This window comes from Peromyscus maniculatus, chromosome 8 (genome assembly GCF_049852395.1).
Source record: "Peromyscus maniculatus bairdii isolate BWxNUB_F1_BW_parent chromosome 8, HU_Pman_BW_mat_3.1, whole genome shotgun sequence".
Lineage (NCBI taxonomy): Eukaryota > Metazoa > Chordata > Mammalia > Rodentia > Cricetidae > Peromyscus > Peromyscus maniculatus.
This window is the reverse complement of record NC_134859.1, coordinates 33,342,010-33,414,098: the sequence shown is the minus strand read 5'-3', so window position 1 is coordinate 33,414,098 and position 72,089 is coordinate 33,342,010. Positions and strand designations below refer to the sequence as shown.

Below are 72,089 nucleotides of genomic sequence, written 5' to 3'. Positions count from 1 at the left end.
TATAAAGGTAGACCCATAAGAATAACACCTGATTTCTCAGTGGAGACTCTAAAAGCCAGAAGGTCATGGACAGACATTATGCAGACACTAAGAAACCATGGATGCCAACCCAGACTACTATACCCAGTAAAACTCTAAATCAGCGTAGACTGAGTAAACAAAATATTCCATGATAAAACCAGATTTAAACAATATCTCTCCACAAATCCAGCCCTACAGAAAGCACTAGAAGGAAAAATCCAACCTAAGGAAGTTAGATGCATCCATGAAACCACAGGCAATAGATAGTCCCTCACCAACAAATACCAAAGAAGGGAAACATACAACACTACCACACACAAAAAAAGAATTAAAAATAACTGGTCATTAATATCCATCAATATCAATGGTCTCAACTCACCTATAAAAAGACACAGGCTAACAGAATGGATATGAAACAAGATCCATCCATTTGCTGCAAACAGGAAACACACCTCAACTTCAAAGACAGACACTACCTCAGAATAAAAGGTTTGGAAAAGACTTTCCAATCAAATGGATTTAAGAAGCAAGCTGGTATAGCTATCCTAATATCTAATAAAATAGACTTCAAACTAAAATCAATCAAAAGAGATTGGGAAGGACATTACATGTTTATCACAGGAAAAATCCAACAAGATGTAGTCTCAATTCTGAATATTTATGCCCCAAATACAAGGAAACCTACATTTGTACAAGAAACATTACTAAAGCTTAAATCACACACCAAACCCCAAACACTAGTAGTGGGAGACTTCAACACCCCACTCTCACCAATGGACAGGTCTGCCAGACAGAAACTTAACAGAGAAATAAGGGAACTAACAGACATTATGACTCAAATAGACTTAATAGATATTTACAGAATATTCCACTCTAACACAAAAGAATACACCTTCTTTTTAGCACCCCATGGAACCTTCTCCAAAATCAACCACATGCTTGGTCATACAGCAAATCTCAACAGATATAAAAAAAAAACTGAAATAACCTCCTGTGTCTTATCAGACCACCATGGCTTAAAGTTAGATTTCAAAAACAACAAAAATTACAGAAAGCCTACAATCTCATTGAAACTGAATAATGCCCAATTGAATCACCAATGGATCAAAAAAGAAAGAAAGAAATTAAAGATTTCCTAGAATTCAATGAAAAGGAATGTACAACATACCCAAACTTATGGCACACCATGAAAGTAGTGCTAAGAGGAAAATTCATAGCTCTAAATACCCACATAAAGAAGCTGGAGAAATCTCACACTATTGACTTAACAGCACAACTGAAAGCTCTAGAACAAGAAAAAGGAAACTCACCCAGGAAGAATAGAAGCAGGGAAATAATCAATTGCGGGCTGAAATCAATAAAATAGAAACAAAGAGAACAATACAAAGAATCATTGAAACAAAGAGTTGGTTCCTTGAGAAAATCAACAAGAAAAGCCCTTATCCAAATTAACCAAAAAGCAGAGAGAAACAGCATCCAAATTAACAAAATCAGAATGGAAAGGGAGACATAACAACAGACAATGAGGAAATCCAGAGAATCATCAGGTCATACTTTAAAAATCTGTATTCCACAAAATTGGAAAAACTGAAAGAAATGGACGATTTCCTGGATAGGTACCCCATACCAAAGTTAAATCAAGACCAGATAAACTATTTAAATAGACCAATAACCCCTAAGGAAATAGAAATGGTCATTAAAAGTCTCACAACCAAAAAAATCCCAGGACCAGATGGTTTCAGTGCAGAACTCTAACAGATTTTCAAAGAAGAGCTAATACCAATAGTCTTCAAATTGTTCCACACACTAGAAATGGAAGGAACATTACCAAATTCTTTTTATGAGGCTACAGTTACCCTGATACCCAAACCACACAAAGATGTAACAAAGAAAGAGAATTATAGACCAATCTCCCTCATGAACATTGATGCAAAAATACTCAATAATATCCTGGCTAACCAAATCCAGAAACACATAAAAAAAAAAATGTGCACCATGACCAAGTAGGCTTCATCCCAGGGATGCAAAGATGGTTCAACATATGAAAATCTGTCAATGTAATACACCATATAAACAAACAAAGAAAAAACCACATGATCATCTCACTGGATGCTGAAAAAGCCTTTGACAAAATCCAACACCCCTTCATGATAAAGATTCTAGAGAGATCAGGAATACAAGAAACATACCTAAACATAATAAAGGCAATTTACAGCAAGCTGACAGCCAACATCAAATTAAATGAAGAGAAACTCAAAGCAATTCCACTAAAATCAGGAACAAGACAAAGCTGTCCACTCTCCCCATACTTATTCAACATAGTACTTGAAGTTCTAGCTAGAGCAATAAGACAACAAAAGGAGATCAAGGGGATACAAATTGGAAAGGAAAAAATCAAACTTTCATTATTTACAGACAATATGTTAGTATACATAAGTGACCCCAAAAATTCTACCAGGGAACGACTACAGCTGGGAAACTCCTTCAGTAAGATGGCAGGATACAAGATCAACTCAAAAAATCAGTAGCCCTCCTGTATACAAATGATAAATTGGCTGAGAAAGAAATCAGAGAAACATCACCATTTACAATAGCCACAAATAATATAAAATACCTTGGGGTAACTCTAACTAAGCAAGTGAAAGACCTATATAATAAGAACTTTAAGTGTCTGAAGAAAGAAATCAAAGAAGATATCAGAAAATGGAAAGATCTCCCATGCTCATAGATAGATAGAATCAACATAGCAAAAATGGCAATCTTACCAAAAGCAATCTACAGATTCAATGAAATCCCCATCAAAATCCCAACACAATTCTTCACAGACTTGGAAAGAAAAATATTTAACTTTATATGGAAAAACAAAAACCTAGGAGAGCTAAAAGAATCCTGTATAATAAAGCAACCTCTGGAGGCATCATGATCTCTGACTTCAAGCTCTACTATAGAGCTACAGTAATAAAAACAGCTTGGTATTGGCATAAAAACTGACACATGGACCAATGGAATTGAATTGAAGACCCTGACATTAATCCACACACCTATGAACATGTGATTTTCAACAAAGAAGCCAAAACTGTACCATAGAAAAAAGAAAGCATCTCAACAAATGGTGCTAGCATAACTGGATGTCAACATGCAGATGATTGCAAGTAGATCTATATCTGTGGCCATGCACAAAACTCAAGTCCAAGTGGATCAAAGACCTCAAGATAAATCCAGTTACATTGAACTTGATAGAAGATAAAGTAGGAAGTAGTCTGAAACACATTGGCACAGGAGACCACTTACTAAATATAACACCAGTAGCACAGACACTGAGAGCGATGATTAATAAATGGGACCACCTGAAACTGAGAAGCTTTTGTAGAGCAAAGGACACGGTCAATAAGACAAGACAACAGATTACAGAATGGGAAAAGATCTTCACCAACCCCACATCTGACAGAGGGCTGATCTCCAAAATATATAAAGAACTCAAAAAGCTAGACTTCAAAATACTGAACAATTAAATTAAAAAATGGGCTACAGAGCTTAACAGAGAATTCTCAATAAAAGAATCTCAAATGGCTGAAAGACATTTAAGGAATTGCTCAACATCCTTAGTCATCAGGGAAATGCATATCAAAATAACTATGTCAGAATGGCTAAGATCAAAAACACTGAAGACAGCTTATGTTGGAGAGGATGTGGAGCAAGGGGAACACTCCTCCACTGTTGGTGGCAATGCAAAATTGTATAGCCACTCTGGAAATCAATATGGTGGGTTCTCAGGAAATTGGTAATAAGTCTTCCTCAAGACCCAGTTATACCACTCTTGGGCATATACACAAGGAATGCTCAATCTTACCACAAGGACACATGCTCAACTATGTTCATATCAGCATTATTCATAATAGCAAGAACCTGGAAACAACCTAGATGCCCCTCAACTGAAGAATGAATAAAGAAAATATGGCACATATACACAATGGAGTATATGTAGTAAAAAAAAACAATGATATCATGAAATTTGCAGGCAAATGGATGGACCTAGAAAATATCATATTCAGTGAGGTAACCCAGACTCAGAAGGACACACATAGTATGTAGTCACCCATAAGTGAATACTAGATGTGAGGGAAGGGATGGCCAGACTGAAACCCACAAATCCAGAGAGGCTAGCTAACAGGGAAAGACCCTAGGAGGGATACATGGATGACCCTGCAAAGGCGAAGTGGATGAGATCTACATGAGCAGACTGGGTATGGGGGGTGGCAGAGGGCAAGGAGTGGGGAATGAGAACATAGGGAAATGGGAGGGTCAAGCTGGAATAGGGACAGAGTGGGAGAGCAGGGAGGAAGATACCATGATAGATGAAGACATCATGGGAATAGGAAGAGGCAGGGTGCTGGGGAGGCTTTCAGGAATCTGCAAGGATGACCCCACGTTGATCTGCTGGCAGTGGTCCAGAGGGTGCCTAGATTGGTCTACTCTGGTGACTGGTCTAGCAAATAACCTAGCTGTCATCATAGAGCCTTTGTCTAGTGACTGATAGAGGAATATGCAGAGATCCACCGCCAGGCACCAGGCTGAGCTCCGGGAATCCAATTGATGAGAGAGAGGAGAGATTCTGTAGGCAGGGAACGTCGAGTTCATGATGGGAGAACGTATAGAGATGACAGGCCACACTAGAGGAAGCCCATGAACTGTGGACTGGTGGCTGTGGAGCCCCCATGGGACTGGACTCGGCCCTATGGATATAGAAGATGGTTGTTTGGCTAGAACTGTATGGGGAGCACCCAGTCAGGGGATTGGAATCTCTCCCTGGATTCTGTGGTGTGAATGCCTTGCACAGCCTTGGTGCAGTGGGAAGGGGCTTGGACTTGCCTAGATTCAGTGGGCCAGACTCTGCTGATTCCCCATGGGAGACCTTGATTTGGGGGATGTGGGCATGCAGGGTGGCTTGGCAGAGAGGGCTGGGAGTGGTAGGAGGGAGAAGGGTGGATCTGTGGGTGGTGTGTGGAGTGAGTAGAAAATCTCTTAATAAAAATGAAAAAAAAAAGAAGTTCCTGAAACTAACGAGATATACACCAATCTTCCCCAAGTTTGCTTAAGCAGAGACAATTGCTGTGGAGAAGAGACTCGTCTGACTGGCTGAGACACCTGCGGGTGGGCAGGAAAGTCCAGTCCATGAATGTGGTTTCCTGTGCTATCACCAATATTGGGATGGGCTTTTTGGTAATGCAGCAGCCTTTGAGCCTTCTACACTCCTGTAAGTGACCCCAAATGATTCCCTGGTTTGCTAAGGTAGAGTTGGGTGAAATAACTTCTTTGGTTTGTCATGGTTGCTTTATCTTAGGTGAGTAGATGTTTCCTCACATCTGCCCAGGAAAATCCACAAAATACTTTTTGAGGTGAAAATTCTATTTTTGCATCAACCAAAGAATACAACAGAATATAACAACTTTGGCAATGCAATTAATGACATAGTTGACAAAATGAATTGCAAACATAAGCAAAATCAGTGGAAAATTATTATAATAAAACATGATTCAGTTAACACAACATTTATCATACTTACAAAAGTCTATCAACAAAGATCTCTGCACTTGTAAACACGAAACCACCATTTAAATACATGGAAGTAAACAACAGTGATGAAAGACTGATAGTCAAATAAAACAGAGATTAAGAACAGTAAAATGGAGCCCCCAAATCAACTTTCACATAGCTTGTCACACGATAAAGAGTAGCCTCTTCCCTTGCTTCTTTTAAATTTCCATTAATAATTTTCTTACAAATATAGATTTTATTCTATATAAATTTTTGCATCAGGATATATATGTTTAGATTTCTTTGAATTTTCCTTAGTTTACTGTTTGTATCATCATTTTCCTAATCTCACCTCTATCTAACAGGAGAGGAATGCTGCCAGTTGGCATGATAGATACTTAGGGTTCTGCTAGGAGATCGTTCTCGCCTTGCTTTGTTGCAGTGTGTGTAATAAATGATTCTGCCTTTTTCTCCAAGAGGGTAAATGAACCCCTGTCTGAATTTCACACACTACATGAAACAGCTCTGCTCTTCATAAGCTTGTTTATTCCAAGCTAGGAATGTTAGGCACTGCATAAGAGGCCTTCACAAAAGACCCCAAGTTATGACTGAAGCCAGATAGGGTCATGATACATCAGGAAAATGGGGTGATATTGAGGCCCCACTTAGACCTGATGCTCCACAACCATGCATATGCAGGTGGCCCTACATGGACCCCCTGGATTATATATTTTTTTCAAAAGCATGAAGTTGGGAGACAAAAGTAGTGTTGAGAAAAAGGTAGAAAGATGGTATTCTGATGCCTCCTGGGGACTGTTCTCTTTTATTTTAATTTTATTATGTTTATTGATTTATTGTACACACACACACACACACATACACACACACACACACACACACACACATGTATAGGGAGATCAGAGGTCTTGACTATCTTTTCCACCATATGGAATTCAAGCATCAAACTCCGATCCTGGGCAGCAAGTCCTTTTTTCTGCTGAGCCATCTTGCCAGCCCAGGACTGTTTTTGTTTTTGTGTTTCTAATTTTATATGCTTTGACAGTCACATGATATACATAATTAATTGTACTTGCATTGACATCCAATTCCCCTCTCCCACTGAAACCCTCTGGACTGACAGAATGTAAAGCTTTTTACTGCTCACCTGTTCTTTCCTACCCTGTGGCTGTGCCTCTCCCTAGCACCCTCCACAGAGCACCCTTCACATCCTTGTTCCTCAGGGTATAAATCAGAGGGTTGAGCATGGGGGTGATGATAGTATAAAAAAGGGCAACAAACTTCCCCTTGCTCTCAGAATAGCTGTCTTTGGGCTGTAAGTATGTGTAGGTGGCTGAGCCATAAAACAGAGAAACTACCAGGAGGTGGGACCCACAGGTCCCAATAGCCTTTCTGCGCCCAGCTGTTGACTTGACCTTCAGCACTGCCCTGGCAATCTGTGTATAGGAGCCCAGGATGAGCACAGCTGGAATTGCAACAATCACCACTCTGGCCACAAACATCTTGGCCTCTGTCCCTTCAGTGTCTTCACAGGCCAACTTGAGGAACACGGGCATCTCACAGAAGAAGTGATTCAGTCGATGGCCACAGAGGGGCATGGTCATCATGAGGCTTGTCTGGATCAGAGAGTTCATGAGGCCTCCCATCCAGGAGACAACAGCCAATGCCTGGCAGAGAAGGGGGTGCATGATGGTCATGTAGTGCAGGGGACGACACACAGCAGCATAGCGGTCAAAGGCCATCACCACCAGGAGCAAACTCTCTGTGGAGCCCAGAGCAAGAAATATGAACAGCTGGGCCACACACCCTCCATAAGTGATGGTCCTGTCAAGTCCATGAAGGTTGATCAAGAGTTGGGGCACAGTGCTGGTGGTGTAGCAGAGGTCCAGGAAGGAGAGGTGGGAGAGGAAGAAGTACATGGGAGTGTGTAATTGGGGGTCCATTCTGGAGAGAGCGATGATGGCGGTGTTGCCAAAGAGAGTGAAGGAGTAGAAAATCAAAATATAAATAAAGAAGATGATTTCTAGTCGAGGCCAGTCGGAGAAGCCCACCAAAATGAAGCCTCCTCCCAAACTGGTGTTGAAGCTCCCCATAGCTTTGGTCAGGAACAAGTACCTGAAGGTAAATCAGTGTATCCTATGAAAAATAAGGTTTCATACACTCAATTGGATAGAGTACTCCTTAAGTACTCCTAAATGGTGAGTTTATTATCTAACCTGGTATCCAGTTCACTTCCCCTCATCCTTCTAGTTTTGCTTTTTTCTACTTTAGGCAGAATATATCTGGATTAGGAATGACATCATCTGTGTTTGAACCACCTCTCAGCCACCTCTTCATTCCTAGACTTTAGTCCAGCCTCTTGGTCCTGTTCCCATTACACTGAGTTTTGGACCTACTCAGTACCATGGGAATTGCTTTTAAAATTGTGTGAAACTGGTCTTGGGAAGGCACAGAGGTATAGCACATGCCACACAAATGAGGACTGAGGTTTAGACCCCCAACATCCACAGAACCCATCCCCACTGCCCCCAACCCCTCACCCCTGCTTAGTGAGGTTCAAATATGTCATTTTTACTGTAAGACTCATCAACTCACTATGCCATCATGACAACAGTATCTGACTTCTCATCCAATAACTTTATTACTGGCTTGGAGACAGAAGTGTTAAGAAACTGCCTAGTATTGGGGAAGCCCTGGTTTTATTGTCAGAACTACAAACATATTTCATTGTTTATGGAGACTATTCATATACAGAGGCACTCAAAACCACACAGAGAGATGAACATAGATACTCACCAGTCGCTGTGATGTGGAATGGCAGCAGTGTCAATGGCTAAATGCTTGGAGCTTGATGAAAGGAATGAGATCAACACTATGTCATTAAAAGATAATTTAAATGTATAAAAATACATTAAATCTAACCCAGTTTCCTCATGTTATGCTTGCATATGTAACCTTCTCCTTAGCCTCTGGAGAACTGAACTCTCAACCACAGCTGAGTAGGCACTAAATCATCCTTGGACTCATTCTGCATCAGTCTGTACTTTCTCTGACTCAGTTATTCTCTCTTGATTGGCAACACAAACACCCACTCTAGAGAAATCACACCACATTTATTCGTTCCTGTAAATATTTATGGTGATCTTCAAGACTCCTTCATGAAATATTTAACAATAACTCAGCAACATTCTGTAGTATAAGACCAGAGAACAAAATGAGTACAGTCTGCTTAACTGAAATTCAAAGTCTGAAAGAATACATTACTTTTTAAACACAGACTTGCCAAAAATTAAGAAGAATTTTATTCCATAAAATTGTTGTTCATAATAATAATAAGTTGTTCTTCATTTAGTTTCCACACTTTGAGCTATGGTTCTGTTTTCTGTCCCCTGGATTTGATGTCTTCTATTTGCTTTGCATTTTAGATAGGAGGCATCTCAGAAAATGAGTTTTGGAAGGAACTGTAAAACCGGCATAGCTTGCCAACTCTGTATTCACTGAGTTCTGGGGGAAAAAAAACAGTTGTGTTTATCTCCCTCATTTCTATCTGTTCCTCTTTGGTCCTGACTTCAGGACCTGACTGTGACGTGGAGAGCTTGGAGCCCAGCTGTGATCCTAGATAAGTCTTGCTTGTGTGTATGACCCTCTTCCTCAACAGTCTCACCTGCTCCGGCACATAACTAAGAAGGAAGTGTTCTCCGCTGCACTCTGGCTCACTTACCCTAACCAAGACCAGGAAGGACCCGGTATATTATTAAACCACCCTTCCCACTCTGGATTTTGTCTATACCTCTTTAACAGCAATGGCAACAGAGTTATTTATCAACTGTGCCTTTGAGACCTCTGAGCCCCAATGTGGCAATTATAACCGACTGATTGGTTCTCCAAGATATTCTTATTATGCTCAGCTCCTCTATTCCCCACACTGCCCAGTCTCAGCTCCTCTATTCCCCACACTGCCCAGTCTCAACTCTTCTATTCCCCCCAATGCCCAGTCTCAGCTCCTCTATTCCCCACACTGCCCAGTCTCAACTCTTCTATTCCCCCCAATGCCCAGTCTCAGCTCCTCTATTCCCCCCACACTGCCCAGTCTCAGCTCCTCTATTCCCCCCCACACTGCCCAGTCTCAGCTCCTCTATTCCCCATACACTGCCCAGTCTCAGCTCCTCTATTCCCCACACTCCCAGTCTCAGCTCCTCTATTCACAGACACACACACACACACACACACACACACACACACACTGCCCAGTCTTGGCTCCTCTATTCCCCACACACTGCCCAGTCTCAGCTCCTCTATTCCCCACACACTGCCCAGTCTCAGCTCCTCTATTCTCCACACACTGCCCAGTTTAAATTAACCTATTCAGGGTCCTTAGAACACACCATTTCACTTGGCTCATGCAACTTTATATTGTGAGATTCCTCACATATCCCCAACTTGAACCCAAGTCCTGATAGTCCTAAAATTAGATCATATTCTGTGTCTCATACAAGCCTACCATGTTCACCACAATCCAGGTGTCTTATTTCTATAGAATTTTAATCAAATCCTATGTTCTCAATTACATATGTCATTGATCCAACTAAGCATTTATTCTTTGAGGAAAAGTTTGACTATTCAGGGGATCTTTAAATTCCATATAACTTTTAGAGTAGGTGTCTCTCTTTTTTGCAATAAAAATAATTTTTTGCCATTTTGTAGAAATTGAATTAAATCTGTAGGGTACTTTGGAATAGTGTTGCCATCTTAACAATATTTAGCTTTCCAATCCATAGTCATGGTATCTCCATTTGCTTGCATTTCTTTTGTTACCATTTTATAGATTTCTATATGCTGCATTTACTTCCTGGGCTAAATGAATTTCTAAATATTTTCTTTTTGGTGTACAGTTGGTGATTTTTCTTTCTCAGTCTCCTTTTGGAATTGTTCACTCTCAGGACATCAAAACCTAATTGCCAGTACTAACATAATCCTATGGAAACCTAGCAGTTGGGATAACCTTGCTGTACACTGTGTGAAGATGTGTCTCTGTCCTTCCTCATCTGCCTAAGGCACCTTCTGATTGGTTTAATAAATAGCTGAACAGTCTCTAGGCAGGAGAAGATAGGTGGGACTTCCGGGGAGAGATAGGAACTCTGGGAAAGAATCTGAGGTGCAGGAAATTCTCCACCAGTCACAGAGGAAATCGATCATATGGTACTGAGTAGAGGTAATTAACCACATAACAGAATGTAGATTAATATAAATGGGTTAATTTAAGTTTCTTTTTGTTTGTTTGTTTTTGTTTTTGTTTTTCAAGACAGGGTTTCACTATGTAGTTTTGGTGCCTGTCCTGGATCTTGCTCTGTAGACCAGGCTGACCTCAAACTCACAGAGATCCACCTGGCTCTGCCTCCCGAGTGCTGGGATTAAAGGTGTGCGCCACCACCACTTAGCTAATTTAATTTTTAAGAGCTAGTTGGAAACAAGCCTAAGTTAAGGCCAAATTTTCATACTTAATAAGAAGTCTCTGTGCCATTATTCAGGAGCTGGTGGTCCAAAGAAAGACCTGTTACACATAGCTCTCCACACAGACAGACATACAATCTTTTTTTTAAAGATTCTCTGCTATGCACTTCCCTTTTATGCCTGTGACTGGAGCTAAGAGGCAGAAAAGCAGAGGAAAGGGAGGGGGACACGATAGGGTTTTGTGGATTGGAGAATTTTCCAGTCTCGCCAGACGTTGATTCTCGTGGACTCTGTGGCAGGCTCTCTCCCCTTCTGTACTGTTTTCACCAAACTCATGTTTGGGGCCCCTGGACACAAAGGAGTGAGAAAATGGGCTGCCCCAGAGTCTCCCAGAGAATAGTGGATTCCGTTTTCATCCTTGAGGCAGAACTATAAGTTTGTCCTGGAACAGTTAATGTGTGCCCAGTGTCCACGTCTAGGCTTCAGACCACACTGTACTGAGGCAGGTGGATACAAAAGGGAGGACATGATAAAATCATTGCTAGTTTGTTGCTCTTAAAATATGTTTTCCCCTTAATCTGCCTATTTAAATTTCAGGTGCACAAATAAAAATTTTGTGTTTCCTGTCTGCAATTTATAGCTGCTTTCGAAGGGTGAGATAAAATGGAATCTGTTCATTCTATTTTCCCCAGAAATAAGACCACCTGGGACACAGACAGACAGACAGACAGACACACACACACACACACACCTTTAATCCTATCGGGAGGCAGAATGGATCTCTGTGAGTTCAAGGCCACACATCTGCTTCTCTGATCTTCAGCTTTCACCCCAATATCTGGCTCTGGGTTTTTTATTATAAGATTTTTTTAAGAATCGTGTTACAGATCATGCTGAGACTCAAGTTTAAGTTGTTGGTTCTCCACTGGACTGTGAAGGTCACCCATACTATGACATATCTTGTCTTTGGGCCTAATGTATCTGAGGTCCCAATACTGACCATGTGGGCGGTACCTGGAATTTCTCTAGAATGTGGGAAGTCTGGCCATTCATGTGGGTCATACTCACTTCTCAGGCAGAAGTCCTTCATATTTGACTGATATTGTCAATGAAATGTTTATTTGCCCTGTAGTCTTTCCTACGTACTTAGGGATTTTGTGTAGTGTAATTAAACCTCTGTGTGCTGATGGTCAACTATGTGTCTATACACACAAGTGTGTCTCTGGGAGCACTTAAGGAAGGATTCTAAAGCCAACCCTAGAGCCTTCATGCTTTCCTGGTTTATATGAGACCAAAGCCAGGCTGATTAGAGAGGCTTGGAGTCTGTTGTATGTAGCTCCTCCAGTCTGTCCCTGTCATGTTAGAGGTGGCGGTGGCTGCAGTTCCCTTCACATCTGTGGTTTGAGGAGGCCCATCTTTTCCTACTTGTAGAACAGTGCAGAATATTCTGTTACTGACAGCTGCAGGTTTGGAGGTTGGAGTAACCATGCAGAAGAGCAAAAGCCATGTTTCTGGTTTCTAAGACATAGGCCCCTGCTCTTTTTGAAAACGGTGGACCACAAATTCCCATGCTGTGATCATATAGCTCCAGAGATGACAAGTGGAGCCTCTGGGAGGTGATTACATCATGAAGGTAGGATAAATGATCAGATGAAGGGACACCTTGTATAGGTTCCCTTCAGGAAACAGGAAGTTGCCCTCAGCAGACATGGAAACTGCCATTGACCTGGGACGTCTTTTTATAGCAGCCCCACATGGGCCCAGATAGTCTCAGAAATAAGGACCATGGGAGATACTTGGAGAATTACAGGGAAGGGAAACTGAAGGAAGCACTGCTTTAGCACCTGTCCATACAAGAATAACCAGGCTTCTTTGCCCCAACGGCAAATGGTGCTTGGAGGTGACTGTCAGTGAGCTTCGGTCCCTTTCAGGAACAATTGATCCTGGAAATACAGGAGGCAGGAGGCCACGTAGTAAACTTTTGAGTGTTTCAACTATTTAAGGGATCCATGTGTATGTTCCTGTCTGTAAAACATGTCCTCCGTGTATCCATGATTAGGGAGGGGTTGGTAGGAATCATCTCTCTTATATATTATTAAAAGGACCAGCCTTAATAATATACTTCCTAGAGGCCCAGAAGAGAAACTACAAACGGTGAGAATTATTTTGGGGAAATGAATCTAAGTACACCAAGTTCTCTGTCCATCTACTTTATTCCTCTGGGACAAGATCCTATCTACACAGCTTCAGTTCTGTTCTCGTGCCTAGCTTCTTTCTTGCCTGATTTCTCTCTGCATTTATCTGCTGTCCTATGTTCTATCTTAATTTTCTCATCTTAGTTCCGCCCCATCTAGGATCTCATCCATCTAGCTCTTTCCTATCTTAGCTTCTCTCCCATCTCCTTCTTTCTCATCTTGCTCCTCCCCATCTGGCTCTTCCTCATCTTCCATCTCGTCCCTCTAGTTCTCTCTTCCAGCCCTTCAATCTAGTTCTTAGTTCTTCGCCATCTCAGTTCGTTCCTCCAGTTCTTACCCATCTAGTTCTTCCATTCTCTTTTCTCTTCTCTGTCTCCCGCACCCCCCCACACACACACACACTGAAAATAAAAACTGCCTTTTTATCCCTTTGGCCAGTATCTCTCTAAACTCTCTCTGCTCCTGCTGTTTCTGGTGAGTGTGCTCGGTTGCTAGGTAACTAGGCAACTTCCATCACAGCTCGATTTACCTGTAAGTTGGAACTGTTTAGTTCTAAATTAATTGTTAAGGTTGGATCTAAAACTAGAGATAAGACTTTGGAAAGGAGAAAGTTAAGCTTAATTAGCACATCCCACCAGGCCTTCTCAAACAGGTAGTCTGGGCACTTAAGTCTGTTCTTAGAGAATACAGAGGTATCTCTGATAAGGTACTTTCGTCCATCCAGGGATGGTCCTGGCCAGATGCTGCTAATGACAATAATTACAGAAAGGCCTGAAATTAGGGATCCTGGCTGCATTGCTGCTCAGAAGGTTATCTAAATATTCCATTAATAGAGGGGAAATGATGCCCAATAAATGATGGAAAAGCTACAATAGCACACAAGAAACTCATAGCAGGAAACGGCTGATAATCAAAAGCCAATATCACTAAGACTCCTTGAGCCTCAGCTTGACCTCTGGAAGGCCCTTGGCTTCTTCCAGGCATTAGCTTGTCATAATCAGCTGGATTCCTACTTCATATATTTTTGCAGCCTGCAGCACATGTCAGAACCACATTGCTTTTTGCATTCTGCTTGGCCTTTCCGGGTCCGGCTCAGGCCCACTCACCTATTTTTTTAAGTGCCCAAGGCCTCTTTCATTTGAGCCGCTGGGACATGCCTACATATCTTACCACTGAGGGTCTAGCCATCCTCGGGGTCAAACATACCAGTTTCTTTACAGCTGATGCAGTGGATCATTCTGAGTTCTTGTAGGTCAAGACATACTTTTACATTAGTGTTCGTACATGGTCAACGTTTCTAAAAAAAAAAAGAGAAAAAAACAAAACAATAGACTTGTGGATAATTATAGAGGATAATATTGGTGATCTTTTATGGCATGCCATTGACATCTATAGCCCACCATCCAGATGATATAAATTTTCATTATACAAATAGAAAGATGAAATCTATAGGGAAAAAAGAGAGTTAGGAAAGACATTCTTGTTGTACAGCTACTGGCCCTGTGGTGGGGAGTGCCCATGAACTCATACAGAATGGCTGATGCTTCTAAGTTGTGAAACCCACAAGAGAGTCCCAACAAAACATCATGCTGCATTTTCTTCCTGTGGTACCCTCCCATGAATGGATATCACAGGAGTTACAATAGAGGGTATTGTTGATGCAACCAACCGTCTTATTAAATAAGAAACACAGAAACAATGTAAAAGAGAAAGCCAAGAGGTCAGAGCTCAGAGCTAAAATCTCACCCTTCCTCCTGCTGTGTCCCAGCTTCCCGAAAGAGAGCTATTTCCTTGTGTGTCAGTTGTTTCAAAGTCATTCTGCCTTCTCATTGGTTGTAAACCCAAACATGTGACTGCCTCATCACTGTCTGTATGTATAGCCCTCTAGGTCTTAAAGGCGTATGTCTCCAATGCTGGCTGTATCCCTGAACACACAGAGATCTATGGGATTAAAGGTGTGTGCCACCACTGCCATGCTCTTTCTATGGCTCTAATAGCTCTGAACCCCGGGCAACTTTATTTATTAACATACAATCAAAATCACATTTCAGTACAATTAGAATACTACCACATTTCCCCTTTTCTATTTTAATAAAAAGAAAAGAAAGCAAAAGAAAGCAAAACAAAAGAAAAACTATATACAAAAGTACAATAACTATATACAATATATACAAGTAATGAATACCTAAACAGGTATTTGACAAATCAGAGAAAATAATTCCATTATCTATCCTATTTTGGTAAATCCAAGATGTATCTAATGCACTTTCTATCCTAATTAATTTTCAACTATAACTAACTAATTTTCAACCATAACTAACTAATCTTCAACTCCCTCAGAGACCCAAGGAAAAAAATAATATTAGCTAACAAAAATAAAAACAGGAAGTGCATGCAAGAAATTTCCAAAAAATTTGTGAGTTGACAGAAACAGCCAGCTGCCTGGGCAGTCACCTGATGTTTCTCTGCAGTGTTGGGGCATCATCTTCAGCCTATAGGCTTAGCGTTTCTGACAGACTCATTTGTGAAGTAGGATGTACACAGGTCAACAGTTCAACCTCACATTGGGTGAGAGCAGTCCATGTACCAGAAATGCCTGAATTCCACTAGTGTCCTGTCATGATTCAGGATTTTAAATTCTGGAAATTGTTGACAGTTTTTGAGTTCAGCTGTCCATTCTTCTTGGCTGTGTATATATGGCTTCATCTCTGCATCCCCTTCTTCTCCACATCCCTCTATTAAATGCCAGTCTACTTTCGAGAGGCATGAGCTTTCAGCTGCTGTTCCATTGCACAACAGAAGCCATCGGCCCTCTGCCTGTTAAGCTGCCTTTGAGGAAAAGGGCACTGTACCTTTTCCGGATTGCGAAGGCCAATTCAGGGATGGGGCCATATTGTCCTGGCCTCAGAAGATGCCTTTTGATAAAGCCATAACCACACTTGTTTTGGCAAGAATCAGTAGTCCTTTGTTTCGTGTTCTGTCTGTCCATTTTGTCCTGTTGATTCGAGGATACTTTGTTGTCCAGTGGCTAACTTTTGCCACAATGAAAGTTGACTCCATATGCAGTTTATTCAATGCCCATATTTTCTCTGAAGTAGATTGGTACTGCCAGGAGCCGACATGTCTCAAAAAAGAAAATTTTTCTAAGTTATTAAAACATTTTAAATGCCATATTCTGTAGATCTCTGAAGGGTTTGAAGATGACCTGTCTAAAACATCTCTGCTCAATTTTTAAAACATATCTAATATGACTACAAGTTCTATTGTAATGTCTAACTACTAACTTTCATTTCTTTATATCCTAATAGTTGGTAATAATAACATTCAAGGATCAGAAAATTGCATTACATTGTTAAATGAATGGTATAAATACAATTTCAAGGATCAGAAAATTGCATTACATTGTTAAATGAATGGTGTAAATACAATTAGAAATATACATATAGCATTTTCTAACAATATCAATTTCAAATTTGTTTACAATATAAAACAATCCAATCCAATGTAAAGTATTTAAAACTAGTAATTGTCTTTTTCTTTTCTTCTTTCTTTTTCTTTCTTTCTTTCTTCCTTTCTTTCTTTCTTTCTTTCTTTTCTTTCTTTCTTCTCTCTTTCTTTTTTTTTAATAAGAACCTTAAATCTAATCTCCTTTGTTTAGCCTTTTTCCTAACCCTTGACAATAACTTGTAACCAACCCCCCCCCCAAACACTGAAAATTATCCCAGACCTAAAACCCATTAAAAAGACCAAAAAACCACCCGCCCCACACCACCTCTTTGGGAATGTGGGCATCGTATTCTTAAAATTGCTTCCTGCTGGGTATGGGCGAAGTTTTCTTTATCCTGAAAGAAAAACTTTAGGTTAATTGTCAAATTCTAGGAGAGGTAACTATATCCTTCATTATCCAGTCTGTGTATACTGCCAAAGTTCAGGGTTTATCTCAAGTCCTTATTCAAGTAGTCTTTGAGACTGGATCATCTCAGCTAGTCATCTCAAAATTGCTCTGAGCACCTTGTAGTTCAAAGCTGATCTGTGGATGATGTTTGTCAGCTTAATGATATTATTATTGTCCACGTGGAATTGTTGTTGTTGTGGGGTCCCATCTTCTTTCTGGAGACTTCAGTTGATGTTAGGCCTGGCCGTGATTTCCTGCAGAAAACTGATAAGAGACTCGAACACAAAGACATATATATGCAGGTAATTGAAGCCTTTTTTTTTCTAGAATTAGTTAGTACTCTATATGACCATTCATATCTTAACAAAGTTTAAAATGTATAAATAATTATATATATATATTAATCTTGTAAATTTTGATATAAAATTCATACTTTAAGAAGAGTTTAAAGAATCAGAATAGAATCAAAGAGTTGAGATTAGTAATAGAATAGTCCCTTAATTAATTTGGCTTTTGTCCTATCCCATAGCAGAAGATGGCTCTTTTATTCTGGCATGATACAGGGAGTTTGCATTTTCCTTTTAACAACATGCTTGAGTTTAAAGAAGGAGAGAGCCATTCTCCAACTCCAAAGTCAGCTTTAAATTTTAATTGAACTGGGACTATTAGAAGACCAATAGTGTTAAATCTTTAGAGAAAAGCAGAAACAAACATTTAGGAAGACATAAAAATTTTTTAGATAATATATACCCATACACCATTTCACTCTGTTTCTTGGGATAGATGATTTGTCCCTTTTCTTCAGTTGTCTCATTTGTCCAGTGTTCTTCAGATTCCTTAACCTTCATTCTCCTAAAAGACAAAAACAAAAACCTTTCCCCAAGACTAATTTTGGGGCTGTTCCTTTTTGGCAAGTTATTATCTGATTAAATGAAAAGGCATGTGTTATTGATACAAGTTAGTTTAAATTGGATGTTCATGCTGGTTGATGAACTATCATCTCCTCTAATTAAGAGGTCTCTCTTGTTCAAATCGAACCTTTATCAATTTTGATGGTACCCACAGCTTATCTTCTCCTGTAGAAACAAAAGCAAAACCTCGTCCCCAATGTAATACATACCCTGGTTTCCATTCTGAGGTCAGCACATCCTTAAAGTATATAGGCTGATTTAATTCTGTAGTTTTTTCTATTATCCAGTGTCTCCCTGTAGCTGTTGTTCCTTTCTCATTGGCATTCAGAAAATTCAAAGTTAGAAGAGCATTATGCGCCGGGCGGTGGTGGCGCACGCCTTTAATCCCAGCACTCGGGAGGCAGAGGCAGGCGGATCTCTGTGAGTTCGAGGCCAGCCTGGGCTACCAAGTGAGTTCCAGGAAAGGCACAAAGCTACACAGAGAAACCCTGTCTCGAAAAACCAAAAAAAAAAAAAAAAAAAAAGAAGAGCATTATGCAGTCTATTTCTGGGGGTTTTTGTTACCCCTTTCTGTTTATTTAGCATATCCTTTAGAGTTCTGTTTGATCTTTCTATAACTGCTTGACCTGTAGGATTATGTGGTATGCCTGTAATATGCTTTATATTGTAATAAGCAAAAAACTGTTTCATTTTAACAGAGACATATGATGGAGCATTGTCAGTTTTGATTTGTGCAGGTATACCCATGATGGCCATAACTTCTAGCAAATGAGTGATTACAGAAACAGCTTTTTCAGAACTCAAAGCAGTTGCCCATTGAAATCCTGAATAAGTATCGATGGTGTGGTGTACATATTTCAATTTTCCAAATTCTGCAAAATGAAACACGTCCATCTGCCAGATTTCATTTCTCTGAGTAACCTTTGGGTTACATCCTGCTGGTAATGGCGTTTGATTGTAGAAGGAACAAGTAGGACATTTCTTTACTATTTCTTTGGCTTGTTGCCAGGTTATGGAAAAATCCTTTTTTAAACCTTTACTATTGACGTGATGTTTTTTATGAAATTCTGAGGCCTCCAGCACATTTCTTATCAATTTATCAATCTCATCATTGCCTTGTGCTAGAGGGCCTGGCAGACCAGTATGGGATCGAATGTGAGTTATATATAAAGGATGATTCCTTTTCCTGATTGTATCTTGTAATTGAATAAATAGTGAAGTTAATTCTGAAGCATCAGGGATAAATTCTGCAGTCTCAATATGTAACACCACTCTTTCAGCATACTGAGAGTCAGTTACTATGTTGAGAGGTTCTGAAAAATCCATTAATACCAACAGAATAGCATACAATTCTGACTTTTGAACTGAATTATACGGACTTTGAACCACTTTACTTAAATTTTCTGATTTGTAACCTGCCTTTCCTTCTTTGTTGACATCTGTATAAAATGTACGAACTCCAGAGATGGGTTTTTGCCGTACAATTCGAGGCAAGATCCAATCAGGTCTCTTTATAAGATCAATTCTATCGCTTTTGGGATATTTGCTGTTAATTTCTCCCAAAAAAATTACTGCAAGCTCTTTGCCAAGGTTCACTTTCTGTCCATAAATTTTCAATGTCCTCCTTAGTTAATGGTATGACAATTTCTGCTGGGTCTATTCCTGCTAATTGACGAAGTCTCAATTTTCCTTTGCAAATCAAGTCAGAGATATTTTCCACATAAGTTTTTAATTTTTTATTTGGTTTATTTGGTAAAAATATCCATTCCAATATAATATCTTCCCTCTGCATTAATATTCCAGTAGGAGAACGCCTAGAAGGTAAAATAACCAAAATGCAATCCAGCTTTGGATCAATACAATCCACGTGTCCTTCATGCACTTTCTTTTCTACCAAGGCTAATTCTTTCTCAGCTTCAGGTGATAATTCTCTTGGACTATTTAAGTCCTTGTCGCCTTCTAAGGTTTTGAACAAATTAGTCAGTTCATCATTTTTTTACCCCAACAATAGTTCGTAGATGAGAAATATCTCCAAATAATCTTTGAAAGTCATTAAGAGTCTGTAGTCTATCTCTCCTAATTTGCACCTTTTGGGGTCTAATTTTTTGTAGCTCTATTTTATATCCTAAATAATTAATAGAATCTCCTCTTTGTATTTTTTCAGGAGCAATTTGTAATCCCCAGCAAGGCAAAATATTCTTTACTTCTTCAAACATTCTTTCTAAAGTATCTGCATTTGAGTCAGCTAGTAAAATATCATCCATATAATGATAAATTATAGATTTAGGAATTTTTTTACGTATCACTTCCAATGGCTGTTGTACAAAATATTGGCACAGAGTTGGGCTATTCAACATTCCCTGTGGGAGGACCCTCCATTGAAATCTTTTAACCGGTTGAGAATTATTTTAAGTAGGCACTGTAAAAGCAAATCTTTCTCTGTCTTTTTCTTGTAAGGGTATTGAAAAGAAACAGTGTTTTAAATCAATAACTATGAGAGGCCATCCTTTTGGTAACAGAGTAGGCAAAGGCATCCCAGATTGTAGAGAGCCCATTGGCTGAATTACTTTGTTAATTGCTCTAAGGTCTGTTACCATTCTCCATTTACCAGATTTCTTTTTAATAACAAATACAGGAGAATTCCAAGGGCTGGTTGATTCTTCAATATGCTGAGCATTTAACTGTTCTTATACCAGCTCTTCTAAAGCCTGGAGTTTCTCTGTTGTTAAAGGCCATTGCTGGAACCATACAGGCTTGTCTGTTAACCATTTTAAAGGTAGAGCTGTCGGTGTCTTTGGAAGATCATCAGTTGTTGTGCCCTGTTCTTGTATAATATGGATGGCTGGTGACCACTCATTAGAACAGTATCTTCTAATATTTCTCTCAGAAACATGTGCTAGTTTATGATTTGTTTCTGAGATTGGAGGGATGTTAATCTGAGTATTCCATTGTTGCAACAAGTCTCGACCCCACAGGTTCATAGTTATGTTAGCCACATATGGTTTTAATTTTCCTCTCTGTCCTTCTGGACCTATACATTCGAGCCATCTTGCACTCTGTTTCACCTGAGATAATGTCCCAATTCCTAACAGTTGAACATTTACCTCCTGAAGAGGCCAAGTTGGATGCCAAAATTCTGGTGCAATTATGGTAACGTCCGTACCTGTGTCTACCAGACCAGACAACAAAACACCATTTATTTTTATCGTTAATTTTGGTCTCTGTTCATTAATAGAAGTTTGCCAAAAAATTTTCTTTATGTTTTCTCCTGAATTTTCTATTCTCTCTGTTTTATCATCTGACCAGCATGATTTATTCCAATAGGCATTTGGTTATTTAATTGCTCAGAGCAGAGATTTTCTCTATGGCTGCAGGAAAGGTTTGAACTGGATTTGCAACAGGGACCTGCATGAGGCCCCTCTGGGAGTTTCCTGAAGACTGAGGCAAAGGATTACCCTGTCTGTCCTTTGTTGATCTACATTCGTTGGTCCAGTGTTTTCCCTTACCACACCTTCTGCATACTCCAGAAGGAAGGGGCATTCTGTTGCCATTGTTCCTTGAAGAAACATTGTTTCTAGGAATGACCTGTCTACAGTCCCTTTTCAAATGTCCTTGCTTTCCACATCCAAAACATCTAACATTTCTCAAACCTTTTGAAATTGCTTCTCCTACCCACATATCATCATGCTCATCAGCTTCAACATTAACTGTGTCTCTAATCCAATCTTCCAAAGGTGCAGATCTTGCCCTTAATGACCTGATTATTCTTTTGCATGCTGCATTCGCATTCTCAAAGACCAAAGATTCAATTATTGCCTTACTACCTTCTGAATCCGAGACCATTCTCTTTACTGCTGAAGCCAGTCTTTGTAAAAAATCTGTAAAAGACTCTTTTGGGCCTTGCATCACCTTTGTAAATGACTCAGATTTTTTCCTGGTTCCTCAACTCTGTCCCATGCATTCAAGGCTGCCGTTCGACATAATATTAGGGTTTGGACATCATATAAACATTGTGTTTGTACTGAAGCATATTGGCCTTCTCCAATAAGCTGATCCTGGCAAACTTGTATTCCTTTATCCCTCCATTGTTTTTCTATGTTTTTAGTCTCATCCTTAAACCAGGTCAGAAATTGAAGTCTCTGGCTGGGTTCTAGAACACCTTGTGCAAGGTCCCGCCAGTCCTGTGGTACAATCCTATTATATGTTGACCAAGAGTTTAACATTTGCTTTACATATGGGGAATACATGCCATAAGATACTATTGCCTCCTTAAACCTTTTTAAATCCAACATTTCAATTGGAGCCCAAATATTTTGTGTAGCCATTTGATCAGGCATCTGCTGTATGGTTACAGGATAAATTAAGGGTGACTGTGTGAAAACAGGCTTTCTTTCTATAACCTTATGATCCAAACTTGAAACAACTTCGCTGTTAATTTCTTCTGTCTGAATTTTTACAGGTTTAACAAGTTGTTCTAAAGTTGTCATCCTGGCACTTAAATTTACTATCTTTTTAAATAGTAAAATGAGGATAAGCATGGTAATAAACTGCATAATTCGATCAACATTAATCTCATATAGTTGTTCCATTGTCAGACTGCCTAAAATTTCAAACAAAACCCAATTTTCTTCCAATGTACACATAAAACCCATTTTCTTTTTAATGTGGAAAAAATTCTCTTTTAGATAGTTTCCTTTAAAATATCTGATATGTTATGACTTACCAAATCTGCATAGAACAGTAGAAATCCGAGGGGATTTTCAAAACAGCCACCTAGTGTCCGAGGTGTAAATCCAGAGAGAGAGAGAGAGAGGGAGAGAGAGAGAGAGAACGCACAAGAAAGCGTAGCCGGCTAAAGCTTAAATCCAGCCACGTGTTCCCTCTTGTGCCGAGTCAAGGCTTGTGTCTGGCTTCCTTAAGCTCCGACCACGTGCGTTGGCTTTACAGGCAGGGCCCTGTTCGGAAGGGCAGGTCTGAGTTGTTTGTAGCACCGGCTTTAAGCAAGCAGCTCAGTTAGTCCGGCCTGAGGCCAAGCAGACCTAGGCCCGGGCTAGGAAGCCAACTGCTCGGACTAGGGGGCCGCCGCTCGGACTAGGAAGCCGCCCGGCCTGCCGCCCTTGTGGGAAAGCGGACCTGCCTCCAAGCCAAGCGGTTTTTAATGGATTCTTGTCACATTGGGCACCAGATGTTGATGTAACCAACCGTCTTATTAAATAACACAGAAACAATGTAAAAGAGAAAGCCAAGAGGTCAGAGCTCAGAAGTAAAATCTCACCCTTCCTCCTGCTGTGTCCCAGCTTCCTGAAAGAGAGCTATTTCCTTGTGTATCAGTCGTTTCAAAGTCATTCTGCCTTCTCATTGGTTATAAACCCAAACACGTGACTGCCTCGTCACTGTCTGTATGTACAGCCCTCTAGGTCTTAAAGGCGTATGTCTCCAATGCTGGCTGTATCCCTGAATACACAGAGATCTATGGGATTAAAGGCGTGTGCCACCACTGCCATGCTCTTTCTATGGCTCTAATAGCTCTGACCCCCGGGCAACTTTATTTATTAACATACAATCAAAATCACATTTCAGTACAATTAGAATACTACCACAGGGTAGTCCTCTGTGCATCTAGAGGATGCCATGCTAAGGCATTGGAGGCTGTGCAGATCTTCACAAGGCCTCCTTCCTTGATTTGGATATGGTGTCTTGTCCCTGTATGTCATGTATGGCCATGCTCTGTGAGGATCTCTTTCTGGTCCTTGAATTGCAATTCGTCTGAAGATCACACCTGTCTTGTCCATTAAAAACCCCTCAGACACTGAATTGTACCTTCAAAACCCTTCCAGAAATCCCCCTGCCAACTACATACACTGGTGTGAGACCACTTCTTCACCTAAAGAATTTTCTGCAGTCACTTACCTGAAATGGATCCCTGCCCACATTCTCCTGGGTTTAAATCCCTGCCTACTCTGACTCTGCTGCCCTTAGATATAGGGCATATCACAATGATAGTGACCTTCATGTGAGGTCACAGAGGCCAGGTCTCACTGTTTGGGAAATCTCAAAGGCTGTCCAGGTGCATGGGTATATTTGGGGCTAGTACTTATGGGAAGTATCTGAAGGTGTCTTTTATGACCATAACATGAGAAGAAGCTCAGATCCAGGCCTCCTCTTTCTCTAGAGAACTTTACCCTGGGAAGAACAAGTCCAGTGGAGATGAGGTATGTATACTCAGACTCAATGTGCAAAGTATAATTCTTAGTCTATCATTTCTGATGCTCTGGTTATCAGCAAGTTTCTCTCATTGTGAAACTTGGAGTGTGCCATCTGCTGGGTCCTGGGTACCAAACTGATTGATAAATTTGCCCTGCAACCTGTTCCTTCACCACCATTAAACAAATCTTGAAATAGAATAGCCCAGAAAGCAGGATGTCATGAAATTTCTCTACCTGGCCATGCAATGGTAGTCGATGACTTCTGAGAGCGTCACTCACTGGAGAACAGCACAACATCAGAACTTCATCCTGTACCAGTCTGCAGCACAGGCTGGGGGTGGCCATCCCTGGGCCTCATCGTCCGATGAGTTGTGGGTGTCATCTCCCTGAGTCCTTATTTTGACAATTTCTTGGCACACATCCCACTGATACTGCAGCTTTTTATGCTGCTATAGCACAGGTCCTATTAAAGGTCACCTCAAGGACCACATTGTGCCTCACATTACACCCTCCCACTTTTCAGTATAACACACTGTTAATTAGGCCTTCATCCCAGGAATCCTGTATGTATTTTTCCCACCACAGAGCCCAAACCTCACTGCACACCTGCAAGCAGCTCTTTCAGAATCCCAGCCCACCCCAGTAGACACTGAGCTCCCTCACATCAACACCACAGCCTTTACCTTGGCAATGAGCTGTTATATGAGGTAACAGAGACTTGACCACACCTCTGTCCAGCTCCTTCCTCTGTGCCTGAGTGCAGCATGAGGAACAACCACGCTTCCCCAAACTGTGCTGAGCACTCTGTTCCAGCACTGCGGAAGGCGTTCCCTGTGGTGAGTTCATCTTATTAACAAAGCCTCAACAAAAAGTTACCCTGTCTCATCTAGCAATGTGTATATTGATAGGGAAGATACGTGACAGCATTCCGTGTCCTCTATAAGCACTTTCACACATATGACCTGCAGACAGAAGCGCACACTTGAGTACACATACAAAGTGCAAATGTACAGAATTAGAAGGTAGAGTGCTCTCAGGGTGTTTACTCTGACAGTGACATGGATGTTTGTGTCCATACTGTGACAACTGAGTACAAATGAAAACATTGCTACTGCAAGGACTGAAGTCCTTGGGAAAGAGCAGATGGAAGTCCTCCGGGTGCTTTTCCTACCTTCCCTGGAGAAGCCATGAGTGCTGATCTAATGTGTTAGTCTAATTCAAACAGGAATGGATCCTTCTTTGTTACCTATGCTGGATGCTGAGTCCTGGTCTAGAGACACCTGTACAGCTTCAATTCCAGGCCTCTCTCCTGTGGTGATATTGTGTTCCCCAAAATATTGTGCACCCTAATAAACTTATCTGGGATCAGAGAACAGAACAGCCACTAGATATAGAGGCCAGAAAATGGTGGCACACGCGCCTTTAATCCTATCACTTGGGAGGCAGAGATCCATCTGGATCTCTGTGAGTTTAAAGCCACACTGGAAACAGCCAGGCATGGCAACTCATGCCTTTAATCCTGGAAAGTGAGCCTTTAATTCCAGGAAGTGATAGCAGAAAGCAGAAAGGTATACAAGGCGTGAGGCCCAGGAACTAGTGCTGGTTAAGCTTTTAGGCTTTGAGCAGCACAGTTCAGCTGAGATCCATTTGGATAAGGACTCAGAAGCTTCCAGTCTGAAGAAACAGGATCAGCTGAGGAATTGACAAGGTGAGGTGGCTGTGGCTTGTTCTGCTTCTCTGATCTTCCAGCATTCACCCCAATAACTGGCCCGAGTTTGTTTTTATTAATAAGACCTGTTAAGATTCATGCTACACTCTCCCTGGTGAGATGGAGGGGGTCTCTCCCTGTGGTCTTGAGGGACCAGTCCCACTGCTGTAAGATGTCTGACCCCTGATCTTTCTAGTTCTTAGGGTGAGCTGTCCTCAGGTAGGAACATTTCAATGACCTCACTATGTTTCAGTCTCCCCATTGAAGGCCTCAATGAAGAAGTGCCCCACACTGAGTCACTCACGATGAATTTCAGGTAGCGTCCATCCCAGAAAACAGCCCAAGCTTACCCAGACGCTTGGGCCTGCTTCGAATACCAGCCATCCTTGGTGGACTCTGTTGCCCTCAGGCAAAGAACACTGATATTACTGTGGCAGAGATTTACCTGTGAGGTCACAGAGGCCTCACCTCACTTCATTCTGAGAATCCCAAAGGGCATCCCGGCTTCAGTTACCTCCCAGCTTGGCCCATCCTTAGTCTCTCCCAAACTGTGTCAAGCATCCTTGGAAACACATAGATTGGGAAAGTAGCTGGAAGTGTTTCGCAGAGACCCCTCCATGGGAATCACATACATCTTGTGGTAGCCCTCCATCTCTTCTGAGGTCACTGCATCCTTGAGAGGAGGCACACAGTTGACAGTGCTGCTTCCTCATCTCAAATGTCTGAACTCACCCTCTGTCTCAGCATCTCAGATTCTCCATAGGCATCATGGTTTATCTCTGGCACTCACCTGCAGGGTGCCATCTTCTGTCCCTTGCATCTGGCTCCAAATGTAACCATACCTCGTTTCCTATTTTACCTCTGCACCACTGATCTTTTATCTTGTGGTGGGTGGTGGGTTATTAGCTGAGTGTTAGCCTGCAAGGCCAGTGGCCCTTAGTTTTAGAGGGAACAGTATGAAAATATGTAGATCAATAGTGAATAAATACATAGCTTTCATGAGCCACAATAGAATGAGTTGCAGACAGAGCCCAGAATGAGGTGAGAATCCTGGGAGTACATTCTTTCACTTGTCCTATCCTCAGTGGACCTTCCACCTGAATAACTGTGTTTGTGAATAATCGTTCTGTCTAGATATGTCTCAAGCCACTGTCCACATGCACTTGCAGTTTATGCAGTGTTGGGAGCTCATTCTGTTAGCCTTCTTGACCTGGGACTCTGTCAAGTCCATGCTTCCCCTGTGCAGGAGCTGCAGTCTCTCAACTACCAGGTTTCAAGTGTTTCTCATGACCAGATGGTGGGTGTAAAACATGACTGACACCCAACACTGGGGATTGCTGGGCACACATGGCCACGGGGCCACTGTGCATTCTCTGTAGTTATTCAGAATGTTGGAAAGTTCAGCGGTTTCTTGTGAAAAGCTTTAAACCTTTGCCTGAATTAGCCTGGCTCTCCCTTTGGAGACCAAGTGTCCAGCTTCTGTCATGAGGATGTTTTCGGGGAGTTGCACTGTGTTTTTGCATTCAGACAGATGACTCATGAGCATGAGGACCCTGTGGGTGTGATTTGGAGACTGTGGGAAGTCAGAGTGCCTGATGGAAGGACAGGCTTTTACAGCAGGGGAAGGAGTCGTCATTGTTGTGTCCCAAGTCTGGCCATGTGCTGTCTCCTGCACAGGCTCATTGCGGCTGTAGCTGGTCATCTGACATGGAAAACAGGTTACATATGGATATATTTGGGCACAGAGAGACCTGTATCATTTATTATTGTGAAAAGTTGTCCCCTCTCCTCAAAGTATCACCAACTAATTAGGATATAAGAATTGCAAGTTAATAGTCGTTACAATCGAACTTGTAGTCATTTAAGTATGTTTTCAAGGTCGAGCAGATATATTTTAGATAGACAGGTAATCTTCAAACACTTCAGAGATCTACAGAACTTGGCATTTGAGATGTTTTAATAACATAGATTTTTTTTTTCTTTTTTCGTGACTATGAGACATGCCTGCTCCTGGCAGCACTGATCTACTTCAGAAAGGATGATGGGCATTGAAGAGACTCCATATGGAGTTTATTTTCATTGTGGTGAAAGTTAGCCACTGGGCAAGAAAGTGCCCTTGTATCGACTGCTGACAGTATGCTGTCCAAACGGAACAAGCAGGACACAAAAGAAAGGGCTGCCGATCCTTGCCAAGACAGGGTAGGAAAGCACTTTAGAAAATCCTGCTTCACAGAGGAGTCTGTCAGATATGCTAAGCCCGTAGGCTGAAAAGGATGCCCCAATGTTGCAGAGAAACCTCGGGTAACTGTCCAGGCAGCTGGCTGTTTCTGTCATAACTCACGTTTTTGGGGAGTCGCTTATTTGCACTCCCTGTTTAAATAGGTAATGTTATTTCCTTCTTGGGTCTCTGAGGGAGTTGTAGATTAGTTATAGTTTTCCTTGTTAAGAAATTCAGAAAAGAGACTCACCAAAGAGGTGTAAAGTATGTAAGTTTGAAAGAGATCAAAAGATAGTTTGAGTAATGAAAATTTGGATAGAAGGTAAATTAGATACAATCCTTTGAATTCACAAAAATGGGATAGATAATGGAGTATTTTCTCTGAATTTGTCAAATGCAAATGGACTAGACATTGTTCATATATGTATTGCTCATATATACAGTATATGGTTATTGTGCTTATTGTATATAGTTTTTCTTATATTAGTTACAACTTTTTTATTTTTTTATTTTAGACAAAAAAGAGGAAATGTGGTGATATATTGTGTCCCCCAATATATTGTGCACCCTAATAAAGCTTATCTGAGGATCAGAGGGAAAAGCCAGCCACTATACTAAACATAGATGTCAGGCAATGGTAGCACACGCCTTTAATCCTAGCACTCAGGAGGCAGAGAGTCATCTGGATCTCTGTGAGTTCAAGGCCACACTGGGAACAGAGCCAAGTGTGGTGGCACACACCTTAAATTCCAACACTAGTTAACCATAAAGGTCTGGAGGTCTGTACAGACAAACAGGAAGTGACAGAGCTGGGCAGGAAGAGGAAGTGAGATGGCAGGGACAGAAAAGCATATAGGTGTGGGTACACAGGAAGTAGATCTCTTTGGAAGCTGAGGGTTGGTAAGGTGAGGTTGGCTGTGGCTTGTTCTATTCCTCCAATCTTTCAGTTTTAACCCCAATATCTGGCTCCAGGTTTTTTTTATTAATAAGACTGACAAGCAATTTGTCTTACACACTATATATAGAATGATTTGCATTGTTTTTTATTTGCTTTGTTTTGGGGTTTTGTTTTGATTTGGTTTGGTTTGATTTTTCTTTTTCCAAGACAGGGTAGCTTTGCGCCTTTCCTGGAACTCACTTTGGAGACCAGGCTGGCCTCAAACTCACAGATATCCGGCTGCCTCTGCCTCCCGAGTGCTGGGATTAAAGGCGTGCACCACCACCGCCCAGCAGTTTGATTTTTCAAGACAGTGTTTCTCTGTGTAGCCCTGGCTTGGCTGGTACTCGCTCTGTAGACCAGGCCAACCTCGAACAATTTGCTATAGTTTTAAGCAGAAGAAAAGAAGGGAAATTTTCAGGTGCTGTGGAATGTTCTGTATGTCAAATGTGTTGCTCTGATTGGTTAATAAATAAAACACTGATTGGCCAGTAGCCAGGCAGGAAGTATAGGCGGGACAAGGAATTAATATTGAAATGGGTTAATTTAAGATATAAGAACTAGATAACAAGAAGCCTGCTGCAACCATACAGTTTGTAAGCAATATAAGTCTCTGTGTGTTTACTTGGTTGGGTCTGAGCGGCTGTGGGACTGGTGGGTGAGAGAGATTTGTCCTGACCATGGGCCAGGCAAGACCAGGAAAACTCTAGTAACATTCAGATTACAAACTCCTCCCCCCAGAACAAAAAAAAAAATTAATTCATATTGTTTTAAAACTCACTTGTGGGTGCTGGGTTCGAACCCAGATCCTCTGGAGAAGCCAGTTCTTAATCACTAAGCCATCTTCTAGCCTCCTTGTTTCCAGTTTTATTTGATGCTGTCAAGTACTAAACAGTCTTTGATTTTTTTTTTTACAATTATCTCAAACTGCACTACACTAAAGAAATTTAGTGTGTTAAAAATAAACAACAAAAAAATTCCTCTTCATTGAAGGATCAAAGCTTTAAATGAGGATGAAATGTCCAAGGACATGCTTAAACGCTCACCCAGGCTAATAAGGAATGCAGAAACTGATTCCTCCGGGAAAGGCTGGCATGAGTAATTTGGGGATGAGCTGAATTCTAAGGAGAACAGTGTGGTGAAGTCTCTGGAGGAGGCCTCAGATAAGACCGGCAGTCACCAGCATAGAGGTAGTTCCATTTCTCTTTCCCCAGAATCCCTTGTTGGAAGCTAGGGGGTGGGGTGGGTTAACGGGACAAGTCAGTTGGAGGGGAGCGTAAATTAAACTCGCAGTCTGGGGTCCCGAGGGAACAGTAGAGTCTGGCTGCAGCCCCAGGGAGGGAACCAGGGACACAGAGAGCTCACCCACCAAGCAGTCAGCTGCCCATCCTTGCCAACTTGCTTGGAACTGGCGTGTGTGACTGACCTAGTGTGCTGGGTCAAAATACCTCTTTCCTCTGTCTCACAGCTGGACATGACTCTGCCTCTGCAAGTGAGACGTTTGCTAAGGATTCAGTGAACAGTCATGTGCTTCCAGACACTGGCGCCCTTGTACATAACGTATAAACTAGGTGGGCCATAGTTTTGGGGGTTTTGTTTTGTTTTTGTTTTTGTTTTTGAGATAGGTTCTTACTAGGTAACCCTGGCTGGCCTGGACCTTGCTATTTAGATCAGGCTGGCTTCAAACTCAGACATCTGCCTCCTCCTGCCTCCTCCTGATTCCTGCTTCCTGCCCAATGCTGGGATTGAAGGCAGGCACTTCCATGTTCCAGCACTGCCCCATATTTTCCTGTCCTTTATTTTGTTTTTTTTTTTTTTTTTCAAGACAGTGTTTCTCTGTGTAGTTTTGCGCCTTTCCTGGAACTCCCTCTGTAGTCCAGGCTAGCCTTGAACTCACAGAGATCTGCCTGCCTCTGCCTCCTGAGTGCTGGGATTAAAGGCATGCGCCACCACGGCCTGGCTCCTGTCCTTCTTAATATTCATGCCTATGTCTTTGAGCATTCCCATAGTAACTCATCAGCACTGAATCAGCTTCCTTGAATCCAAACCCACATGAGGCCCCTATCCCTAACCTGCAGTAAATAGAGTGACCCTGGAAAAATGAAGTTTTCCTTTGTCTGATTTGTTCCTTGTGGAGAAAAGGGGGGGAAGCACTGAGAAAATATGGGTGTTCGTATCTGTGTAGATAGATTTTTTTTTACTTCATGAGTGGCTTCTCCCCATCTTCCTTTTGTATGAGGTTCTGACTTACACTTGTAAGAATGATTTAGTGTTCGATGCTGCTTCTGAATAGTTCTAATCTTGTTCCTGTGGCAGCTGTCCTGGCTGAGTGTTACCCCCCACCCCCACCTCCCTGTGTAGTTCCTGTATAACGAATGTGTCGTCCATAAAGGACTTTTCTCATAAGAAAAAAAGACATATAATTAACTATGCAATAATAATAACTATATTCATTAAGATTTCAATTTTGATTATGTGCGTATGTGTCTGTGTGTGGGTATGTGCATGTAATTACCCACGGAGTCCAGAAGAGGGCATCGGATCCCCTGGAAATGGAGTTGCAGGCAGTCATGAGCCACCCAGCATGGTGCTGGAAAGGGAACTTGGTCCTCTGCAAGATCAGCACATGGTCTTAACCACTGAGCCATCTCTCTAGCCGCCATGATAACTGTCTTTAAATTTTTGCAGAGAAGTAGTGAAAGCCAAAAATGTTAACAGTGACTAGAGGGCTGGGAGTATGGGTGACCTTTTTAAAATCTTTACCAAATTGTCTCTAATATGCATACATTTCATTAATAGGGGGGAAAAATGTGTGTGTGCTGAGGGGGGGGGATAGGGTTGCTCTTGCTTAGACTGTGACAGTACCAAAACCTCTTGCTATCATGGTTTTTTTTTTGTTTTGTTTTGTTTTTAAAAGGCAGCCGTATACCTTGACCTCTAGGATTCAGCATAAGCCTGCTAGTAAAGTAAAGCGTCCAGGGACCCTCGGCTCTGTGGCTAAAAGCTAATGTTATCTTATCTTGAATTGCCTTCTTGCTCTCCTAAGGGACCACAGACCACCTGAATGATGGTATTCCATCAATGTGGTTTTCAATCTCCACCTTGATCAATTTGTACACTCTGTGGTGATGGAGGGTGGAAGGCTGAACTTGCTTCCAGGTAAATTCAGCAGCTACATTGACCGCCTGGACCACAGTGGAGCAGCCTGTGCTTCCAACAACGGAGACACGCTTTCCTTCCCTGGGAAAGCCTACCCCTGAGCTGACAATGGGATTGAGGGAAGAGTGAATACAAAGGATAGGATAAACTAGTGAAGGGTGTCGAGAGGATATTGGAGCACTCCAGTGCAAACTGAGACTAAACATACAGATGGCCCTCTCAAAGGGAACACCAGATTGCAGCCATTCCCACTGAAGACCAAACCACCTCTTCAGAGATACTGACAGCTAGATAATCCATGAGTACAGACTGACTCACAGCAAAGGATCCAGAAGCTCAAAAGCCTGGACAGATGTGGCCCTCTTTAACAGATGTGAGGTTTTTTTTTTTTTTTAATTGTTGTTTTGGAGACAAATTGTTAAATGGTCTTATTAAATAAAAACCTAGAGCCAGATATAGAGGTGAAAACCTGAGAGATCAGAGGAATAGGAAAAGTCACAAGCTAACCTCACCTCATCTCAGTCTCCAGAGACCTACTTCCTGTATACCCATGCCTATATGCCTTTCTGTTCTGCTATCTCATTTGCTCTCTGTCCAGCTACATCACTTCCTCTTCCTGCCCAGCTTTGTCACTTCCTGTCTGTGTGTACAGACCTCCAGACTTCCATGGTTAACTAGTGTTGGAATATAAAGCATGTGCCACCACACCTGGCTCTGTTCTCAGTGTGGCCTCGAACTCACGGAGATCCAGACAGATCCCTGCCTCCTGAGTGATAGGATTAAAGGTGTGTGGTACCATTGCCCGACTTCTGTGTTTAATACAGTGGCTGGCTTTTTCCTCTGATCCTCAGATAAACTTTATTGGGATGCACAAATAAAATATCACCACACTTTTTTTGAACCCTTCAGTTGCTATCTACCTGCCAACCTATAAAGAAACAGCCAGGATATGTGTGGCTGTGAGGTGCTGAAGAGACCAGAAAAGCCAATCAGATGTGAGGACTAGGGCTGGGTCAGCATGGAGGCAGGACAAGATATGGTCAACTTGGTCGGACTACAGACGGTGCTGAGGACATCTTCAGGAAAAAGTCCCAAGCCTCACCACCAGGATGCCATCCTATCCAACTGGTTCTCCCAGCTTGCCCTCCTGCTGGCCCTCTGACATATTGTTGTCCTCCTTTCCTGGAGAACCTTTGCCCAATGAATTTCTAAGTGTCCACCCACAACCTGCTCTGAGAAGGCCATGGGAAATCTGAGTGAGGAGCACCACAGTCCAAACCACAGGCAATGCCTAATATTACCCAAAATGTTTATGCTTGGAACAACAAATGTTTCTGAACTTCTCTCTCTCTCTCTCTCTCTCTCTCTCTCTCTCTCTCTCTCTCTCTCTCTCTCTCTCTCTCCTCTCTTTCTTTGGATGGGACCCAAGCCTACTAGTTCATGTATGTCCTGTATATATGTACGCTGAAGTCAGATAGATAGATAGATAGATAGATAGATAGATAGATACATAGATAGATAGATGAATTTACATTATATGTTTAATGTACCTATGTTTTGACTATGACCCTGCATATGAGGTCAGATGTGGAATACTCCTTTTGTGGTGTCATCATGTTAACAGTAAGAATGTTTTTGAACTAGTAGCACAGATCTGTCTGTAAGCCTAGCATTTGGGAGGCAGAGGCAGGAGGACTCTGAATCCCAGGCCAATTTGTGTTACCTAGTGAGTTCCAGCCCGGCCTAAGTTATATAGAAAAAGGCTTAGATTTTGGACTTAGAGCTTAGACTTTGAATTTTGAGACTAGAGATGCCCAGCATATATATTTCTAACCATTATCATTACAATAGGACTTTAATGCGCACTATTTATTCAAATACCTGTTTCCCAGTCTCATTTATTCTTGTTGGGAATGTAGCTTCACACACCACATTAAACAAAGCAATGGGGGGGGGGAGTTTTACATGCACTAGCTAAGAAAATTTCCCTACTGACTAGTAACTAAATTTGCTATTGTTCTTAAAGTCCAGCCCCTTCTTTCTGTAAAAGGTATTGTGTATACTTGTGTAAAAGGTATACTTCATGTATTGTGGCCCCTTTAACCTGTACTGTTTCTTTTATTGAGAATCTATGAGAACAAAGCCCCTTAGATATTATGCATGTGAAACTGGCTTATGAATTTATCTTTACTAACACATACAATTTTGGCCAAATCTAAAATTTAGGAAGGTTGACAAATTTTCTGAACCTTTTGAAGATGCTAGTCCACTGTCTCCTGGACATGAGGAGCAAGTCCCGGGTGCCATTGTCTTGTGTGTTGTTCTGGATACTTTTAAAAAAAATACTTCACCAGAGATATGTCTATCTCCTTTCTTATTTATACTTTGTTGCTATGTGTTTGGAGAAAAAAAAATGTCTTCAAAGCATTAACCCATTTACTATAGGTTGACATGAGAAAACTATAAATATGGCAGATAAGAATCTACCCCCATCTCCCAGATAAAATTTCTAACATACTCCATCGAATGAATTGCTGCATTTTCACTCAGCACCATCCACCATCTCATCCTCCCCCTAGTTGACACTGCTACATTTTAGTCAGAAGTAATCTTATTTCACAAGCCGGTCACATCATGGTGTTCCAGATGCCCCAAATGAGAAAGGGGCTTGGAAACATTCCACCTTTCACAGCATGAGGCTCTTGAGAAGCAGCTGGCTAAGGCAAGGCAACACGATCATTGGCCCCAAACCCTGAGATCCACCCAGTTCTTGTCACTGCACTCCAGCCCACCCTGGACTGACACTTTCCTAAACGTCCAGATGCCTGTTCTCTTCATTCTGACTCATCACATGCTTGCCACGGGGACAAATAACCCCCTACCTCTTCCTGACAGATTTGTCACAACGACAATGACTTTATTCGTTTATCCTGAGAGGAAGATTCGCTCTTATTCGTGCATACCATGACAAATGGACTCACCGTGTGGTGTGTGAGGTGTGGTTCAGTGCTCTCTGGACTGCCTGGGGAGGAGTTGAGAATACTGCTTGCAGAAAGTGTGTAGCTTCCTGCCTGTGTCTTCGCAAACAACAGTTTCTAAGTGATGTAAGTAGGGTCTTTTTATTGCTTTTAATTTTGTGAGGAAAAGACATATCACATTTTAAAAGTATTATAGAGACTTCATTTTCTAAATGCAGGCGCTTGGGTGTGCTAATTTGCAAAGAGGCCAAAGTGGATAGGTTGAAAACTATCGAGAGCAAATTGTATCAGAAGTCCTAGAAGGTATGATGTGTACATAAGACACGATGTAAGTGGAGGAAGGGGCAGGAAGGACAAACTGACAGAGAGGGAAAGAACCTAGGAAAACCAGAGACATCCGCTCACTGGGGAAGAAAGGCACTGACTTCAATGTGCGGGCCATCTGACTGCAGTGTAGAGCTGCCAGGCCAGGAGCAGAGAAAGGCAGCTGTTATAATGGATGGAAGCCCCGGGTGTGGGTCAACAGGATCTTCATCAGTTTCAGAAACTCACGAGTCTAAAAGTCAATACAACCAAGGGACCTTGAGCAGAAAAATTCCCATCTGGTGCAATTTTCCTAGTTACCACTAGAGGGCACTCCTGCCTAATGAAGACCAAAGTCTGATCACACACTTGCTTAGTATACCTAAATTAAAAATTAATCTAGGAAGTGAAATTATTAATGACTTTTATTTCTTTCTAATTTTCTACATTTTTTTTACAATGGCAGAACAATTAGCACATTACTTACAGATTTCTAAAAATATTTGTAAGTAAGTGATGAAAATTAACACCACCATCATCCAATCAATAAATGGGGTGATGGTCTGAATAGATAGTACTCCAAAGAAGACTCAAATGACCAGAAAATACTTCAAAATGTTTGAAATCTCAACATCCTTAGCCAGCAGGAAATGCAACGTAAAACTGCTTTGATATCTTATCTCACCCAGTCAAAAGGACTCTCACCAGGAAGAGAAATGCGGGGGTGGGGGTGGGGTGGGGGTGGGAAGACGGGACCCCTTGTACAGTGCTTGTGGAAGTGTGAGCTGGGGCCATTCTAGAGGTCAGTACAGAAGTTACTCAAAATATTGAAAGTAGAAGAATATGACCCAGCTGTGTGGCTCCCGGATGCGTAACTGAAGGATTCTGTGTCTGCATCCCTCAGGTGTTCGCACATCCATGTTTGCTGCTGCGATATCCACACTAGATGCCCATCAAACAGGTGACCGCACAAAGGCAAGGCGGTGCGCACAAACAATGCAGTTTATCAGCTGTAAGAAAAAAGTTAAATCATGACACCTGGAGTGGAGTCAACAGCTGCAGATGGTTACGGGATGCAAAATGAGCCAGGCGCGTAGGGGACCATGACCTTTGAAAAGAGGAAGAGAACTTTTGGGGAGGGAAGTGAGAGTACCAGAGTGAGGAAGTGGTTCTCAACCTTCCCACTGCTGCGACCCTTAAATATAGTTCCTCATGTTTGATGATCCCCAATCACAAGATCATTTCGTTGCGACTTCATAATAATTTTGCTGCTGTTATGAATTGTAATGTAAATATCTAACATGCAGGGCATCTGATATGTGACCCTGTGAAAGGGCTGTTTGACTCCCAGAGGTTGAGAACCACTGGAATAAGAGGCCCTGAAAGTGGAAGACTGCTTAGAAGCAGGGGGCAGGCGGGATGGGGGAGGGAAGCAGAGAAGAGGGATGATTAAGAGCTAAGTATCATGGCATACATGTATGAAAACACCAGAGAAACCCATGGTGCCATATGGAACTTAATCAATTTTAAAAGTTATTTTTAAAAGATTTGCCCTATAACCTATTGATGGGACAGATAAAAGGGTGTGTGTATAATGTGCATGTAGACAGCACGTGACAAAATATTAATTCTTGTATTACCTCTGTAGAAGAATTGTGTGTCTTCTTGGCATTAATCTTTCAATTTCCTATGGGCTTAAATTTTCCTAATTAAAAACTTGAAAAATACTTTAAATGCAAAATTGAAAAAAGTTAGGGGTGAATAAAATAATATTCCTACCCTTTAATTAAAAGATAATTTATACCTTAGTAAAAGAACGGACACCACACTCACCCTTGGGTAGTAATAAGTAAATGTTTGGAAATTCTTATCTTCAAAATATTTGTTTAAGCATTCCATTCTGGTTGCAAAGACTTCTCCATTTCAAGGACAGAACCCAACAGCCAAGAAGAGTTCTAACCAGTAACTGTTTTCACTGATCAACTACTTTCAAACTTAGCAACTAAAATTAATCATTTATTTTGCTACTGGGGGGTAGAAATTGAGGGAGGGCTTGGCCAGGTAATTGCCACTTCACACCAAGTTGTAGTTAGATGTCAGCCTAGGCTTGGGGTTTCCCAAGGCTCCACAGGACTGGGTATCGAGGATGGCTCGCTCACAGAAGCCCCAAATGCTGTTGCCGGCCGCCAACCACCCCATCGGGCCTCTCCAGTGAGATGCTCTCAGGGAAGTGAGAGTCTCTCAGGGAAGTGAGATTCCTTACTGTGGAGCTTTCAGCCCAAGATTCTAAGCAAATCATGAAGTCACACAAGCTTTGTTGTTGAATGTCGGATTCTTTCCAGAAGCCCTGTGTAAAAGGCCTGGTCCCCAGGGTGGTGTCTGGGCAGTGATGGAGCCTGTGGGAGATCTGCAGTCACTTGGAGGTGCGCTGGCTTCCCCAAGTGAGGTGTAGAACCCAGGCCTAGCTCATTGGTCTGCTCCTGAGCTGGAGATGTGAGCACTCACAGGGATATGGATCAGAGTGCTCACAGCCATCAGAGTGGCCCATCTTAGACTTGGAACTTCCAAATCCTGAGCCAAAAGAAACCATCTGTGTCTACTATTTTGATATGGTGACATTAAGGGACTAATGGGCCTTCAATAGCCTAACTTGGCATATACGCAGCCTGACTCCTGCTGCAGCTTCATGCAGGATGGAGGCAGCTGTTCCCACAGTGTGTACTAATTGGCATCTTCCTCTGGAAGGGTACGGAGGGTCTTGGTGAGTTCTCACCACCCACCCCAGGGTCTGATCTCACCACCCACCCCAGGGTCTGAGTTCTTCCTTTTTCTTAAACAGAAACCTTGAGATATAATTACATTCCCAAGAGGTATTTGAGCAAAGGCGCCCTATCTCCATACTCACGCATACTGCCTGGCCATTAACCACACTCCCCCGCCTATGCCTGTGCTAGGGAAGAGTTTTAGCTGAACACATGTGGGGAGGCTGAGACTCCATTTCCCTGATCTGCAACTAAGAGCCCTGGGCTAAGTTCTAAAGAATGGAATGTGTGTGCATGTGTGTGGGAGGGTGAAGGACTGTTTGTCCTCCCTCCCCTTTACTCTGTCCTGATGCCTAGATCCATCTTGAACGGGGACCCTAGAGCCGTAGGTTGAAGATGATTCCTTCATCCCACTGCGTGTGCCTGTCAGTCAGCATTTCTGTGGATGTGTTTGAGCTTTAAGAATACTACTCTTGCCAGGCGGTGGTGGCCCACGCCCTTATTCCCAGCACTTGGGAGGCAGAGGCAGGCGGCTCTGTGAGTTCAAGGCCAGCCTGGTCTACAGAGAGTTCCAGGACAGCCAGGGCTATTCAGAGAAACCCTGTCTTGAAAAACCAACAACAATAAGGTAAAACCATGAGACTACTACTCGTGTGACCCTGGTAAGGCCTCACCATGATAGGACAGTTCTCACAGAACCCAGTAAGGGTTTCAGGAAGCTTAATTTTGCCCTTCTCTGGGTCAGGATTCTTAATGCACTTCCACAACACCATCATTACCCTTCCTTCTCCAAGAACCCTCGATCACTGTTGCTGGTTTTAGCCTTGCAGGTGTGACAGCATCGATGGCTTCCCACACCTCGCTCCCTTTTTCCTTAGCAGTAGGAATTCTAGTTTGACTAAACGTCAGTTTAGCTGGCAAATTACTTTCTCCGTCTCCTTTGCCGAGAGCATGTCTGTGTGTTCTGTTTGTGGCCATGGACCTGTGACCAGGAGCTGGCTGCAGATTCCAGAAACAGAAGCTGGCCCTCCTTTAGCCTGTCTTCCTTTCTTCCAGCCTAACCTGGGTGACAGCTGGAACTCTCAGAGCCAAGGAGTGACACCCAGAATGGAAGCCTCATGCTAAGGAGGGTGACACCAACATGTAAGTATCTGTAGCCCTGATGACATCAGAAGCCACCAAGCCAGCCCTAGATCACCCGCCTCTCTCTTTTTTGAAAGACTTGTGTTAGTTGTATGTGTCTGTGCCTGTATACATCTATGTAACACGTGTGCAGGTGCCCCAGGAAGCGTGAGGTCAGATCCCCTGGAACTGGAGCTACCAGTGACTGTAAGCTGCCTGATGTAGGTGCTAGGAACTGAACTTGGGTCCTCTGCACGTGCAGTATATGCTCTTACCTGATCAGCCATCTCACCAGCCCCTCTCTCTCATAAGATCCAAATTTCCTGTTGTGTGCAGCTCACTCTAGTTCTGAGTCACTTACAGTTTTAGTAGAAAGGGTCAGACTTCAAATGAGCGAAGGGAGGCAGCAGGGCAAAGCACACCAACTTCAGTACCGTGTGGGGCCCATGCACACAGCTTCTAAGACGGCCACTCAGCCTTCTAAACTCGTGAAGGTGTGAGGGCCTAGAGCGGGGGAACCAAGGTGAGCACTGGGAAAGGAAAACACGAGACAATTCCCACGGGACTATCTTCATGTTGCTTGTACACATGAAATCATCTTCATAACCTTCCGGAGGGTACTACCGTCCTGGCCTCATAGGACGAAACCCTGGCAGGTTCCAAGGTCTGTTCTGGAGTGAGGCATACAGACACTGGCCCAGTGCAGGGTTCAGCTCAGGCCCATCACTGGGTAATCCATGCCCACCATGCCTTGTCTCCCAGCCTTAGGACAAGAGAACATGGCACTTGATCCCTTACCTGAAAGGGCCTCTAACCTCTGCTTCCAAACAAACTCCCTGTGAATTGTCCAGGCTAGCCAAGTGTGTAGAAAACAGGGCCCAAGGGCTCCTGCAGTAGCAAACCACTTGCTGCTCTGAAATTCCCACCTGGAAGGCTGAGACCCATATTTCTTAAGAATGAGGGTAACATTATGTTACATAAACTTATTAGTTATGTAAACTTATATAAGCTAAGTATTTGCAGAACTTTATGAATTTGTTGATAAATAATGTTCTATTTGCGTGAGAAAGGTCTGGTAGGATCCCACACCACAATATAAATCTGGTAAAGAAGCATGGATATTATTGCAATCTGTTTTGACTTCCTAAAATAAATACGTAATGACAGAGAAAAGACATTCTTAAAGTAAGATTTTCAGTCAAGTGCTGTAATTACCCTCTAACTCCCACCCTCCTGGTCTTCCCTAAGAGGTTCAGCTCTCCTGGCAACCCACCCGACAGGGATCAGATGGGGAAGAGATGGGGCAGTCTACTGAAGACTCAGAAGCCTTGCCACAGAGACTAAATCCAATACATCTGTCTACACTGGGTGACTCACTCCACAAACAAGATGTCAATGTGACCCAGATAAGAGGGCTAGGCCATATGGAAGACAAAGACGACTATCCCGAAGCCATCAGAGTCATGAGTGAAGGGGCATGAGGATGGCAGTGGGTGGACCAAGAAGTGCTGGGAGACAAAAGCAGAAGCACAGCAGGAAAGCACCAGGGCAGAGGCGACCTCGGGATGACTGTGGAATCTCTAAACCTAAAGGTAACAGGACTCTACAGTATTTACCACCACGGGGTTTTCCAGCCGGTGGGATCTCTAAACTGCAGGGTAACAGGACTCTGCAGTATTTACCACCACGGGGTCTTCCAGCCGGTACACCCACTGGTCCTCCACGAGAACATCGGGGTTCCTAGTCAACTATGCACACATGAACCTCAAGGGTGCCTTGACAAGCAGCAAGCTGACTCTTTGGGGGCATACTTCAAAAGTAAACAGAATACGGAGAGACCTCAAAAAGGCAATCCTCATTTCGAGGAAGACCCGAGAAGCCAGGCTGTTTTTAAGTGTCTGTACAACTTTGGCGGGCCTGAAGTCATCCCCTTCTGCCTCTTCATGTTCTGTATTTCCTAGACTCAGTGTAACACACCCACCATCCAGGGTAGGAGACCACTGGCTGTTCATTCCGGAAGTCTAGTACCACCTGCTGCCTTGGGGCCAAATGAGGCTGGGGAGGGGTGTTGAAGAAGGCACTAAGGGATGGAACGGAACATCCTGTATCTCCGCTGTTTACAGCATACATTCCATTCAAATCCCGGGTCTGCCCCAAGCACCCCTGATCAAGTTCACCCCTATTGTGCCTGCTCCTCCACTGGTGTAACAGCAGCAACACAATACTGGCAGAGCTCCGAACAAAGCATTTGGCCAGGGACTGCTAAATACATTCATTAAGTATGCTGAGAACATCAAGTCCGGACAAACGACTTCCCACTCAATGGTCAGGGATATGCTGTGTCTCCTCTTCCAGCCCCTGTGTCTATAGCTACAAACAATGGACTATCTCCTTTCAAAATCAAAAAATTGGTATTAAATAATCCATCTGAGAGCATCAAGGGGAGACACAACCAAGGCCACAATGTAAAAGTTTAAGATGGGTGAAACGGATTCCACTGTTTTAGTCTGCACTCCTGAGCAGCAAAACAAAGTCACTGACCCCCCACTTCTCCCAGTGATCGCTACCACTAGTGGCCAGATCCAAATTTGATTGTCATACAGTCAGACTCAGGGTTCTCAAGAATCACTTTGAAAAAAAAATGGGCTGGGGGGGCAGGTAGCTAATAAGTTACTTGCTGCTCAAGCAAGAGAATCTGAGTTCAACTCCCAGAACCCATGTAAAAAGGCCAATTATGGCAGCACTGGGGAGGTGGACTGGTGGATCCCTGGGCTCACTGGCCAGCCAGCCTCGCATAATGGGGAAGTTCTCTGCCATTGGGAGACTGTCTCAAAAGTAACAGTATTCTGAGGAATGACATGAGGTTGACCTTTGGACTCCATGAAAAGGCACACATGTGTATCTGCACACACATGAGCATGCATACACACACACACACACACACACACACACACGTATAAATACACATACAAATTAGTTAGTGGGGAATAAAACTTCTCAGAGGGTGCTGCTTGTGATATGGGTGAAATTTCAGTAAACGCTGAGGGTGGGACAGATGTGCTGTGGGTATAAATGTCTTCTCACTGAGGTCACAATCAGGAGTCTGAAATGCCAGTGCATAGCCTGCCCTATGTCCACTGCAAACCCTGGATCCATGGGCAGCTTGCTGAGGTGCCCAGTAGATGCTGAGTGAGCAAAGTGGCACAAGACAGCTCCTACAAGGGTTTAGACACCACGGTATTTTGCAGACCACTCCAGAGCCACTTGTTAACCAAGGAGCCCATAGCCAATTGAAGATGAACAGCAGGCTTGCAGCCTGGGGCCTCCCCACAGGCTGGCCTTGCTCCCCTCCCTGGCGCCATCCTTGACTCCCCCTTGCCTTACCCCTGGTCCCACCCACCCTGTTTTTCTCATTTTCTTTCCCTCAAGTCTAGCTCTTTCCTGTAGACTTTACTCTCTCCCTTTGCCCCCCAACCCCACTTTTTACCTCCTTTCCTAGGACACAGACACATATCTTTCAGACAATTCAGCCTTTACTTTATTTTTGAAAATAATTCTGTAGATTCCATTTTTCTTCCATGAAACTAAGATCAGGCAACAAACAAAAACACACAAATTTCTCTCCAACCTGCTACCTGCATCTTGGCCAGGAAAGATGTGGGAATGCTTAGGAAGGCAGGACAGGAGCTAGTTTGGGGTCAGAGATGTCCCGGTCTCAGCTACTGGTGTACTTAGCTCTGAGATGGCCACCGAGAGCCACCCCTCAGGGAGAAGCCTCTACCCCAGACCTCTGGAGAAAAGAGGCACAGAAGTCAGTCCACTGTCTTCCACCTGGCTGGCACTTTATCCTCCCAAACAACATGGAGGGAACTGATATTCAGAAAAGAGGGGGCCATGGGCAAGAAGAGGGGTGCCCAAGTACAGGCTTTCCTCCGGACACCTTTCTTGACAGCTGGCTCTAACCCAGGAGAAGGCCTGCTTTCCCTTTCCACTCCCATCTCCCAAGCACAAACTGCTATGCAGCAGGAAAGAGCACTGAGAGTCAGCAATAAGAGAAGCCAGGAGGCAGGGACCCCTGGCACCAAACAACTCCAATCTGACCCTGACAGTGAAACCCCTTTGGTTAGTCTCATTTGGCCACAAACCCATTCCTTCTTCCATAGCCCAGCCCCACACTGGGGGAAGGTGGAGAAGGGGTAGGTACATAAGGTGGGCTCACACTGACAGGAGCCAGCTCAGGGCTGACAGGCCTGGTGGAGAGAGCTGGAGTTGCCAAGCTCTCTGTAGATGCCCTTCGGCAGAACTCAGGACATCCTGGCCCCAACAAGCCCAAGTCTCCCCATACCACACAGTGGTTTCTTGTTCAATACCCCCAAATACACCACACAATAGTTCTCCTGATATATGACTCCCTTGACAACGGGAGTATAACCCTCATCTTATGATCTGTGCACTAGAATGCCACTGGGGGGTGGGAGCGGAAAAAAGGAAGATCTATAGACCCAAGAGGGAACCACTGACAGGATGGTATAGCCCAGGGACTGCACGCCTGTCTCAACTCATGATATGGCAAGGAGACCCAGCAGGGAAAGGCAGATGCTGCTAATTCCAGCTAGGATCATAGCCATCCCAGGTCTGTGGAGGTGCCAGGTGGACACGCCGGCCCCGGAACTGGAAAGTGACAATGCCCCGGTAGCCAGCCCTGGGGACACCAGACTTGAGGTCATCCATGACACCCAGGGCCTTAGCAAAGGCCTTGAAGCTGTCTCTAGTAGTGTACTGTACCCGCACCTCCCCCAGTTCCTTCCGGTCATTGGTCCTTACTTTCTCCACCTGTAGCTGGGGGGCACCATAGACGCGGGCAAGGAAATCCCGGTCATAGGCCTCCCGCTGCAGGTATGACAAGTCCAACTGGGTGAAGGACACAAATTGCTGGTTCAGCTTGATGAACTTAAGATGCTGGTCAAAGAACTGCCCGTGGCTCACACCCTTGCGGCCGAAGGTCATCGTTCTTGAAATTTCTGGACGAATACAGGCCCGCCCCTTCCGCTGCTCAGGTCTGCGCATCCAGTCGTCCCAGAATGCCTTGGGCCACTTGGGCTCCAGCTCTGCCCACAGCTCAGCCAACAGTAGCCAGCCAAGGCCAGGAAAAAAGTCTGTTCGATAGAGCAGCTCTGGTTTGCTTGAGTCCACCATCTGCTCCTTGCCGTTGTCATTCCAAGCAGACACACACCAAAGGGAGGGGTCTGTTCTCAGCAGTGGGTAGGTGGCCTGGAAGTACTCAAAGAAGTCTGGTGCCACCTCCAGATCATCCTCCACTACCACAACTGCTGGGAACTTGAACTTGTTGAAGATCTGGCCCAGTGCCCAGCGGTAGTGCCTGGCGATCTTGTAGTAACCCTGGAACTTGCGGTGGTCTGGCTGCACAGCGATGTTACTCAGGTCTGGCTGCCGGATGTGTGTGATTGCACTGCCGTAGGAAGCAATGACCTGTGCTGTCTCCTCGTGCCCACAGTCCTGGCTGACAATGATGGGGAAATGCTCAGCTGAGGGCCGATAGTGCAACAACTTATCCAAGCAGCGCCGGACAGTGCTGCGGTCACAGGCAATGACCAGGATAGGGATCACGGCTGGTGAGGGGGTCACAGGCATGTGGGGCCAGGCTGGAGGGGCCACAGTGGGCACTTTCCACCTCTGGCTCAATAGAGCATAATGCTCCCCGATCTGCTGCAACAGTCCCCGCTGCCGCTCCAACTCCACCTCGGCGTCCTCGGCCAGGCGGATCACCTCTCGGGTGAGGCTGGCAGGGTCATCATCAAGAGCACTGTCTGAGGGGGGCCTGCCAGGTGCTGGGCGTGTCCAGAAGAAGAGGAGCAGCAGGGCATTCCAGCCCACAAAGATGATAGCACCCCAAAGCACAAGCCCTGCAGACTGCTTCTTCAGCATCCTGGCCCCCACAGGGGAGGGCAGGCAAGGGGAGGGCTCAAGGCTGCCTTCGGCTTGCCTGGCTCACTTCCCCAAGTCTAAGGGTTTATTCTTCTGGGCTGAGACGAGGAAGACGCCAGGTACCTGGAGAGAGGAGAGAGAAAACCAACTGTTAGCTCAAGTACGTGTAATTCTATGTGATACAGGGGAGAGGCTGGGCACAGGGGAGAGGCTGGGCACGGGTGAGAAAGTGAGGAAAGAGGGAAGCAAGGAGGATGACTGCAGGAGTAGGACCACATGCTCTACCACTTCAAAACGAGCTCATGAGTCCTCCGAAAAACAGTGTCAGATTGACCAGGAGGCAGAGAACGATGCTAGTGGAATAGAACGGCAAAGGAAAAAGGAAAAAGGAAAATTCCTGGTCCCCTACCAGACAGATCTCATTGCCTGCCTTTGAGCCAATGTCTAGTTCAGAAGGAAGGAGAGGTAAGACCATTTAACTCCCACTCCTCAAGTCAAGCTGCCCTAAAATTACTGATTTTAAAAAATCAAATATCATACCTGACTTAGTAAGGAAACACATGAGAGAAAATGTTTGTCTTTCTGGGTCTGGTTATTCTGTTTAATACAATGATGTCAGAAGTAAAGTCAGGCTGCCTACGACACTCATGTTTATGGAGGCACTACCCCACAACATCCAAGTTAGGGACTCGGCCTTAGTGTCAGTGACAGGTTAACAGATACACAAAATGTGGTATAGATATACAATGGAGCATTACTCAGCCAGAAAGAACACAATCCTGTCAACAGTACTCAAAGTAATCCTGTAGATCAAAAGCCAAACATGGAAAAACAAGTAACACTTCTTTCATTGTGGTAACAAATAACAACAACCTGAAAATAGAAGAGGGACTTCTTCAATGAGATATCAAAATAATAACTAGTAAAGGTCTGTAATTAGACTGTGTTATAAATAAGCAGACTATCCAATGGAATAGAACAAAATTATAACTATTATACAGGAATTTGAAAAAAATATAGATGTTAAAATTACATCTATATATGGATAATTTCCAAGTGCTCCAGAAATTCAAACAAATTAAAAACAAATCAAACAACAACAACAACAAAAAAAAAAAAAAAAAACTAAGTGTAGGAGAAAACATGAGTGCCGAGAAGGCTTTCTAAGTTTGACTCAAAATCTTGATGTAACAAAGAAAACTGATGTTCTTCCTTACTTGAAAGACTTTTACATGAATATAAACAGCACAGGGAAAAAGAACAAACTGAACACTTTTGCAGCATCAATCACAGATATCACACTAGGGGAAGAATTTCAAATAACAGGACAAAGAGGTAAAAAATTCTATAGAAAATGAGCCAATAAGGGTAGCTCATAAGAAATACATACACACATTAAGAAATCCTTACACATAGCAGAAAGTGTTTAATTTCAAGTATAAGCAAAATGCAAATTAAACGTTACTCATAAGACTGGCACAAAACCAAAATTACAACTCCCAAGTCTCTTAGTGACAGCTGAGGAACCTAAGTTCTCCATTTGGGGCTGGAGGACATCAGTAAACTCTGGAGTGAGTGGATGTTTGCTGTCTTGATTATCATGTTGATTATAGTGATAGTTTTATGGTGATAAACAGATAGATAGGTAGGTAGGTAGGTAGATAGAGATAGATAGATAGATAGATAGATAGATATAGCGATATCAAAACAAACTGTATCTTTTAAAGGCATGTAGTTTATTGTGTGTCAATTATACTTCAATAAAACTCTTCTTACAAAAAAAAAAAAAAAACCACTATGGGGCTGGAGAGCTCAGTGGTTAAGAGCATTTGTTGCTTTTGTAGAGGACCAGGGTTCAGACCCCAGCACTCACAAGGTAGCTCACAACCATCTACAACTCCAGTTCCAGGGGATTTGATACCTTCTTGTAACCTTTGAAGGCACCATGAATGCATACGTACAAGTAGGCAAAATACACATACACATAAAATACAAAAATAAATAAAAAAATTTTAAGACACTAATTATACAAAGTAAAATTGATATTGACAGTAAGTTGAAGTATATATAATTAGTGGTATCTACTGAGGAATGTAAGAGAACATCCCAATTCTTAGGGAATGCATACTGAAATATTTAGAGGCAAAGGTCCATGACAGATGCCCTCAAGTAGTTCAGAACAGAAAATACCATAACCGCATAGGCTGAATGGGGCATAACATTAAAAACAGATGAACTTGTAAGGCGTGAGGAGACAAGAACTAGAAGCTTCTTCGGTTGAGGAAGCTCATTTGGCTAGAGGGTTTTTCAGGCTGAGGAGTCCTAGAGGAAGGGGACAGGACACAAGAAAAAAACCATAGTATCACTGACCCTCCTCTGCACTACATCCCTGTTCTCTCTCCTAGCTCATTTGGCTAGAGGGTTTTTCAGGCTGAGGAGTCCTAGAGGAAGGGGACAGGACACAAGAAAAAAACCATAGTATCACTGACCCTCCTCTGCACTACATCCCTGTTCTCTCTCTATCTTGGGTCTCAGATCTACTCTCTAAAGCCCTGTGATCTGGGTCCTGTCCTCCCAACTCCCTGTCTGCCCCCACCATTCATTCATCTTCCTTCTAGAAACCAACCCCCCCCCCCCCCCCCCCCCCCCCCCCCCGCACAGTTCCAGAATGCCAGTATTCATAGAAACCTTAGGTCATTTCCACTCAGCTGTGACATTATATCCCTACTTCATTACAATCCTTTCTTGGGAGAGGTGAGAAATGTACCAATTATCGGGTTCTCCTTCACTCCCCTTCAAAATGTGGTCAGTGTTGAAACTTTCCCTGTATTCCAAAGGCCAGGATTTCAGGGTACCGCCATCTTCCTGCTAACTTTCTAACTAAGTGACTAAGAAGAAAAAGGTCTTTGATACAAAAGGTGGGAAAAAGACAGAGAGATTAAACTTCATTAAGTGCTGTCTTCTGGAACAGGGGAGTGGACAGTCCTTGAATTGTCAATGAGACACTTCAGACCTACCTGTAAGTTTTCAGGCTGGTGGTAAAACCTCAAGAAATCACCTTCAAGTGACTTTACACCTTCAAATGACTTTTCATTTTCTCTAGATGTTGAACTAGGTGTAATGCACCTACTAGCATACAGACCAAAGCAAGCCTGGATTGTCTGTCAGCAGGATTGTTAGCAAGTCTACAAATTTCAGAGTGGCTGGATGGCTTCTTGGGAAGAGCTCTCTCTGGCTCTGGGTTCCTTCCTGCCCTAGCCCAGCCCTTCCCTAGGAACTCTGCAACAGCACTGGCTTGTTTTACCAGGAAGAACGCAATCAATCCCGCTGAAGACCTATCTGCCTCTCCACTGAGACTCATCAAGATTCCCTATGTCATTTTCCCACAAATTCTCCAGGGCAGGATATTCAGCTATATCTGGCTGTTAGTAGTGTGTGAACACACACTGACCACGAGTAATGCACTCTACAGCAGTTGCCATGTCTGGAGGTATGGTCCAGTTCAGGCCTTGGCTGGGTGGACAAGCTCCTCCCGGGAGCACTACTCTGTCATTTCAGGCATCTTAAGAAGGACACAGCAGATATATATAAAGCCAGACAACCAAGAAGCAATGCTTCTGTGTTTTTCCACATCTCTAAGACTCAATTTTCTCATCTCTAAGATGGAAACCATCATGGAATACCTCAGCAAGTTGCTTTAAGAACTGGATGAGAGCCGGGCGGTGGTGGCGCACGCCTTTAATCCCAGCACTCGGGAGGCAGAGCCAGGTGGATATCTGTGAGTTCGAGGCCAGCCTGGTCTACAGAGCGAGATCCAGGAAAGGCGCAAAGCTACACAGAGAGACCCTGTCTCGAAAAAACAAAAAAAAACAAAAAAAAAAAAAAGAACTGGATGAGATAACCCACAGTGCACTGAGAACAGTACCAGCTATACAACAAAATAAACACCAAGATAATCTTCCTTCATGCTTTCAGATCATGATAGTCCACCTCCCCATTACCATCCACACCAGTGAAACCAGCAAAGGACAACACAAGGAAGGAATCAGCTCCACACACTGGCAAGCTACAAACTTCAACATACACCAAGTGCATGAAACCTCCAAAATGTCCTCAGTGTGGACACCACACACGTGCAATCCCTTCATTGCCATTTCTAATCCAAAACACACTGAAAAATACTTTTCTAAACTCATTTGATAAGAAAACAGCACCCCACTTGGTAGCCTCTGATCTAATCTAATGTGGGGCTATTTATATTCTCCATCCCACTTGGGTGTCCACTCACATTCTGCTACAAAAATAAACATAGTGGATTATCATGCACTGTTCTTATAACAGAGTAAGTGCACCAGATCAATGTTCTCTTTGAGAATTTCATATGCTGTTTTTTGATTACACACACACACACACACACACACACACACACACACACACACACACACACACACACACCAAGGTCCAAATCCACCCATAACTTCTCACTCCAATTTTTGCAAACCCCATACACTCATGGGTGTGGAGCCATCCACTGGAACAGGGGCGATCTACCAGGAGTCAATCTTTAAAGAAAACTCATTCTTCCTCCTCTTGAAGCCAGCAGCTGTCAATAGTTCCTCAGTTAGGGGTGGAGGCTCCTGAACCCCTTCCCACTCTGTGCTAGATTCTAACTTCAGAAACATATCTAGTCCTAGAAGCTTCAGAGTTATGCCAGGGTTGAAACAGTTCCCCATTCACTGCCATTCTCATTTCATGCCCTCAAACCTTTTAACCTGTTTTCTTTCTCTAGTATGAATATTATTTTAATCTGGAATCCCTGACGTAGTTCCCCAGCTGACCTGATCTACCTGTGGCTTCTCTTTAAACAATCTTCTAGTAGCGGCGGGGGGGGGGGGGGGGGGGGGGGGGGGGGAGGATCAGACTCCTTAGTTTGACAGAAATGTGTTGTGGAATAATATTTTAAGATGTGTTACATTTGTTTATGCTGTGGAACATTTGTTTTAATGATGCAAAGATGTGTTGCATTCTTTTGTGTTGCATTTGTTTAACTCTGTGAAGCTGTCTGAAACACCTGATTGGCCTAATAAAGAGCTGAACAGCCAACAGTGAGGCAGGAGGAAGGATAGGCGGGGCTGGCAGGCAGAGAGAAGAAACAGAAGGAGAAATGTGGGAGGAAAAAGGAGGAGCAGCAAGAAAAGGAGAGGACACCAAGGGCCAGCAACCCAGCTACACAGCAAAACACAGAGTAAGAAGTAAAGAAAGGGATACAGAATAGAGAAAGATAAAGGCCTACAGGCAAAAGGTAGATGGGATAATTTTTAAAAAGCTGGCTAGAAATAAGCCAAGCTAAGGCAGGGCATTCATAAGAAAGAATAAGCCTCCATGTGTGATTTATTTGGGAGCTAAGTGGCAGGCCCCCCAAAAGAGTAAAGAGCCCAGAGAGTAAAAAACAAACATTAACAGAAATGGCCTTCACAACAACTGGTTTGCATTCTTTTGTAATCTCATTTCCACCAAGAATGACATGGATTCCATACAAAAGCCTCAGAAGACTACTTATTACACCAGTAACTGCTTTTGTACACGGTTGTGTCTTTGCTCCTGAAATGTTACGCAATACACCACCTAAAAACATTCACATTCTTTAGGTCTGTATCATCCCAGACAGATACAACCAAGCCTCCCCATGACTGCTCTTCCTCTGCACTCTCTCCCTGTAACAGAATCTAAGACCACACCTTCCTCAGCTCCTACCTCACTCCTTAGGAGAAGAGGCTTTATGTCCTCGATATCTGCTACAGTGTTTGCATATGTGTCAAGTTTGAAAGGCTGCATCAAGTACCATTTGTGGTATTAACTAAAGCAGGGACAATGAAGATCAAAACAGTAGCAAAAGTGAAGAACTTCACTTTCCACAGAGGACTACCACATCTCCCCTCCTGGAAGCTCTTCATTCAAAGCGCTGGCTATTCTGTCCTCCATAGGGAACAGTCGTCCACGTACCCTCTCTTTGATTCTGAGGAGACCTATGACTCCAGAAGTAGTGTGTGCTTCCTGTAAGTGGTTCCTTAAAGACAAGATAGCTGGGTATAATGGAGCACACCTGTTCTCTCAACACTCAGAAGGCATAGGCAGGAGAAATGCTGCAAGTTCAAGACTAACCTGGGCCGCATAGCAAGACAGAACATTCAAGTATTCTGGCTGACAAGCTCAGCTAATGTTCCAGCTGACTGCTAAAACCCACTACTAAGTATGAAAGGGAACCAGCCACATCTGACTGCAACAACAAAGCCCACTAAGTTTGGGGTGATTCATTACAGCTGTCAGTACTTAAAATAATGAGAAGAAAATGGATCAGAATATCTGATAAGCAGGGCAAGTGCTCCTCCCTACCTGCTACACTCAGGTCCCCAGTCCAGATTTTGAAGACTGCTCTACTCACAACCATTTCTTATCAGTATTTTTGGTAAACAATGAATTACTTCAAAACTTAGTGGATTAAAACTGTAACAATCATTTATTCCCTCACCCAGTATCACTAGTTGAAGAATTTAGAAAATGGGGCAGAGGGAAGTTCCTGTCTCTGCTGGGACCTCAGGCCGGAAGACTCAAATGCTGAGGGCTGGACACCTGTAGACGGTTGTTTTCTTAACACATCTGTAGTCTGCTGTTGATGTTAACCGGGGCAGTAGCTGCAGAGCTGGCCACACTACCATGTGTTCTTTCCATGTGGTCCAGGCTTCCTATGAACACAGTGGCTGGGCTCCAAAGACAAGGAAGAGCTCCAAGAAAGAGAAGGAGCCAGTTGAAGCCTTTTCTTCATGCAGCCTTGCATCACTTTTGCTTTACTCACTGCCCAAGGAAACTTGGTCCCCACCATATTTAAGGGATGAATGAGGCTGGAGAACTGGCTCAGCACGGAAGAGCACCGGCTGCTCTTCTACAGGACCCAGGTTCTACTCCCTGCACCCAGATGGCAGTTCACAACTCTCCGTAACGCCAATCCCAGGGGCTCTGATGCCCTTTTCAGGCCTTTGAGAGCACCAGGCATGCAAGTGGTTTATGCAAATGCATAAACATACATATGGGCAAAACGTGTACATACATACAGAAAAAGGGATGAAAATGGAAAATCTCACCAAGAAGTGGGAAGAGGACAAAGTGAAATGGCAACATGTGGAATGGGATATTTATGAACAAGGCCATTCAAGAAAATACAGTTTGCCATATTTCCCTTTTCAAATTAGAATATCTGGTCAACCCTGACCTGAGTTCTTAATATCAGTTTATGAGATATGCCTGTGATACACATACTCAAAACTGACTTTCATTTTCCCAGTGTTTTTAGGACTCCTTTGGGGGAAATTAGTAGGTGAATCCACACCACCGAGTACAACAACATTTGCACCATGGTGGGGTGAGAATTGAGTCTCAGCATATTGAGGGTTCAGTTGCACACCAGGTGGCCCTGGGCAAGTCTTGCCAATCCCTATGGGACCTACTCACATGTTTCATCTGAAGAGATGCCTAAGAGCAATTCCTTTTTTTTTTTAAGACTTTTTTTTTAAAAAGAGGGCATACGCTGTGCAAGCTTGCCTAAAACTGATGATACTCCTGCCTCAGCCAGCCGAGTTCTGATATTACAAGCTTGCACTATCGCATCTAGCTTCTAGCATTCTTGATTCCATCCATGCTTGCCCTTCTCTCTGCCCAAGGTGTTCCTTAACAAGTAAACAGCAAATAGTCAACTTCCCACCAGGAGCAGGAAAGCCAATGTTATGTCTAGCCTTATAAGTACGGAGATGAACGAAATGTTACTGAATGGCCCCTCCTATCTCTGCCTTGCCCAGTACCATACAAAGCACAGCTTAAAAAAAAAAAAAAAAAATCCAAAGCACACAGAACACATCACACACAATGGCTGTCTAAGTGAATTACTTTCTGGTTGTTACACTTTGTGTGATGTACCAGGTCCATAATTTCCGAGGTAAGGAAAAACTGAAAAGGAGTCAGAGTAGATGTGCTAAATAATTCAAGGGTGTAGAGAGTACGACCTAGGAGGGAAGGGATACAGGTTATTCACTCTGGGGGAGAAGGTGAGAGAGAAATACAATGCTGGTACAGCAAAAAGCATGAAAGCCCCACGGCCCAGCAACAGCAAGCCCCATAACCCCTGAACCAGTAACGTGATGAACCATTGTGTCAGTTCCTCATCTGGAAACAGACAAGTTGACTTTGGTCATCTCCAAGGTCCCTGATGTCTGGATAAGAAGGACAATTCCCTAATGTCCTAAGTAGAAAATAAGTTTAACCTGTTGCACATGCCTCGGACTTTGAACACACTGTGGTGGAGCCATCTGAGAAACAAGCAGGGATGTAATGCCACCATTATTAGTGATCTCCACACTAAACGATCAAGTAGTAGTGACTGAAATGGGAAGACCCCAGAATAACGGATGCTCTAGTCTAGACAGTATTAAAATAGACAATAAAGTGGGCCAACGATGTTCTCTAGCACGAAAGCCATTACAGTAGCAAAGGTTAACAAAATGAAGCTTCAGCCTAAGGCCACTCTTCCATGGAGGCACCGAGTAGTGGGCCACAGTCCCTCTGCACCACATTTTGTAATATGGGGGGCTATGCACCTCTTGGGGGCCCCCCTGTTCCACATACATTAGCAAAGAGACCAAGGAAAAAAGTTTTCTTGCCAATTTACATATTTCAATATTGAGTCAAATTTTCCTTATGGCTGAGCAAAACAAGCTCTTGTAACTTATGAAGCCTGGACTGGGGTGAGGCTTGGAGAAAGTCCACTTCCCATCCCTGTCCCCCGCTCCCTCAGGGCGACCCCACCTCTCCCTCGCCCGCATCCGCAGTGCCCTCCAGCCGAGTTTCACAACAACCCCCTCCCGGAGAAGCCGCCCTCCCTCCAGCAGCTGAAGGCCCGCCGGGAATCCTGCTGCTTGCTGAGCGCTAAGTTCCCACTTCCCCGCGCGGGGGAGACTTCGCGCGGCGCAGCCTCGGGTGGGCCCGCCACTCTCGCCGCCTCAACAGCCCGGGCTTTCCAGCACACTCGGGACTCAGACCCGACTCCCCTGGCCGCACGGCCTCCCTGCTCTTCTGGGACAAGCCCCGGGACTGTGGACGCCGGCCCAGCTCACCAGATCCTCCCAACTCTGCTAGTCTGGAAGCAGGCTCGCCCAGCACCGGCGAGACCCAGCGCTAGCGCGGCCGCGTCCCGTCTCGCCGGCCTTCCTGCGGCGCCCGCCGGGCCCTGCCAGCGGGCAACGTGGCCCTTCCCCGGGAGGGCGGGGCGGCGCTCCCCCACCCGCCTGTTGGTCCCCGCCCTGCCACGGGCGAGTCCGCGCTGGCCCCTCCTTCCGGGGCCTGCCTCGTCTGCTGACTTCCCGATCACCCGTCAAGATCTAAACAACGCGTTTTCCGGATCTCCCAACTTCGAAAGGCAGTGGCGGAAGAGATGTTGGTTTGGGGCCCTTTCCCTCTCCGGTCACAACTCCGTGTAGATGGCGATCCCACTCACACCCTCAGCCTAGTCCAGTGTAGACTTTCCCCAAGAGTGTCCCCTTATCCAGCCCAGCCCACGAGTCTAGAGCCTCACCGACTCTGAGGGGTGCGAGTGTTCCCAAGGAAAGCGTTCACCAAACCCAACACGAAGAACCTGGGAACTCTTCCCTATACCTAAACCAGGGAAGCTGTAGAATGTATGCTGGAGAAAGGCGAGGGGTGAGTGCAGTGCGTGCAATCAACAAGCGCCAGGTGCCAAAAAGGGAAGCAAGGGAGGAAACACCTGCTGCCCAAGGCGAGCAAGAGCCAGCCGTTTCGATTCTTTCTTGTTTTTTCCTTTGTGGGTGGGGAAACCAGAGCTAGGCCTGTACACAGTGTAGAACCGAAGCCCTAAGGAGGGAAGGAATCAATCACAGGCTTTTGTAGTAACCCTAAAAGTGAATGGGGGAGTGCCTGGATCTGTACTCCTTTGTATCTGAAGTAAAAGAAACCTGGAGGGAGTTTGAGGGGGGTGGGGACAAGGACTCATCAGGGCCCAGGTGAACAAGCAGGACAAGCTCAGCAGGAATGCTTCAATCAGAGCCTCAAGCAGTCTGAGGGGGAGGAAAAATGCAAACCAGGAGCTTCAGGGCCTGACTTAGGTGTCAGCAGTGGCCCTGGAGCACACTTTCTGAGGTCTGAGGTCTGCATAATAGGGTGCTACTCAGAGCAAGCCAGATTTCACTGGCTGGGCCATTTTGGAATTCAGAAGTATCTGGAATCCTTACAGTCCACTCATCTCAGTACCACAGCCTCACTCTCTCCCACATCCTGCGGTACCTGGCCCTTTGCAGAAACCTGGGCTCCCACCGCCCATCTCTTACACCTAAGACTGGGGAGCAGGAAACCACAGGCTGCTCAGGGGGTGACTTTTCAGAGAACACTGCCATTTGATTACTGGATACACTCAAATCTCAGACCCTCCTACCTGCAGGCTTCATTAAGTTTTGCAGAGGACGCCTAGGTATGTGTTTACCGAGTGATTGTGTTCACTAGCTTGTTCCAACATGACACCAGGATTTACGTACGAAGTAGATGAGTGTCATAAGGCTCCTGTAGGCAGGTGAGGAGTTAAAATGGTAAGGAATCACTAGACACAGAGTCACCCTTCCCTCCAGGCCTGTTCCCTTGACCTTTCTGTACTCTCCCAGCAACTCTGCAGAGTTCAGCAGCTCCCTAGTCTACAGAGAAGTCTGAGGCTTTGGGTAAGTGTAAATTTTCTGTTAATCATAAGTCATAGTCAGATTTTAGGTTTAGGCATTCCAGCTTTCAAACCTAGCACCCACCTGTCCCTGAGAACTGCTGAGATGGCTCTGCCCATGTGACAGGAACACAGTGGGGCAGCAGAGGAATCTTGATAGCAGCAGTTGGAATCCTGCCCTGAAGTAGAGGAAAGGGCTGACACATCAGTGAAGCTGTGTGTGGGTGTGGTATGTGTATGCCCACCATTTCCAGTTTAGCTGACTGGAGAGACTGTAACAGGAAACTCAAGCCCATGCATGTGCCAAGAGAATGCCACTGGTTTTCTACACCTTGGTCCTTTTTTTACTTCCCATAAAAAGGAATTAAGGGACTTACAGCCCTTACACTTAGTGCCAAAGTGTGAAGAAAAACCACCAAGTGTAACCTCCCTAGAAGTGTAAAAAGTTGGGAAACTGGTCCATAGATCCAAAATATAAGGAGCTCCAATCACCATCCTGGATAATATTAGGTACTGCAGATGCGGAGGACTGAGCAGCCCAGGCAGCAGCAGGTATCAGTACTGGGGCCCTGGGCTCTAGAGGTTACATCAGGGACTAGCTGAAGAAACGGGAGCTGGGTGTCTAGATTCTGGGGATGAGCCTGGGATCAGATTATGTGCAAATGGAAAACCAGGAAGATCTAGTCGCAGGATAACAGAGAATTAAAAGGTAATATGCTTGCCTGCCTACTCTACTACCACCAAAAAGGAACTAATGATCAAAGTAAAAACTATCCCAGGAAATGGCTCCTCAGAAACTTCAGCCTAGATACCCCTAAGTGTTTGCAGTTTGGAAAGGATTCATGCTCTGAATTTGTGACAGATCTTTTCTTAAAACCATAAGAGGAAGCAAAACCAAAGTGTTAAGCTCATGTTTTCGTTTCCTTTATCATTCCTCCTAACATGTCTGTCCCAAACCACATGACGATACAGAAATTCAGCTCAGTAACAATAGACCACTGAGCAATGCCTGTGGAATCTTTTCATTAGCCACCTCTGATTCCTTTTAGAATAAAGGAAGGTCTCAATAAATTCAGTTGAAAATCCCCACACAATGTGTGACTAAATTCATCACTAGCCTGGCTAACAGCCTGGTACACTTGACCGTGGTACCCTAGCAATCTGCTGGCCCTGTGAGAAAGCTGAGAGAAATGTCTGGCAGAAGAGTCGGCAGTGCTCTGGCAGGTGAAAACTCACACTAAAGAGGAAACGACTTACCAGGGGGGCTGTCAGGGCCCTGGGTTTCTCTCCCGGGAGAACCTTCGTCTGAGGCTGTAAGGCCACTCAGCACTCAACTGCACAAGTGCTGTCAGCGTATGCCACACCCTTTAGGTGAGCTCTTCCTGCTCAGGGCTTCTGTAGCTCCTCCTCCAACTAGGAAAACTGCCTGGCTGACCAGCCGTGGTGGCCCATGCCTTTAATCCCAGCACTCAGGAGGCAGAGCCAGGTGGATCCCTGAGTTCAAGGCCAGCCTGGGCTACAGAGTGAGTTCCAGGAAAGGCACCAAAGCCACACAGAGAAACCCTGTCTCCAAAAAAAAAAAAAACACCCTAGGAAAACAATAACAATATAACCATCCCCACACTCTTCCTTAGAGTGAGGTAAGCCAGACAACAGCCTGGACACTCTGAATGACATTAACACTATCAGTGCAACTCAACTCCTCAGTACTTTGGGTGCTATAGGCACTCACAGGCCAGCAGGGACTCCGCACAGGATAAGGAAAGAACACATGAAGCCCTACAGGTGGTTCAGAAGGCATCTTGGGATCACATAGCCATAAAGAGATCACTGTGATCCCCATGCATAAGCAAAGATTGGTAACCATGCATTTGCTCAGTGGATTTGGGGAAGGTGACACATTGACACTGAGACTCATAGATAGCAGCCTGTCCTCTAAGGGGCCATGACAAGCTTCAGACAAGAGAACATCTCAGAGCCAGAAAGACCTACTTAGGCTGGGCTGCCCAGTTTTCAGGCCACCGAAGAAAGACAGGGACTCCTATGACAAGGAAGAACAGTCATTGTTTTCAGTGAATGTGAGGTTCCTCTGTAACTGACCTCCAGGCTTCATGACCTCAGCCCTTGCCACCACATGCTGCTGCCTCAAGTACATACACTGTGTGTCCCTTGCTTTTTGCTGCCTATCATCACTAGGAAAAGCAGGCACACTGGTGTAGGTAAATTTCAAAGAAGGAGCAGGCGGGTACAAAGACAACTTGTTTGGGTTATGAACAACCTGAAGAAAAACAAAAGCCCAAGAGATGTCAGTCTGGAAACACTTGGCACCTGAAAGAGCAGACAAGACTATGACAGAGGAGAAAAGAAAGGTCCAGCACTGACTCCAAGAAATCGGGTTCGGTCTTCTCACTGGCTCTTGAGTCTTCAAACTTCCCTCTACCCCCAAGAGAAAGGCACAGCAAAGCTAAGTGGAGAGCCATCCAAGCCAATGCAGTAGCTGACAGGATCCCTTGATTTAAGATTTCCTAAAACTGTCCACCTTTTACATAACGTGACGGAACAAACCCCAGGCAGGCCTTTAATTAAGATGTCTGCTAAGGAGTCTGGGCAGTGGTGGTGCAGGCCAGCACTTGGTAGGCAGAGGCACATGGATCTCTGAAAGTTTGAGGCCAAACTACAAAGAGAGTTCCGGGATAGCCAGGGCTGTTACACGGAGAAACCCCACTCAAAAAACAAACAAACAAACAAAAAACAAAAACAAGACGTCTGTTAAGGCTCTGGCAAGCATGTTCATTCAGTAAAAGAAAGAACTTTCATCCAGAGCTTTTTCTATGTGTTATAATAAACAAGAAAATAAAGCTGATGTGCTGTTTTATATGTACAAGGCCCAGGGTACTTTTCAAAATGCAAAATTACTCCATTTGTTCCTAGTAGCAACCTGAGTGAAGTCTCTTCTAGTGTGACGAGAATAGGACAGAAGGTGGTTAACATTTCTCAGGTTGCACATTGACCAGGAAAGTCTGAACTAGACCACAAATTCTACTGCTCCCCAAACTCACGCTCTATTTCTGTTCTTTCCATGAGGTTTCATGACCTAAACTTCCTTACTGGGGAAGAAGGAAGAGAGACAATTTAGGAAGCTATCTAACCATTTCCTATCCTCCAGCCCCACTTCCCCCCTCCCTTGGAGTCTTATTCTGTTAAGAGATTCCCAAAACTGAGCAGCCTGCCTCTGCCAGAGAAATCCATTTCGGTCTTAGTCCAGACTGGTCTGAAATCCTATTATCTCCCTTGTGGAAAGGCCTTTAGAGGTAATTAATCCAACAGCCCTGCAGAAGCCCCATTGCACGCTCTCCTTGACCTCACCTCACCCACCTAAGCTCACAGTTGCAAGTACTCACAATCCTTTACCAGCTAGCTAGCTGCTGTAGCCTCAGGAAGGAACAGGCTAGGAGCAAATCTGCCTAGCCTTGAAATGAGTGAATGAAGTAGAGGTGACGCTTCCCGAGTGCCATCAGGACACAGGAGGTGCCCGGACTTTAGACATGGCAGCATTCCCGGACTGTTCCCATTCACATCTCCTGCACAGCAACAGCGAGGCACTAAGTGAGAAAGGAGATAGAAACCTTACCTTGCTTTTCTTCTCTCAGTTGCTCTCCTGAAGATCATCAAGGCCCCACTTAACACTCCATTTCCAAAACTGAGAACCAGATCCACCAAAGCACAGCTTCTCTCCACTTATCCAGGTCCAAAGTCCATGGCTGGGTGGACCCTGTCAGGGAGGAGTCTGGGGGGGAAGGGGTGTGTCCAGGCCCCTCCCCCCCCACTGCTGACTTCAGTGTCCCTCCCAGGCGTCTATTACATCCCTTCATCCAGCTGGCTTCTAAAGCTCAGAGGCTTGCAGTAGGCAGACTCCAGGTATTATGCCATCTCTTGCTCAGGCAAGAGCAATCATCCACTGATCCACTTGGGTTCTGCTGGGGCTCAGAAGAAACAGGCTTTGACATCGACATGGCCCGGGAGGCTGATTTCTGTGTGAACCTGTGGAACATTTAAACATTAGGACACTATGCCCACATGGATTTCTGAGCCCTCCATATTTACTACAGTCCTTTACTGTGTTCAACCAACAAACTCTCTTAACTACTCCACACAATTTGTATAAAGTACACACCATGCAATACTGTATCCCCATCATTCTGAGCATACGTGTATGTGGACTTGTGCCATACCTATTTTCAGTACAGAAATGTAAAGAAAAGTACTGTCAGTCTTCTAAAAAAAAATACAGAAAATAAGGTCCTACTCTCTAAAACACCATCTACTAATCCTCTCAAGCTTCTCCGGGTGTTAAGTGTTTTAATCTCCTACCTCCTGTCAATTGGACTAAATCCTACCCGGACCTCGATGCTGGCACCTTCCACAGGCATCCCCTGCGACCCTCACCTCCCCCACCGTTTCCAAATCTATGGTAAGGATGTATTTCCCAATTTCTTTCAAACTCCTTCACAGGGCCACTCCCGAGAGCACTCTCCTGGAATCTTTGAGGCCTGGGTCCTGCTTGCAGTAGCCCCAATTTTTCAGTTTGGGAGCCCTCCTTGGTGCCCCTTTCTTCTGTGAGTTTTACACACTGACACACGCACAGACACACAGACACTGACACACACACGCACACACACACGCACACGCACCCCTCTTCCTGTAGGGGCGTGGCGGACACAGAACACCCCCCGCCAAGAACTTAACTCCTCCCACCCTTCCTTCGGAACCCCGCGCACAGCGTTCTCACAGCCCAGTGACACCGAGACCCTCCCAGTACTCCGATCCCTCGCTTCCGCCGCGCCTCAGACTCCGTCCCTCCACTGCACCCCGGCTCCTTACCTGGACCCCGCCCGTCCGATGCCGGCTGGGAGCCTCGGCCCTCCCAGCTCCAGCTCCAGGCCGGGGCCGGGTCCCCGCCGCCAGCAGGCCCCACCCCCTCGACCCCCTGCGGCCCGGCCCTCCCCTCGCGTTCCTGTCCCCCTCCCGCCAGGCACCGCAGCCACTTCCGCCCGTCCTCCGGAAGTAGGAACCGGGCAACCGCTGGCTCCTCGCATCCCGTCCAATCGCCTGGCCCTTGCCCGCCCATCAGCACCGCCGCCACGGGAGCACGGGAGGTGGGTCTGCACCCGGGAGCCAGTCTACAGTGCTCGCGAGGTGGAGGACGAGGCGTTGCAGAAGCCCCCTGTGAGGACGTCGCCGGGGACTCTGGGCGGGAGCCGTACATCGGGGGGCGGGGCGGAGGCTGAGGCCTAGAGCCGGAGCGTGCGTCACGGGGAGCGGCGCGGGAGGCAGCGCGCATGCGCCGCCGGTCTTCGGCCGGTCGCCCGAGTTGACGTTCCGACTGCCCGAGGGGGAGGAACTTGGGCGGGAAGTGGAGGCGGAACCTGCGCAGGCTGCCCTACCTCTATCCCACCGCCCGAAGGTCGCCTAGCAACGGCCCGGTTGAAGTGGCTTCTGAGGCCAGGGGCCTGTTGAGGTCTTTTAGGCACTCTTTATGCCAAGAGCCGGTAATCGGCAAGGCCTGTCATAGCAGGCCTGTTACTGAGCTCAGTTTCCTGAGTAGCAACGCCAGGAAAAGTTTTTATTTCATTCCTCGCTATGTTCCACTGCATCGCTGAATGAGGTAGGACCTTCCTAAAAAAGGATGGAGAGAGCCCCGTCACTTTATTGAACACGCGCTGTGCCGAGCTCTTTATAACTAGTAACGGAATAGCCACAGGTCAGAACCCCAGGGGTGAGCTCCTAGAGCGACGGAAGTGTGACGGAAGTTGCAGAGATGTTAGAGCCTACTCAAATCTTACAGTTGGCCCTAGCAAGTGCCACCTGTTTTAAAAGAACCCGTACTTGAGGCCGGAGATAGGGCTCAGCGGTTAAGAATGCGTGCTACTCTTACAGAGGACCTGAATTCAGTTTTCAGCACCCACATGGTGCCTTAAAATCATCTGTGACTCCATTTTCAGGGGATCGCGTACCCTCTTCTGGCCTTTGGGCCGCCAGGCATACATACAGTGTTCAGACAAAACATTCACACACATAAAATAAAATAAAAATTGTTTTAAATAAACTATTCTTTGAAGCACCATACTTAAAAGTTCCAAATTGCACTGTTTATTTTCCTGGATACAAAATACCCTTTAAATCTAAGGATTCTGTTTTTTATGTTATTCCAGTTCTGCCAGCAAACAACTATGATACTTGGAAAAGTTGCCAGAACTTTCTGTACCTTAGTTTTCTCATACCTACAATAAGAATAATGAAAGTCCTTCACTTTATTCAATTAGTGTGAGCATTTAATGAATTAATGCATAAGTGCTTCAAACGTCCCAGTCTGTGTACTAAAGGCTCAAAATGTGTTACCATTCTTATGATTTATTCACAAACATTTCCATGCAGTAATTTTGGTTTTTTAAATTATTTTTTTGATACAGGGTCTCTCTGTGTAGTCCTGACTGTTCTGGAACTCACTGTGTAAAACAGTCTGTCCTCGAACTCACAGAGATCCTCCTGCCTCTGCCTCCTGAGTGCTGGGATTAAAGGTGTGTGCCACCACACCTGGCCTCCATGCAATAATTTGACTACGTTTAGACTATCTTTTATTTATTCTTGGATAGTTTCATACATGTATACAATGTATCTTGATCATACCCACCCCCAGCTCTTACTGCCTATGCTTTCTGAGCACCCCTCGACATGTCCTTCTCCCACCTCCATTGTCTTTCTGTTTGTCTGTCTGTCTGTAACTCACTGGGTCCAGTAATGCTGTTATGTTTGCTGGTTTTTGTTGGCTTGATCATGGGCAGGTGACTATGACCGAGGACACTCAAATCCAATTAGAAAGTGGTTGGTTACCCCGTAGCCTTCATGTCACTGTTGAACCAGTGAGCATGATTATCAGACTGTTTCAGAAGGAAACAGTCTTTAAAAAAAAGACGTTTTGACTTCTTATGTACAGTCTCCTTTTTCCTGGTTATCTTGTCTTCCTGGACTCCCTTTTCCATTACCTCTCTGCATGAGTAATTCATTAGTCACCATTTTCTAAAATCAGTCCCCTTCCGCAACTCCAGGTGGTGAGCATAGAATTTTCTAGAATATTAAAGACTAAATTTTCCCCTTTTCTTTTTTCATGTTCTATGTATCTTTTTAAAAATGTTAATTTAGCCAGCATTTGCACTTCTGATGTAAGACAACAGAGAATGTGACAAACCCAGATTTCACAAGAGCTAAGGTGTAAAGCTAGAGACTGTTTAGATGCTCTGAAAAATCTGAGTAAAATCAGAATATTGAGCAACAACGTGGGAATTCCTTGATGGGATTAAGGCTATGTTAAGTGCACTTAGAAAGTGAAGCATGTTGTCTCATTTCACCATAAAAGGTTTATTTACTCTTTCATGTCTTATCCTGACTTATTTAATCCTTGAATTGTGATTTTAATTAATTTTACTTTGGACATTTCTTTCTAGTTAAATTATGTACTTCTTAAGAGTAGACATCCTATTTTCCTTAAAACCCTCATCTATATATTTGTTCAATTTCATGAATATTTGGTAGGCTCAGGTGCTGTCATCTTTTTATGTTGGCTCAAGAGATTGGGTTTCTCCTTCACCAAACTAGGACACAGAAACCTATCTTTTACCTTGCCAGATAAGGAACAGGTGAGACCATGGATGTGGAGACCCTTTTAAAACTGGAGCTTACAAATCTGTAGTACTTGGGAGTTCACAGACAGTAATCATAAGTGCCAAGGAGCTGTGTATACTGAGCTTTCAGGGGAAGCACTTGCAATGCCCTTCCCACTTGCAAACTCCCTATTGTCTATGACCTGTCCTCTTTTCTTGGAGTTCTTAAAATACAACTGATATAATAGAGAAATCCAAGTTGTTCTTAAATGTATTTCTTTGCCCATATGAGTTATGGTTTTTCCCAGGCCTGTTTAAGTGTGAATTTGCATTTGTCCATTTCTGTGCTTCCTTAGACTGGCCCAAATAGGAGTTGCCCTAGTAATACACTATGAGTAATTGTAGCCTTGAGTCAAGAGACTGAGTTTTCCAATACTGGGTTTCTACTTGTGTGGGAGAAGGGTACAAAGTGGGAAGGTAGGAGAGGGAACCAATCAAGGAGCACCATCAGAAATAGACACATGCTTTGCCTTCAGGACATTTTAGGTCACATGAAGTGGGGAAACATTCTCAGAAATTGACAAAATAAAAATGAAAAAAGTGCTAATGTAAAGAAGTGTGTAGAGAGGTATAAAATTAATTAGACTATCTCTTGGGACAAGGTTCATCACCAACAGTCTTGAAGGAAAGTACCTCAGGTTTGAGAGAAATACACCCTTTACTTCAAGTACAACCAAACCCAAGTGGGTTAGTTGTGCTTCTTAAATTCTGAACTGGTTCTGATTCTTAAATTCAAGAGCTCGGTTCTGATCCTAATTCCAGTGACCAGTGCATCATGTACCCTGACCAAATCACTTCCCTGTGCCTCTCTAAAACATTTGAAATTTGGAGAAAACAATGTTAACAAACTTAAAACCTTGTAATCCTTTATCTATCTTGAAGTGTTTTTTTTTTTTAAGCCAGAATAACCATTTTTACTTGTTGAAAGTATTTAAGTGGTTAGTGTTTTAAGTAATAATATTTATTAAGGATATAGAGAAATACATCTCTAATCTTCCCCGGACAATCTCTGATTTTTGCTAGATATGTGCTACATTCTTTTCTGTCTTTACTCTGAAACAAATATGTTGTTAATATATCATCCCTCTCAGAGCAAACACTAAGCTCCTTCAGAACAATGGAAAAATGTAAGTTAAAAGTGGCTCAGTAGTCCAGTTTGAGGGGTGGGAAGGCCACAGGCTTCATAAAAGTCCAGTCTACCACAGTACCTGCTACTTCAGTGTTCTCACTGATAAGTTGGTGTGTGTCTGTGACCACTGATTTATTCCTAGGAAATATTAAAGAGCTGGCTTTTTCAGATGATCTACCCTACTAAAAAAGTCAGACTATTTGAAGTCATGATTGGGCTTATTAGGCTTCCTTGCTTGCATTCTGACATGCTTTTTTGAGTGGTTGAAAAACATCTGGGATTTCAGTAGAGAAGTGGGTAATATATCAAATGGATCAGAGTTCCTCAGCTGCAACTGCAAGGGAATACTAGAGGCAGCCGGGGGTGGAGAGAGCTTGCCTTTTCTGGAGTTTGTCAATATTGGGAACAGCTCAGGCAGTTCATCTCAGGGAAGAGACCAGAGACTGTTGGCCTGAGGCCCCCAAAGACTTTGGACCCAGCTCCTTTCAGCTTAGATATTCCCTCTCCTCCATTTCCTGAAGTTATCAGACTTTATTACCAACTTAAATGTCATTCTCCTTGAAACTTCACTGTGTAGTTGATACTTCTTTCTTGCCTGTCTTGAAATTCTCTCTACATAGCGGTCCCTGGTCTAATCCCTTTGTGCATTCCTCAGATCCACAATACCCACAGTAATAGCCAGAGAGGGGTTGGAAAAGTGAGCAGCCCTCGGTACATAGGAGACTGGAGCAGTCATAGAAGAAACTTGGGTTCTAGTGATTTACTGTGTGGAAATCTCCCATGAAGAGGCTATGAGATCAAAACTAAGAAAGAGGAGTAGAAAAGAGAGCTATAGAATGCTGATGATTTAACTTGGCAAATTATAAGAAAAGGCATGGGGTATCTAGGAAGAGGCCAGACTTAAAATATGAGTGAGTTTTACTCCTTCCAATAAAAAGAAAATTGCTACAGAATAGAATGCAGCCAAGAAAATGTTAGAAAATTGGTTGCACATTGAAGAAATCTGAACCAAGAGGACCAAATTTGTGGAACAATGGAAAACAGAAAATAGGTATTCCAAGAACAAAACAACATAAATCATCCCATTAAAAAGTAAGGAAATTTGAGGAAGCAGGAGTCTATCCTGCACAGGAGGAGCTATGGCAAAGAGTGCAAGAACAGGCTTGAGTTCAAATGCTACCATACTACAAAGCTTTGTGCCCATGGACAGACTCTTACCCCTCCCCCTCTGTGCCCAGGTTTCCTCATTTGCTGATTAGAAAAGTAGCTTGTGCATAATTTTATGAAAATGAGAAGAGTTGTGATGCTGTGTTATACAAAATGAAAGCTCTAGTTAGTCATTTATTTGAAAGAAGGAAATTTTAGGATAACTTTATTAAATTCTAGGATCCCACAGATGAGCAAACTCATTGCAGGATATTTATTATTATTATTATTTGCTTTGTTTTTTTGTTTATTTTTGAGACAGGGTTTCTCTGTGTAACAGCTCTGGCTATCCTGAAACTCACTTTGTAAACTCACTTTACTATCTACTTTTCTTTCTGGATCACTCTTAGATGGCTTTTGTGTATTTAAATCTTGTCTTCCAATATGGTTTGTAGATATAGGAACTTGTGTTTTGGTCTTGTTGTGCCTCTTAACAAGGTGAAATACAGAGAGCTTAGTAAATGGTTATTGGTTTGTCTGTTTGTTTGTTTTTTAATAAAGAATTGTAAATTTATCTGATAGCAGCAGTTTCTACATCAGCAGCTTTTTTGTCTTTGTTTTTAATGCCGCTTTGAAAGACCTAAGTAGCCCTAGTAGAAATTCCCAATAAGTTAACAAAAGGAACAATTTAGGAAAAGAGTATTTTGAGCCACTCTTGATTGCCTTCTTCAGCTGGGGTAAAGAGAAGGGTGAAGAGTGCCCAGTGCCCTGTGGTGATCTTGCATTAAGCCAGAGACTGGAAGATGAGAGTCTAATGTTCACCTCAACACATACCTACCATGAAGTGCAAATTTCAGTTCCTCTTCTATAAAATGAAGTTCTTAAGAAAGGAGCTATCTTACATTGCTGTTGAGAACATCATAGAAAATGCAAGTGCAAAGTAGCATAGATATGAGTTCTGGCTATAATCTCTCTTTTTTGCATGAGATAAATCACACTGTCTCAATATGAAAGTGTATACATTTGGACATCAGCCTTTAAGGTGACAGAGCCTAGAAGTATTTCTAGGTCCCCTGGTGCCATTATGTTGCATCATGTTAAATGCACTGCTTGTTGGAGCTTCGTTTCTAGGATCCAGATCCATCTCATAATGCTAAGGCAAGGTAAAGAGTGCTGATTTCAGGGTACTCCTAACTCCTGGGCTTCCTGTGGCAACTCAAAGTGAGATCTAGTTTTAGTAGGAGGTCAGTCTTAATGATCATTCCATCTTCCAGTCTGCTGCATTGGACATTGAGGGTGGTTATCTTCTAAAATCTTTCTACTAGTTTGATTTCATGACATAAATAGCTCCTGGGTTTTTTTTTTCTCCACTGCTTCAAAAAATTTTTTAATCTTTGTAAGTACACATAAATTTTACCATCTTAGCCTTTTAAAATGCAGTTAAATAGTCCAAGTGCATTCATATTTCTATGTAACTAATCTTCAGAACTTATTTTGTCCTCCAAAACTAAAATTCTGTGCCCACTAAGCAATAACTCCCCATTTCCCTTTACTGATAAACCCCAGCAAACAGCTGCCATTCACTTTATGTCCATGGAAATGACTGCTCTATGCACCTCATTTCAGTGAGGTGATATGTTCGTGACTTTGAATTATCATATCTATGTTGAAGACCTTACATCTTGATCCTCTGCCCAGATGTCCCTACTGAAATCCAGGCTCACTGGAAGGCCTTCTGGCTACTCTTTCCAGTGTATCTCCCTAAAAATAGGAACTCTCCTTACCAAAACCTCCTTTGTCCTTATCTGATATGTTCCTTTTCAGATATGTTCCATATCTGAAAGAGTGTCACTGCCCTCAAACCTGCTCCAGAGAAAAGGGGCTGGCTAAAGAAACCCACCCTGACCCTGGAGCCCAGAACTAGGGAAAGATGGTTCAGATCAGGGCAGAAAGAAACACAGTTCGACTCAGTCAGATCAGAGCCATCTCTGCCCCTGGCCAGCTGACTTGTGAAACCAACTAATCACAGAGCAGGATAGTAGAACCCTGAGCCCGGGGTTGACTCCACCCCCAAGACTTCCTGTTTAAACCTCTCTGCCTGGTCAGTTAGAAAAAGACTGTTCTCTCCACCCTGGTAGAGGCAGCTACTCTCCTGGACTCCTCCTTCCCAAATAGGTCTCTTTCTCAAAAGAGTTTTGTGTGTGAAGATATTCATTCACTGGCGTAGAGAAGATCCTTGCTGAGATGTCCCTCAGTGAACAAAACAAGGGAGAGCTGAAAGAGCAGAGCAAGGAGGAGCTGAATAGAAGATTTTTGCTGAGACGTCCCTCCATGGAGAGAGAGAGAGAGAGAGAGAAAGAGAGAGAGAGAGAGAGAGAGAGAGAGAGAGAGAGAGAGAGAGAGAGAGAGAGAGAGAGAACGAGAGAGAGAACTAAAAAGTAACACTTTTCTCCAGAGCTGGATGAGATTGCTGTATTTCTGCAAGGGTTTCCCCTTTCGAAGAGTGAAACAAAAGGAGCAACATCTTAGGCAGAGAAGCAGTGCTCTGCTAGGAAGCCCCCTTAAGTGGGGGCTGAGCAAAGCTCATCTGTAGAGGCTCTCCAGGAGAGGAGCAGGTAGCTATATCCTGCGGGGAGACCATCTTCTATCACACCAGGTATTTCCTAAAGAGTCAGGATACGTTTCTCTGCTTAAGTAGTTCCAGGCCTGACTCTCCTGAGAAGTCAGAAAAATTTCCCTTCCAGAGTTGGGCTACTTCTTTGCAGTTCCAGCTATCAGAGCTGTGCCAAACAGCTCCAGGTGTCCGGGACAGCTTCAGGGCAGAGCTGTTGTTCTGAGCAGCTCAAGGTGTCCAGAATACCTCGCCCTCCAGGCCTGAACTGTCTCCTTACAGTTCAGCCATCAGAGCTGTTAAGCAGCTCAAGGTGTTACCTGACCCCCAGGTAGTCAGGACACTTTCCCCAGAGTTGCAAAAACTCACGTTTTGGTACCAAAATCCAGGACCAAACCCAGAGTGGTTGCAACCAATTTACTTATATTTTTGGTGCCGAAACCTGGGACACCAGACCCAAAGAGTTGCAAAACTCACATTTTGCCACCAGTTTACTTACACAGGGACTAAGGGACTATTGCTTTTCTGTCCCCTAGTATCATTTTACTGTGTATTTTATAATTTTACCATTTCTTCCTAGGGGATTACTTTCTTCACACTTATTCCTAGTTTGTTAGGTGACGTTCTAACTTAGACTTATATGATGTAAGTAATCCATAGTTCTCAGCCTTTTAGAAAATCCTGAACGACTTTGCACACATTGATTTCTAATTCACAGGATTCCTACAACTGTTACGTTTGCTCTTCTAGACATCCCTATTCCTTTGTAATACCTGATAATGTGCAGAACCACTCTCTACCAGGGACTCCCAGTGGCCACAGTAGGCTGAGACTCAGGCAAGTGACCGTCATTATCCTTTGTCCTTCCCCTCTTTCCACCCCACCTCCATTCTCTGGGGACTCTTACTCTTGGTGCAGAACAGGTTGGTCCTAGTTCTTTCCCAATACTCCTTTCAGCCTTCCCAGCTAGCCTAGCTCCGTTCATTTGTGACACCTGCTGACCCACAGAAACATTCTGCCAGGGACCCCACAGCCACCACACTTAGGATCCAGAGTGGACAACAGCAGCAAAAACAGAATACCCACCCAGCAAAGAGGAGACCAGATACCTATGCAAAGAAACACTTCAACCATCCTAACTCCAGATGCCTAGAGCCAAGACAATATACCTCCTCTAGAAGCTAGCAACCTTATTGTTGTAGGTCCTGAAGAAAGCAGTTTAGCTGAAATACAGGACTTCAGCATAGTTATGAATATGCTTGAGGACCATGAAGAGAATATGATTAAATGTTTTAATGAAGGCTGTAAAACAAAAGAGTTGAATGAAATGGTGAAAAAATTTCAAGACAGGAAAGTAGAATTTAAGAGAGAAATAAAAATCACTAAAGAAAACCCACACTAAAGTTAAACTGAAAGTAAGTACTCAAGATGTCAAACAAACCTTAGAGGTAAGCTTCAACAACAAATTAAGACATGGAAGAGAGAATTTCAGGTCTTGGCAAGAAGTTAGAGGAAATGGAAGTTCAGTTAAAGAAAATGTTAATCCTAAAAGCAGATAAGATATTAGAAGACATGGAAAGTCAATTAAAGAAAATACTAAATTTATAAATGAATCCAGGCACAAAGCAACTCTGATTAAGAGATGAGGAAACTTTACTTCATCAGAGTCCCATAGCTAGGACTTACTCAGTCTGCTTTAAGACTCTCTGTGTGACTGTTAACCAGAATGCTGCTTTTCACAATTATATATCGAACTGCAGACTGATAGATGGGCCTTGGAAGACTGGCCTAGCCTGTGGGTCAGAAATCTCCCCAAACAAACAAACAAAAACATATTTCATCATTCCTTGCATTAGTTTTCCAAAAATTGCCACATGGTAACACTGCTGGTTAGGTTTTTTGTCAGCTTGACACAACCTAGGGTCATCTGGGAAAAAGAAACCTCAATTCTCAATTGAGAGAATATCCCCATCATGCTGGCCTATAGACAAACCTGTAGGCATTTTCTTGATTGGTGATTGATGTGGGAAGACCCAGCCCCCTGAGGATGGTACCACCCCCAAACAGGTGGTTTTTGGGTTGTATTAGCAGACTGAGCAAGTCAGTAAGTTATATTTCTTCATGGCTTCTGTTTCAGTTTCTGCCTGGATAAGCTGAAATAAACCTTTTTCTCTCCAAGTTTCTTTTGGTCATGCTGTTTATCATGGCAATAAAAAGCAAACTACAATTCAATCTGGGCATGGTGGCCCACACCTTTAAACCCAGCACTCAGGAGGCGGAGGCAGGTGGGTCTCTGTGAGTTCGAAGCCAGTCTGTTCTACAGAGTGAGTTCCAGGACAACCAGAGCTACACAGAGAAACCCTGTCTCCAAAAAAACTAGGGCAGTGAGTGGCAAGAGTAGAATTAAGTTACAAAGTGCAGGAGAAGGGCCAGCAGGGAAGGCTGGGAGAAGAGAATGGTCCTGATTCCTGGATAAACATGATGCTCATTACCAACTTCTATCTTATCTCTTGAGATGATAGACCTTTGACAAGGTTGTCATTACACCTGCCAAGGTTGGATCTGCGGTAGCAGATCAGGATCACAGGAAGCATAGTAGCCCTGGCTTTCCCCAGTCATTTGTCAGAAACAGTAACTGTTGATGTTCTGAGTTACAAGGGATGGTCAAACAAAAAAAGAAGGGTGCTCCAGGATGTGACTCAGGCTCTGTGGCAGCAGGGAGGAAATCTTGATGTGCTGAACCTTGAACTGCTGTGCAGGAGCATATCTATTGATTATTACACAAAAGTTGTTTTTTGGGGTAAAACAAGTTCCTCATACCAAAGCCCCTAATCTAATCTGTTTTGAGAAAGAAAACATCACACCCCTGCAACTTTACTCCTTATTATGCACTATTTGCAGTATTCAAAATGCAAGACATTTAAGTGTGCCAGGACCATCTTGTGACCAAAGTCAGGCAAAGGCTGTAAGCTTCTTCAGAAAAACAACTATAGATAACAGAAAACAATCACTATTTCCTACAATGATTTCTTCAAGGTCAAAGCACTAGAAAACAACCATTCTAATGTTTACCGTAGATACAATGATTCTACTGAAATTCCACTACAAGTAAAACTGTTCACAAGTCCCAGTGCATTAAATTCCATGATCTTTCAGCCAAGCTGTCTATGAAGCCATGGACAGCTTGGTAGGAGACTTCATTGTAGTCCCCCCCCCCTTTTTTTCCCTTCTCCTCACTTGATTTCATAAGATTGTACCACTCACAGTGTATTAGCATATAAATTATCTGTTCCAGTCTCTATTTCTAGGCAAATGCACTTTTCCATGAAAACATGGCAGTTACTTCCCCAACCAA

The 72,089-nt window shown here is 43.8% G+C and overlaps 2 protein-coding genes and 1 long non-coding RNA gene across 5 annotated transcripts; 1 reads left to right on the top strand and 2 right to left on the bottom strand.

The window, feature by feature from the left end:
- Nucleotides 1-6,356: 6,356 nt before the first annotated feature.
- Nucleotides 6,357-8,076, bottom strand: LOC102916111 (olfactory receptor 2Y1B). Its single transcript, XM_076578245.1, has one exon. The coding sequence runs from the start codon at nucleotides 7,665-7,667 to the stop codon at nucleotides 6,732-6,734; it is 936 nt and encodes a 311-aa protein (XP_076434360.1). The 5' UTR covers nucleotides 7,668-8,076; the 3' UTR covers nucleotides 6,357-6,731.
- A 16,015-nt stretch (nucleotides 8,077-24,091) lies between these two features.
- Nucleotides 24,092-42,848, top strand: LOC121831774 (uncharacterized). Of its 3 annotated transcripts, XR_013053255.1 has the most exons (4): nucleotides 24,092-24,238; nucleotides 35,150-35,358; nucleotides 36,440-39,440; nucleotides 40,668-42,848. It is a non-coding gene; the product is annotated as an uncharacterized LOC121831774 (long non-coding RNA). The 3 variants fall into 3 exon arrangements; XR_006075341.2 differs by lacking the exon at nucleotides 35,150-35,358 and having other exon boundaries at nucleotides 39,354-39,440; XR_013053254.1 differs by lacking the exon at nucleotides 24,092-24,238 and having other exon boundaries at nucleotides 33,733-37,958; nucleotides 39,354-39,440; nucleotides 40,668-42,068.
- An 86-nt stretch (nucleotides 42,849-42,934) lies between these two features.
- Mgat1 (alpha-1,3-mannosyl-glycoprotein 2-beta-N-acetylglucosaminyltransferase) lies at nucleotides 42,935-45,365 on the bottom strand. The gene has a single exon (XM_016005630.3). It carries the CDS (start codon nucleotides 45,363-45,365, stop codon nucleotides 44,022-44,024), a length of 1,344 nt encoding a protein of 447 aa, XP_015861116.1. The 3' UTR covers nucleotides 42,935-44,021.
- Nucleotides 45,366-72,089: the final 26,724 nt, after the last annotated feature.

Coding starts and splice junctions, on each gene's coding strand:
- Mgat1 (XM_016005630.3), bottom strand. CDS start 45,365: ATGCTGAAGAAGCAGTCTGCAGGGCTTGTGCTTTGGGGTGCTATCATC.
- LOC102916111 (XM_076578245.1), bottom strand. CDS start 7,667: ATGGGGAGCTTCAACACCAGTTTGGGAGGAGGCTTCATTTTGGTGGGC.